This window comes from Anoplopoma fimbria, chromosome 19 (genome assembly GCF_027596085.1).
Source record: "Anoplopoma fimbria isolate UVic2021 breed Golden Eagle Sablefish chromosome 19, Afim_UVic_2022, whole genome shotgun sequence".
In the NCBI taxonomy this organism is placed as follows: domain Eukaryota; kingdom Metazoa; phylum Chordata; class Actinopteri; order Perciformes; family Anoplopomatidae; genus Anoplopoma; species Anoplopoma fimbria.
Window position 1 is genome coordinate 856,399 of NC_072467.1, and position 60,948 is coordinate 917,346.

At 40.6% G+C, this 60,948-nt stretch overlaps 6 protein-coding genes and 11 non-coding genes across 17 annotated transcripts; 15 read left to right on the top strand and 2 right to left on the bottom strand.

Annotated features, from left to right (window-relative positions):
• Positions 1 to 20,936: 20,936 nt before the first annotated feature.
• Positions 20,937 to 23,342, top strand: snapc5 (small nuclear RNA activating complex, polypeptide 5). The gene is made up of 4 exons (XM_054620616.1): positions 20,937 to 21,113; positions 21,289 to 21,416; positions 21,503 to 21,583; positions 22,769 to 23,342. Exons 2-4 carry the CDS (start codon positions 21,327 to 21,329, stop codon positions 22,952 to 22,954), a joined length of 357 nt encoding a protein of 118 aa, XP_054476591.1. The 5' UTR covers positions 20,937 to 21,113; positions 21,289 to 21,326; the 3' UTR covers positions 22,955 to 23,342.
• A 1,302-nt stretch (positions 23,343 to 24,644) lies between these two features.
• lctlb (lactase-like b) lies at positions 24,645 to 28,906 on the top strand. The gene is made up of 14 exons (XM_054619467.1): positions 24,645 to 24,771; positions 24,882 to 25,042; positions 25,144 to 25,231; positions 25,333 to 25,442; positions 25,540 to 25,668; positions 25,822 to 25,917; positions 26,016 to 26,070; positions 26,171 to 26,332; positions 26,415 to 26,692; positions 26,780 to 26,906; positions 27,008 to 27,207; positions 27,327 to 27,390; positions 28,282 to 28,326; positions 28,499 to 28,906. Exons 1-14 carry the CDS (start codon positions 24,645 to 24,647, stop codon positions 28,612 to 28,614), a joined length of 1,758 nt encoding a protein of 585 aa, XP_054475442.1. The 3' UTR covers positions 28,615 to 28,906.
• Positions 28,907 to 29,006: 100 nt separating this feature from the next.
• zwilch (zwilch kinetochore protein) lies at positions 29,007 to 33,808 on the bottom strand. The gene is made up of 18 exons (XM_054619519.1): positions 33,697 to 33,808; positions 33,552 to 33,594; positions 33,358 to 33,450; positions 32,475 to 32,668; positions 32,179 to 32,369; positions 31,970 to 32,049; positions 31,742 to 31,897; positions 31,516 to 31,587; positions 31,333 to 31,426; positions 31,187 to 31,239; positions 30,997 to 31,099; positions 30,816 to 30,895; positions 30,568 to 30,724; positions 30,385 to 30,413; positions 30,169 to 30,305; positions 29,976 to 30,071; positions 29,401 to 29,516; positions 29,007 to 29,292 (listed from the first exon to the last, which is right to left on the bottom strand). Exons 1-18 carry the CDS (start codon positions 33,744 to 33,746, stop codon positions 29,204 to 29,206), a joined length of 1,833 nt encoding a protein of 610 aa, XP_054475494.1. The 5' UTR covers positions 33,747 to 33,808; the 3' UTR covers positions 29,007 to 29,203.
• A 404-nt stretch (positions 33,809 to 34,212) lies between these two features.
• Positions 34,213 to 38,004, top strand: LOC129108524 (60S ribosomal protein L4-B). The gene is made up of 10 exons (XM_054620366.1): positions 34,213 to 34,321; positions 35,060 to 35,231; positions 35,376 to 35,482; positions 35,730 to 35,868; positions 36,169 to 36,293; positions 36,638 to 36,767; positions 37,025 to 37,181; positions 37,391 to 37,474; positions 37,662 to 37,782; positions 37,873 to 38,004. Exons 1-10 carry the CDS (start codon positions 34,319 to 34,321, stop codon positions 37,948 to 37,950), a joined length of 1,116 nt encoding a protein of 371 aa, XP_054476341.1. The 5' UTR covers positions 34,213 to 34,318; the 3' UTR covers positions 37,951 to 38,004.
• LOC129108939 (small nucleolar RNA SNORD16) lies at positions 35,564 to 35,662 on the top strand. The gene has a single exon (XR_008531953.1). It is a non-coding gene; the product is annotated as a small nucleolar RNA SNORD16 (small nucleolar RNA).
• LOC129108940 (small nucleolar RNA SNORD16) lies at positions 36,000 to 36,098 on the top strand. The gene has a single exon (XR_008531954.1). It is a non-coding gene; the product is annotated as a small nucleolar RNA SNORD16 (small nucleolar RNA).
• LOC129108935 (small nucleolar RNA SNORD18) lies at positions 37,237 to 37,307 on the top strand. Its single transcript, XR_008531949.1, has one exon. It is a non-coding gene; the product is annotated as a small nucleolar RNA SNORD18 (small nucleolar RNA).
• On the top strand, positions 37,522 to 37,589 carry LOC129108936 (small nucleolar RNA SNORD18). The gene has a single exon (XR_008531950.1). It is a non-coding gene; the product is annotated as a small nucleolar RNA SNORD18 (small nucleolar RNA).
• Positions 38,005 to 38,577: 573 nt separating the features above from the next.
• LOC129108525 (60S ribosomal protein L4-like) lies at positions 38,578 to 41,686 on the top strand. The gene is made up of 6 exons (XM_054620367.1): positions 38,578 to 38,930; positions 39,379 to 39,499; positions 39,627 to 39,702; positions 40,880 to 41,091; positions 41,281 to 41,345; positions 41,534 to 41,686. Exons 1-4 carry the CDS (start codon positions 38,890 to 38,892, stop codon positions 40,984 to 40,986), a joined length of 345 nt encoding a protein of 114 aa, XP_054476342.1. The 5' UTR covers positions 38,578 to 38,889; the 3' UTR covers positions 40,987 to 41,091; positions 41,281 to 41,345; positions 41,534 to 41,686.
• LOC129108930 (small nucleolar RNA SNORD18) lies at positions 38,981 to 39,051 on the top strand. The gene has a single exon (XR_008531945.1). It is a non-coding gene; the product is annotated as a small nucleolar RNA SNORD18 (small nucleolar RNA).
• On the top strand, positions 39,239 to 39,306 carry LOC129108937 (small nucleolar RNA SNORD18). Its single transcript, XR_008531951.1, has one exon. It is a non-coding gene; the product is annotated as a small nucleolar RNA SNORD18 (small nucleolar RNA).
• On the top strand, positions 39,837 to 39,935 carry LOC129108941 (small nucleolar RNA SNORD16). The gene has a single exon (XR_008531955.1). It is a non-coding gene; the product is annotated as a small nucleolar RNA SNORD16 (small nucleolar RNA).
• Positions 40,280 to 40,350, top strand: LOC129108932 (small nucleolar RNA SNORD18). The gene has a single exon (XR_008531947.1). It is a non-coding gene; the product is annotated as a small nucleolar RNA SNORD18 (small nucleolar RNA).
• Positions 40,711 to 40,809, top strand: LOC129108942 (small nucleolar RNA SNORD16). Its single transcript, XR_008531956.1, has one exon. It is a non-coding gene; the product is annotated as a small nucleolar RNA SNORD16 (small nucleolar RNA).
• Positions 41,142 to 41,212, top strand: LOC129108931 (small nucleolar RNA SNORD18). Its single transcript, XR_008531946.1, has one exon. It is a non-coding gene; the product is annotated as a small nucleolar RNA SNORD18 (small nucleolar RNA).
• LOC129108938 (small nucleolar RNA SNORD18) lies at positions 41,393 to 41,460 on the top strand. Its single transcript, XR_008531952.1, has one exon. It is a non-coding gene; the product is annotated as a small nucleolar RNA SNORD18 (small nucleolar RNA).
• A 381-nt stretch (positions 41,687 to 42,067) lies between the features above and the next one.
• Positions 42,068 to 50,291, bottom strand: map2k1 (mitogen-activated protein kinase kinase 1). Its single transcript, XM_054620152.1, has 11 exons — positions 50,155 to 50,291; positions 44,863 to 45,073; positions 44,281 to 44,427; positions 43,988 to 44,065; positions 43,759 to 43,810; positions 43,360 to 43,484; positions 42,781 to 42,988; positions 42,597 to 42,658; positions 42,426 to 42,484; positions 42,264 to 42,309; positions 42,068 to 42,181 (listed from the first exon to the last, which is right to left on the bottom strand). The coding sequence occupies exons 1-11, from the start codon at positions 50,235 to 50,237 to the stop codon at positions 42,068 to 42,070; spliced, it is 1,185 nt and encodes a 394-aa protein (XP_054476127.1). The 5' UTR covers positions 50,238 to 50,291.
• Between the last annotated feature and the right edge of the window lie 10,657 nt (positions 50,292 to 60,948).

A 60,948-nucleotide genomic window follows, 5' to 3' on the forward strand; every position in this document is an offset into this window, starting at 1 on the left:
CTATGTAACTATTTAGACCAGTAGGACCAGCTCATCTTCATTTTCTTTGGAGATAAAAGCATCTTAAATAACATGATTTAAGCTGCATTGACATTGATCTTAATTTCCAAACACTCTTTGGTCCACCTCAAAAGGTGTAGACTCAATTTAACAGCTAGACGAAACAAGTAAATGACAAAGACAGTTGATCAAATATGGATTGAAACTCTAAAAAGATTAAATAAATAAATGTTGTGAAATCATCATATGAATAAATGCAGGACTTATATATTACTGAATCAATAAATTCTTTATTAAAAATGATAATTTAATAATTTGTATGAAATTATGAATCTTTATAGTTTTACAGTATAGTTTTATTGAAGTTCATGTTTATCTTATTTTAATTTGAAATGTAATTGATTTAAGTGGTTTCAAGTAACCAGAGTACTTTTTGAATAGAAACACAGTATAGGAAGTTTATGGCTTAGTTTTGGCTCACTGTTAAGATAAGGATTATGGAGAGTGCCACTTCACTATTCTCCAGTCCTGCATGTCATCTGAACATCTGGTCTCCGCATTCTGCAGGCTATAACATGGCTACAATCCATGCCACTGTGCCCATAATCCTGCAGTATCAAAACCCAGGCAGAGGGGTCTCTCGTTCCTCTCTCTCCCTCCCATTCACCCCCCGTGTGATGACAGACCCCTGAGAGGAGCCCTTTGTTGGTAATTGAGCTTACCTCATTTTCAAAATACCAGGAGCCCTGCTGGATAATAAAAATGTGACTATACTGGGGTACATATTTCTGGCAGAAGCCAAACAGCGCTATGCACAGAAAACAGAGCTGTACTTGTTGAATTAGACCAGAAAGAAGGAAAAGGTTGTTTATTTCATTCCCTGACTCTTCTTTGGTCAAGGTTTTCTTTTTCCCTTGCTGCCTTAACTACAGTGGGAGAGTGGCCTTGTGTGGAGTCTGGATCGCTGGGACCTTAGTAATATCCACCAGGGAGCCTGTAATTACTCAGATAGCAGTGCTGCCATCAGGCCACGCCTCCAGCACTCTGCAGGCTTGGCGGCCTGTACACGTGTCAGTGGCAGGATGTCTCTCCTCTCTCTTATACACTTTCTTACACACAAGAGGAAGGTAGAATGCCCTCTCTTAATGAATACAAATAACAGAAGCAACATTCAATGTGTACTTATTTGCACCGGATGAATGTAAATGACCTAAAGATGCTCTTGGCCACTTTAACTGTAAAAACAGAGTTGTGTATCTTAGTACGAATTCTCTTTGTGTAATTATGCTGGGTTTGTAGCTACAGGGTGAGAAAAACAGCTCCTGGGTCATGTAAAAAATAGTTTTGATAAATCAGGACAATAGTCCTCTCCAACAATGCAAATCACAACAAATGCTATATTTGCCTTCTCGTGAATCAAAAGAGATAAAGCAGGAATGTTGAAGATGAACTTCGATAACAAGTACAATGTGTACAATATCTTCCATACTATTGGTAAAGAAAGTGACACAGAGTTGAGCAGGATCATAGATAGGCCAACAGGAATGCTTTTCTCCTCCTAACTTGTGCTCTTACTATTGGCTATCTTACCATTAGTGTGGAGGCTGGCAGACACAAGTCTTTGAAATGTGATCCTTGTCCCGGACAAGTCCTGCCTCCCTCACCCTAATTGGATGATTATATCCAGAACAACATTATTTTAACTTGGAGTGAGACGGGGGAGTCATTTAATGCTAAGTAAATTCCTCTTGACTTGCTATTTGTACCCGTGGCAAAGAGTTACCAACTTCAAGCTGTCAGTACCCGGAACAAAGCAGGACTCGGCCTCGTCAGCTCTTTAGCTATTTCAGTGCTCATCCGTGAATCAAAAAATCCTAAAACAGACAAAGCCTCTTGAATATTTGCTTAAACTTTCAATGCCCCATAATCATGCCAGTAATGATAGTGTGTTTGCTTTGTCCAAACACCAGGGGCTCTGTTTAAAACACAGAAACACACACACACTCATAGGCATATACATGCAGAGAGCACTGGGACGATGATGGATGTGAAGAAATTACAGGCCAAAGGTACTAGGTCTACTTCTAGTCATTTAAATACACAAAGTGCATAAACATAGGAGAACTGCACTAAAATCATGCATTGAAACAAACTATTAATGCAATCATAATGTTCACAACATGGGCAACCAGTTGTTGGCAGCGTTGATATTTAAAGTCAACCAGACTCACAATATTTTTTTATCCTTATTAGTTCTGGATATTACTTAGCTAATGTTTTCCTACAAGTCATCAAATGACTTTATGCAAGCGTTTCATATTGTCAGTAATGAGAAACACCCATATGTTAAATGGTCCAGAGATGCAAATATATTTGAGTCATTGGCAATATATTCCTGAGTGAGTTTGTTGGGAGACATTAAAAGCTTGAATAAAAACAAGCTATATATCAAAGGCTTTGGTTAAAAAAACAACATCTGCCCGGAGGGGAAAATTGTACAATTACCTACAATGTGCCAGGCCACTTGCCAGTTGAAAAGCAGGTCATGGAAAATGCACATATCCAGCTACACAGAAAAGGCAAAACCACATAGTTACATAAGGAGTGGGTGCAACAGCATTGTCATTCTTCATTTACAAAAATAATCTTTCCTTTGTTTACAATACCAAGAAATTCTGCACGCAGTCAGTGCGTGTGTTTCTGTTTGTGTGTGCAGGCACATACAAGCAAGCTTCAATTCATGCACAGTCATTTCCTCTCTGTTGACTAAGTGAGTCAGAATAAATTACAGTAACACAAACGAATACTAAATCAAATCCTCATGAATGCATCACCCCGATCACCTCTGGCATCTACAATGTATTAACAGTCTAAAGTGTGCCGTGGCATAACAGCAGACTAAATCCATGCTATTACATGGGTTTCTAAATAGAGAGCATCCTGTCACGACACTGAGTGCATGTAAGTGAGAAAATGGGAACTTGTTTCCTGAATTAGCTTTAGCCTTGTCACAAGGTCAGGGTTCACATCAGGGCTATGGTAGGAGGAGAGAAGTCACATGACCGCCTCACTGGAAACTGATGGTTGAGGTTATTGGCTGCCAGGACTTGAGCAGGTGAACAAACACTGATGCTGTCATCACCTGGCACAGATCTGGAGGTAATACTGCTTTGAGTTTGTTGTTTTCTCTCACATCCAAAACTGTCTAACTGTCGTAACTGTGACCAATTAACATTTCTATCCATGAACCCCCCTAAAGCATCTTAAAAAACAAACTCTACAATATGTTAGCAAGGCCGCATTATATGGCTAATATTAGCTCTAGTTTGTGCCTCTCATATATTATCATTCCATTTAAGTTTGAGTTGAGCATCCATTTTTCTGAAAATGAAATACCAGACAATCTTTTAAAAACCCCTAAGGTTGTTTGACAACACTCATCGCTGTTCTGATGGCATTTCCAGAATCCCAAAAGTAGTTAAAATATATTGCGGAATAAAAAAAAGGGTGCGAACATTTGTTTCCTATTCCAAACAAAGAAGGTTGCCAGCAATGACGTATGTCTGTGCTCAGTTTGCACAATATGAAGCCAAGTTAAAAAGTGTAATTAGCTGTTATATTTGTCGCAATTGGTGTTACTTTCCTTTATTTTATATCGTCAAAATACTTATATTTTTCTTGTACTGTACAAAACGGGCAATGAGATGTTAATTGTTGCTACCTGGATAGACAACATAGTATCATCTTGGTGAAAAGGATTAAAAATATTTTTATCTTGGAGCAAACTTAAGATTTTATATTCAGATTGTTGAAAGAGTCTGTGAGGATCCTGGAAATGCCTTCAAATGACAATAAGGGTTTTTTCAAAGACCATATCTTTTTGGATAAACGGATGACTTAAATGTAATGTTAATATATCAGAGGCAGAATCTCGGGCTACTCTACTATAAGATCTGGGATTCAAAGATACAAGTTATTATGTGATAACTGTATGAATGAAACAAAATGACTCATGAAATGTGTTTGCATTCCTCTGAATGCTGAAGACAAAAGCTAACCCAAGAAACATATGATGCTGGGCAAAACATAAATCATGGGTGAGGGCGTAGACTAAAGAAAGTGTCCGTCATCCAGGGCCTGGTCTGTTTGTATTCTTTCCCAGGCTCCCTGGATTCATTAACACATAGCCCTTGGCAGCACCCGCTTTTGGCACAGGGTTGAGCTGGAGGACGACCACAGCTGTGCAGCCTCCGCACACCAGGAGATGAGGACATGTATTCTCCACCCATCCACACTCACCCTTACCCCACCCTGCACCCATCACCCTCCTCTGGCACATATCAACACCCTTGTTCCTAGTGTCAACTGGCCCAGTCCTGAGAGCAAATGTGTTGAATATGTTTATGCTTTGGTTCAAGGCAATTATTACATATTAAAGTTTGAGAAAAGTATGCAGATTTTAGATTGCAGAAACAATGAGCACAGTGGGTGCTGGGTGGAGTGAATGGGTAGGAGTTGACAGCCATTTAGAGACCAAGGAGGCCCCTCAGCTGGCCAGGTACACCCCCCCTCCTCCTAACCCCCTACTCTCACCCACATTGCACCTGGAGCAAGGCCAGGGCTGCTGTTAATTTGGCCTCATTATTAAGTTAAATGCAGCGCGGGCGGCGGTGTTAGAGCTAATGAGCAGTGCAGAGCTGGCTGTGCTGCTCCCAGCCTCCTGTCCCAGCCATTAGAAAAATTAGAGAGTGGAAAATGAGTCAAGGGTTGTGGAGGCCTTAATTGAAGTCTTGAATGAAACTGTCTCTGATCTGAGTAAAACCCACACTGACTGGGAAGGTCTCACAGAATAGCTCCTCTTGGGGCCAGAATGTGCATTTAAGTAAACAAAATCAACATGGTGCAGGACAAGGTGTTTTAGGTAGGAACCGATACGTGAGATCAAATAATATCTTTCCGCCCCTGTATGCACGTATGAATTTATATGTATGTATATGTGTGTTAAGACCCCTTTGGTCGTGTTTATGCACAGGATGGTATCGGAGCTGTGTGGGTGGCAGGGTCTCTGCTCAGGGGGAGCTGTGGCTTTAGAGGAGAAACTCGGAGCGGGCACACTACAAAATTACACATGAGAGAACAGGGCACTCAGCGTATCAAAACACAATGTTACACTTAAGGCTTTTAAAGAGTGGAAAAAATACTGATTTGTACGGCATAAACAGTTCAAAGTTGTCCACTACTCTGGAATAGTATTCGTCTTAAGTAGACTCAGGGACCGTCTATCACAGCCACTCAGTCAAGACCGTGAGAGACTGGGAGGTTTAGGAGTCTCTATGTTTAGATGACTTTGAGGGTTTTTCGTCTGAAGCCTTGCTAAATTGTCCAAACACGACCACACTGGCATTCACTGCACTTCATCCCAACACAGCTTATCCTGACCACACATTGACGATGTTTTTCTGGGAGATACTGCGGAGATAGCTGGCCAAATCTTTGAAACCAAATCAGCAGCTTACAGAGATCAGCAAGAGGCTCCATTTCGATATTAAAAGGGAGAAAAAGATCAGTTCTCTGTTTAGGTTTGGCTGAACTCTGCTCAGAGGAGATAATAGCCTAAGGTTGGAGGAACATGGGAGGCAGATGAAGATGTTGTGTGTGTGTGTGTGTGTGTGTGTGTGTGTGTGTGTGTGTGTGTGTGTGTGTGTGTGTGTGTGTGTGTGTGTGTGTGTGTGTGTGTGTGTGTGTGTGTGTGTGTGTGTGTGTGTGTTTCCTAAAATCTGACAGATATCTCTGCTTAGATTTGTCTCAAGGGTCAGAGGTGGTAGTAACTGAGCTGTGTTCAAGTACCTCATCCAGGCTCTCGTCTCCCTCTCCTTTTTTACTCCAGTGTGTGGCTGGGGACAGTGAACAGCAAATTCCTGTCACAGTATTGTCCTCCTGCAAGCCCGCTCCTGATGGAGAGCACTTAGCCATGTTTATAGCTGTACAGGTTCAAAGAGAGGCCAGCAGCACAATGGAGAAGGACAAGTTGGCTGCAGCACCACTGTGTGGGAAACAGCATCACACACCACAGAATGAAAACAAAGACACAGAAGGGGGAAAACACTGCAAGGATTAAGGAAATTGACATTTTTTCCCGTTATATTCTGCCACGTCGAATTTGACTGAAAACATTTCCTCAACACAACAGCGAAAATTTGCCAAAAGGGCCCCTGGCACCATAATGGACCTTTAGGAAAACTGACAACAGACATTAAGGTCATTAGTGCATCAGTCAAAAACATTTCATATTCAGTGTAGCAAAAATATTTTTCAGACATTGAAAAGCCTCACTTTTACAAAAGCTGGCCTCTGATAGGAGAATGGCTTTCTCAGTGAGCCATTGGCTGGGTGCATAAGGCTATAGGGTAGTGTTGTCAAAATGATTACATCAATGAGCATGACACTGCTGACTGGTTCTAACATCTCTCACTTTATGATGACTTCCCGTCATAAGAACAGAAATCTATGCATCCTTGGCGTCAGTGTGGGTGAAGGGCAGACACAAACGCCACATTAAAGGGATAAAACTGGAGTTTGGGTTTTGAGTAAATGTTTGGCTAACTCAGCTACATCACATGTTCAGCATTTAACTAAATAGTTTGCTGACATTGACCATCCCATACAATAAAGGCAGCCAGTCTTCTTGTGGTGGCCTTCTCACCCCAACCAGCCCCTGTGACCTGTCCTTCAGCCCCCCCGTCCAATGCTTTAATCCAGCTAACCTTGTCAAAACCACCAGACCTCATTCAGAACAAGCAGATGACTTTCTGCAGGCCAGTGGCCTCTATAAATAGAAATTTCATTGAGGAGCAGCAGGCTGAATGGGAGGTATTGTAAACAGCAGGCCAGCCTAAAGCCTTACACAGGGCTAACCTGGGAAAGTGATGGAAAGTGACATGCTGCAGCCATGAGGCATGCGGCACAATAACAAACTGACACCGATGCACCACTGTCCTTCACTTCTCATGTAAAGGTTTTACCTCATGCTGTTAACTGGGCAAAATCTACTCGCAAACAGCATACTAAGAGCGTTCTTTGAGTGAAGCAACAAAATAATGAGGTTTATGTTTATTTTCTGAAGTCAGAACTCTGTCTCCGAGAGGTTTTAACTTTCCAAACTTTCCAGTGAACAATTTAACAATGAAAAAAAATAAAAAAAGAGTTGTTTGTTGAAAGACAAGCAGGACTGCTCAATATGCATTTTAAAGAGCAGTATGCAACAGTCCAAACTGACCATGAAGCAGACAAACTTGTACAGTAAACAATAAATGTGGTTTCCAACAGATAATAAGAATACAGTTGTAGCCACATCATCATGTGTGTTGGGCAGATTGAGCTGCCTGATTCGTCGATCATTAATTCAGTTTACTTTCATACACAAGGCAGTGTAACAAGCCCAATCTGGCACGAGTTAAAAGGTTTGGCACGGTAATTGTGTCTTCCCTAGGGGACAAAAACATAATTAATACATAAATCCAAGTATTATTTGTAAACGAAACTGTGCCATTCAGTGACATCAAAAACTGTCTGACCTCTCATTCAGTCAGTTCGGCTATTTGCAGTGTGATGGATGTATTCGGCAAGATACACACACATCTACATGCGAGTATGGGCCTTGCTACCTGTTAGTGCAGCAGAACATAAGGGGTCTGACTTTGACACACGTCTGAGAAAGGAACAGAGATTTAGAAATGTGAGGAGATATTTCTAGATTATAGCTTCTATCCACCTCTCGCTCTTTTTGTCCTTAAAAAAACATGGACCAACTAAAACGGTGCCACTCAGAGAGAGAGAGAGAGAGAGAGGCTGAACTGTTTTTAAGCCACTCATTTGATTCACAATTCACACGCAGATCCCAGCCAGGGGGAAGGGATTTTGAGGAGGGGAGATCAGTAGCCGGGCTTAAGTTAAAATGTCAAATGCTTTACTTTGACTTCATGGAAAAAAAAAAGACAGTTCAGAGAACCCGACAGACCACATGCTACCAAGCATTTTTCCCTACTTACTTGAAGAAAAAAAAAAATCCCAGAAGCAACAGGTACAGACTGGCTCTCTTTGACTGAGCTGTAGTAAAACAACGAGGTGCTTCAGCCCTGAAGGCCAGTGATACTTGATCATCAAACTGCCACCAATTAGAGCATTAGGAGAAGTCATTTATTTTGCCTATGTTTAAGGAGGTGCTAAACTCCATGAACCATTCCCTCATACCCCTGCTGAAATTTCATCCAGAGCAGCCCTGGCCCCACAGAGAGAAAGAGGGATATTGAGGGGCTAAGTGAGACGAGGACCCAGGAGACCAGACTCACCAACGTAGACCCTGCTTGTCTAGGGCCAGCCAGAGAAACGACAGCCCCCCCCCCCCTATCATTCCTCCCCCCTTCACAGCCCGGCTAGGGAACTTGGTGCCACAAATTCATTGAGAGAAAAAATCTGCATGCTCAGAACGATCAGTCATGGACGGGCTAGCAGAGTGCAGGGGGTTTGAGTTGGTGACTGACGCCCTCCCTCTTTTTCAGCCTATGACCTAATGCAGGTAAGGCTTGCTGCTAGACTGCTCCCCTCTCTTCAGCCCCACACCCACATCTCCCCATTTAGGTATTTGTTGAACCTCCTGCACTGAAACCACAGCCTGTACAGGAACAGATTGGGTGTTGGGCAGCACACAAGTTTCCATGTGTGGTAAGCAATGAAAGGACAGCTCAATAAGATTTCTTTACTGGAAGTAACAAGTGTCTAGAATAACTGAAACAGCAAGAATAAGCAGTCCTTCATGCTATCTAATTCAGTAGATACAACTGTGAGCAGAGAGATAGGGTTGTATTCATAAATCAACATTTTGAAATGGAAAATGCTATCAGTGAACAAAAGACACGATGGAAAGACGAACTCTGGAGTGCAGGCTGTCTTGTTGCGTGAAGAGGAAATAGTGTGTTTGCATGGTGTCTTATCTGAGAGGTGTTTCCAGGTGCTGCTCAAGTGGTTTATCTGATTTAGCCCACTGAAGATTGTCTGCCAACACCTGAGCTGTCATGGGTTTACCCAGCTCAAAATAATACATCATCCATCACAGTGAACTCATTAAACCCAATGTGTGACACAGTAGTAGTTATGAAATACCATACAACAAAATACATTATTTAAAAGACATAAAAAAATTAAAATATCAATGCATAGGCACTATTTGTATCTATTGCAGACTGTCTTCACAAACATGCTCCAAAGGGTTCGAAACCTTTCTGATGAACAGCACCCTCTGCTGCTTAACCTCTGAACTATCCATTAATTTACTTCATATGCAGCTTAAACTGTTTGGGATCAAGGGGGTTGAAACCAATCCCAGCATGCACTGGATGCTAACAAATCAGCTCGACAGTGCTAAGACATCGGACTCGGACTAAATTAACACATTAAATGCTTTTAAACTTTTCATTACAAACAAAAAAACAAACATTTTGTCCTCCACACTGAACGCCATTAATTTAATTTCTGGGAAAAGAACAGAAAGAACGATACAGAAAATACAGTTGGCCTATTCTTTTAATGTTAACGAAGTACCCAAATGATTCATACAGAGTGCCATACGGTATTATTATGAACAAATCTTGTTATTGCAACAATCAAGCCCAAGAGCAGAAATCTATGTAAAAAAACTGACTACTTATGACAGCCAACTTTTCTCTCTTTAAAAGCCTGAAAAGTCTAATTACAGACATCATATGATGCATGGTTGAAAAATAAAATGCAGAGCGAATGTATTCAATAATTATATAGATGACCTCTTCGCTCAAATTTGTCATCCCAATGTAAACCAATCTATATTATTGTTGTCTGAATTGCTCGAGACAGATGATTAGGTATAATTCCCCTCAATCAAGAGTGGTGGTCCTGTTTCAAGAGTGGAACCTAAACGTGGGGAGAGGATATTTCATCCAGCACAGGACTGCACAGAGCTCCAACAATAACACCTCCCCACTGAAAGGAAATTCCTCCACCTCCTCTGCTCTCGGCTGAAACACACAGCTCTCTTAATCCAGGCTCTGGTAATGAGGTCATTTCACAATATAATTTCTCCCCTTCCTTTTTTTCATTTCAACAAATGAAAATATGGCATTTGCAAGTTACAGGAACAAATCTTTGTGATTGATTTCTATCTTTAAGAAGATACTTTTTTACAAAACTATAAATTATTTAAATATAGTCTGGAGAAAGGGTATATTTCCATTTGAGAATCTTTGATCCTTTAAATGTTTAGTAGTGTTTTTACTGCTCAGATCAGAAGCTTCAGTGAGCTGGGGGTGGAAGTAGAGGAGGTGGTAAGGCAGTAATGGAACAGACAGAGATGTTGTTGAGAGCTTTGTCATGCCAAAACCAACTCTGATCACTGCTCTGAAACCATCTGATCGCAGGAGCAGCCAGCCCGGCCTTAAGTGGAGGTGACAGTGTGTCTAGGAGACACGTTACAAGTCAGAGGAAATTGGAGATAAACAGATAAAAGAATGCAATCTCTGCTGGAAGTAGCGAGGCACAGGGGGCAGGAAATAAACCTGTATTTAAGCTGATTACCCGAGCAGAGTCCCAGCCCCTTTCAGCAGCTCCGTACAGCCCCGGGCCTCACCGCTACCAACGTTGTTAATTAGAGATTTGCTAAGGGGAAAAAAGGCAGCCTTGTCAGACTTGCAGGAGTGTTAGTGATGGCTGGCTGGAGGGGGACATGCAGGGCTCTTAATTGGGTCTGTATGCTGTATCGGTGGCTGGCTGGAGCGCTGGTGATGATTGCTGTGAGCAGGTGGCCGTGGTGGCAGCTCCATGCAGGCCGTCCCAGGCCAGCCTGTCTGTTCTTGTCAGGACCTGGAACACTGAGCAGACAGCTCCTGAGCCCTGCGCTCATTACGCCAAGTTGCCCACCCCGTTGCCTAGTAACGCCCTCACAGCCCCTCCACAACACTTCCTCCCTAGTCCCACAATGTAACCCGCAGTCGTGGAGGACTACTTCAACACAGTCGAGCAATCGGAAAAAAAGATGAATACACTGCTACCTCCCAGTGTCCTCTTTAAAAACAACATGTTGTTCATTAAGCCAGTCGTAACACATCATCTTTTCCCACCAACAATGTACACCAAAAGGTAATATGTCAGTGCCAGACAATTAAAGCTCCAAAACCACTGATTCATCACTTTCTCCCCAGAAGTGTGTTTTATATGTAACCTTCTATACCTTTATTATTTTAGCCGCAACAACTGAAAAATGACATTGAGGACTCAATCAGAGATATGGCAACCATATTTCGTCAAGCTGTGTGTCTGGATTTGAATCAGACAACGTCTCAGACATGCCACAGCTGGTCATACATGACATGTGCGATTACGATCTGACTGCTAACAGTACATCAAATGCAGACATGAACATGTGCAAGCTTTCACACACGCACAGGAGTAGTTAAGATCTAAGAAGCATTCTTGTTAAATCTGCTGTCAACTTTTCCTGGGAGAAGTCTCCATTTGCACCAGAGTGTAGCAAAAGTATGAGTGGGGACGGGGCAACTTCATGCAAATAGTGCTTGTGACTTCAACTGCAATCCAGCAACTGGAACAACAACTGCAAAGAGACAAATAGGCAGTGTAGAATCTGTGTTCATCTATATACTTCTTCCAAACAGTGCTGGTGCAAAATGAGAACCTTTACAGTTTTGAGTGACACAAATGCCTTAGGCAAACTTTACAGGGAAAACTCTGAATTTTGGACTGCATGAGGGCAGAACATTTTTAATGCAGGACTTTTTTTCTCTTTGTAATACCAAATGTCATCAGTTCATTGGGGAAATCTATGGCCCAAGCGGACCAAGCGTTTCTTTTGCTGAGGTTTGATTACTTTGGACAGCAATCAGCCAAAGTTTCATCATTCAATGGAATTTTGATGAATGCTACAAATGAAGTGTAAAAGAATCCATCATGTCGGGGTTTGACCGGGAGGACTTTGGAGAAGGGGCATGTGTAACGGAGCCTGATCTGGTAAAATGAGAGGAAACAGTACAATGACATCAGTTATGGCACAGTGCAAGGCCTGTTTAATGAAATGGAGAGGACAACGAGCTTGTATAACGCCTTTTAAAAACATGGAGCACACCTCTTGACTCCAGTTGTGAATTAAGGAAAGGACATATTTAATGCAACCGCAGAAGAAATTGGAGCAGAGTTGGAATCCATTCAAAATAAACATCACCCCCTAATATGCAGTGACTAATCTGGCAGTAATAGATATTATTTTCACTTCTCTCTTCTCAAAGGTTACTAAAATGAAACCAACTTATTTTCTGCTGTGCCTATGATCTGTATTATTCAAGCTGATTAAATCCAGTCAACAGTCAACAAAATGATACAGTCCCCATAGTCCTGTCAGTGCTCTGAGTGCAGGCTGTCCGGTGTTGAAAAAGGTCAATATTAAATCATAGCCCCACCTCGAAGGCTCTCTCTAACATAACAATCCACACCATGACTTGTCCACATTCTGTGGTGCCGCTCCAGTTACCCAAGTTGTAGAGCGGGAGAAAACTCTCAGGCCTAGACCCTCTTCAACGTGCCAAGAAGCCCACAGCATGTGAAAGCTGAAAACCCAAAGGGTGATCATTTGTCACTGGTAGTTCACACGTCGGGAATGTCTCAGTTTATGCAGTCAGAATATCAGACAAGATGGGTGGTGTTCCTTTAGCGATCAGAACAGCTCTCATGTCGGTCCATCAAAGTGAGCAGAGCTGGCGCTACAACGTTCACATGCAGCTGTGTCTTCCCTGGGGTTACACTTGGGCTGCCGGTGCTAGACCTCACTGTGGAAGTGCATGTAAATAAATGGTTTTGTCACTGTGTTCACACATTCCTCCAACCAATGGGCCCGCTCTGCTTTATTAGCATAGGCTTCCATCCTCACAGCTGACTGCTGACATCTCCTCATTACACACACATGGACTTCACAGAGGGAATCAAACAATACTCACAATGTAATGCCATCATTTAGGCGACATGGAAATGGCCTACAGTGATATATTAAAGGACAAGTTTGAAACTTTTACTCCTTTTTAAAAGGAATAGTTTGACTTTTGGGGAATACCTTTACTTTCAATCTTGATTAGAAGATTGATACAATTCTTGTTTGTCTGCCTGTTAAATAAGTAGCTGCCGGCCAAACTGGCTGTTTTCCCACACCAGTTTTTTTTTCTTTTGAGATTAACACGCGTGTTACACATATGTTAATGAGTAAGCGTACTTGTAGGTGGATTTTGTTACATTTGGACAGAGTCAAGCTAGCAATTTCCCATTTCCTGTTTTCACTTTAAGCTAAGCTAACTGTCCTGTGGCTATAGCTTCATATTTAACAAACAAATGTGAGAGTGGTATCAATTTTCATGTAACTCTCAAAAAGAAAGAGAATAAGCATTCTCTTTAAACATCACTATGACTACAGGGAATGTGATAGGCCATTGGCTGAGTTGCTGAGTTGGTTAATGAGAGTGAGGATATCAGGAGGAAAGGCAAGCCGCTGTACCTGTGCTGTGCTCTTTCAATGAGGAATTTGTGGAATGCCAAAAGCTCTGTAGTCAATATTTGCTTTAGATGAAATGATAAGAACAGCTCAGTCTCACCAACTATAACTGGGATGCCGGCCAAAACATTGAGTCCAAAGCAACAAATTCTAACCTGCATATTAACTAGCCAAGCATTTGACTTGCATTACATTTAAAACATGACACACAGTCCCACACGCACAGACATAGATTACACTCTATTACCTAGCCTTTAATCACAGCCAGTCCTGTGGGATTAATCTGACCTTGTATTGTCATTTGACCTTCGTTCTTTGCATCACTACCTCAGGGTTTCCTTTACCCAGTGCTTATTTCACAACTCGCTCACTCTTTTTGGGTTGTGGTAAATAGGGTCAAAAGGATTTGTTTATGTTCACTTCCAAAACATCTCTCACCACATTTAGTAACCAGGCAGTGGGATATGTGAGATTGAAAAGGCTCACTGAAAGAGAAAAATGAGCCTGCAGACTTAATAATAATGAATCATTATGAAAAGAAAAAATGACAGCAAAAAGGAAAACAGTGGATTTCCTTTTGGCTGGTCTGACATTACAAGGATGTTTAGCTTAGGGTACCAAGGGAGGTGAACTACGCAGACTTAATACACCAGGATCAGGAGAGAGAGAGAGAGGGAGAGGGAGAGAGGAAAATGTAATTAATCACACAACTGTCAGTGTGCCTGGTCTGGTGGAGGTGTTCTTGAGTTCCTGGTTTGTTTGTCGGTCTTGAGAGAAAGGCCAGTGGAGCCGTAGTGCTGTGTATGGGTGGTCAATTAGTTTACAAACTTCAGCTGTGACAGAGCCATTCTCCAGAGCCCCGGCCCCAAACTCCCTCCTGCCATCCCTGACCAAACCACATCGTGTCAGGGCCCAAACCTCATGCCGTGATCTGAGGCATTCCCCGGGCTGCAACATAAAGAAGCTCCCTCGATTTAGCTCAACCTAAATCAACAGCCTTTTGCTGTGGTTACACTGGATTGCCTTACATCCAGGATCTGCCAGCGCTTTTAGCCCATTTTCAGTTTCCTACGCATCCGACTTGTGTCTGAGAACCAGACCTCCACCGCTGTCCCTCTGCTTTTTCACTTCCCTGGAATCACAACATGTTGCACATCCTTTCCAGTTTGACTGAAAGTACTTAAACCTCTATGGATGGATCAGTTTGAGGATGAAAGACAATTAAATAACCACAGAAGCGGACTGAAATCAAATCTGAACATCAGATACATGTGCTTTCTTGAGTTTGTCTTGAATAGGGCACAGAACCAAGAGTGTCTCCTGGTACGCAACTGCTTCAGATAATAAAATGCTGACGGTCACAAAGATCAGGTTTTCAAGTTGGACGCAGGACTACTTGGCTTTAACTATACTTGTTTGACAGTGTTGATAGACAAAACCCACACAGTGGATAGTACCACACTGCTGGGGTTTATCTGGCGAATAACACTATTATCAATCATCTTCTGTGATGCAGTGACAGCATGCCCACTGGGATTAAGCAGCTAACGGATTTAGTGTGAAAAGTTTCAATATGCAAAGATGTTAGATAAGCCGGCCCTTTCCTCTACATCTTCGCTTAAACGGTCACGTCCACATATTCTCCACCAAAGTATGCATCCATATCTTTCTGTCTCTGTGTACGTGCAGAAGTTTGTGCTGATTACAATGAATGCACTCTAATACATTTTTCTTGCTGCGTGTGCGTGACAATTTGCATGAATATATGTGTGGGAGTTGAGCACAGGAAATGTAAGGGTTAAAGCAGTTCCTATGAAACAAAGGCTCCTCCGCATCTCCACCAGTTCTTTCCTTTCATACTGTAGGCGCCTGAGGCTCCTGTCCACATCATTGTAACGTTTAAGAGGGAACATCCTGGAGCTCCCACCCACACCTTTCCCTTCACCTCCTATAGATGGCTTGACCTATAGTGTATCGCACTCAAAATGCTCTACATTGTTAGACACTAGCACATTTCACAGTAAAGCTCTGTTAAGACTGGGTGCATTGTTCCTGAACCAGAGACAAATGACAAGCAATGCTGGCCATCATCTAGTTTTTCCTCAGCTGTGATTGCAAGAGAACCTATGATTGCCCGGCAGCTCAACGACTTCACAAACGCCTCACTGCTGTTTTACAATCTTATCTCTCTGGGCATCGCCTTATAATCTGTATCATCATCTCCCCTCCCTCTCTCCTTCTACATCTGTCACCCCTCCTCTTTTTCCATGCTCGTACTCTGTGTTTTACTGCCACGATTGAAAATTGAGTCATAACTTCCTGACGGCACTGTTTAAAGGTCACCCCCCCCTTCTCTCTCTTTCTCTCTGTGTTCCCCGCCTCCTTTCCTCCTCTCCCTGTTGGGAGGCCCCTCATCCAACACGCCCAGCACTGCATTCCACAGACGGTGGGACCACCTTCAAACGCTGCACATGCACCACTCGCAGCGGCACGACTGAGCCGCGGGCCTCAGCTGCCACCAAGCCTCAGCACTAGGCTCAAGTCCTGCCAGGCAGAGCTTTGATTGGGGAGAAATTGCAATGTAGCAGCAACAGAGTCTCCGTGATGACAAGGAAAAACAACTGTAGCTCTGAAAGAGCAGAATGATAACAGTACAGTATTAGTCACTTTCATTCTGCTGAAACCAGCTCCAAGTAAAACCCACATGCCAGAGTGGGGCCTCTCATGTCTGTGCTGGGAGGGTGGCAGCTGTGATGTTGGGGCGCAGGCCTTCAGAGCACCCATTCGTCTGACCCCCAAATCCTTAAGGTCTCTAGTACACCGACACACAGCTCTAGTTTCACCCTCCCAAGGCTCACTATGTGCTTGGCTCGCAAAACAATAACGTTCTTGTACATGGTCACATACAACAACACGCAAAATGTACAGTACTATAATGAACAATCAATTAGTCCATAAGGTGACAGACACAAATTTAAAGTATTCCAATCTTGACCAATTCCCGACTATAGCATGACATATATCTTTGCAAAGATCGTGATGCATTTTGTATTTTGGGAAAACATGCTAGAATTCAAATGTTTCATATCACTTCTGAATAGGGTGTACAATATTTTGCTGAACAGCAGTCATTAAAAGGGAAATTACAAGCTGCAACATGTTTTGAAATTCCTCGTTAAGATAGAAATAAGTCCTCTAAAAGTCAACGATGTGCTGGATGTTTTAATAAGATTTTACCCTTAAAGAACTACACCATAATATGATGCAGAATCTATATATTTGCACACACACAAAAGGACAACTCAGAGCAGTATTGACAAGTATACTTGATATCTAACCTGTATCAGGGACACGCAGACGTCCTCTCGTCAGCTCCCATAACCTGCTCTGCTGTGTTTCATCTGGGAAAGCTCCTCGGTCAGTGGTGGCACAGAGTTGCACTAGACAGCTACTGTTTCTCACCTGAAGCACAGACAATATACAGTATTTTTACAAAGTGAAAATTATAGGCCCAAAAAGATCAAGATAGCGGTGCAATTTACATATGAGCTAAAAAGAAAAAGCTTTGTGGATTCACAGACGGGATGACCATCAAGATAAGATAAGATAAGATAAGATAAGATAATCCTTTATTAGTCCCGCAGCGGGGAACTTTGCAGGCTTACAGCAGCAGAGAGTAAAGTGCACAAAAGAGACATAGTAGAAGAAAGACAAGATAAAAATAAAAAATGAAAAAAACAAACAAACAAGTATTATAAATAAGCAATAAGAAACAGTAGAAAAACAACAATAACTGAAATATTATATTTACAGACAGAAAAAACTATTTTAACTATTATTGCACAGTGTAATGTATTGCACACAGGTTTTTATTGTCAAGATGTTCACACAAGTGCAATGACGTGAGCTACTTCCCATCCTGATAAAATATAAAATAGCACATGACTAATGTACACCAAGTCAATGTTTGTGAAAATAATCAAAGATTTTTGGTTAGAGGATAGTTAGAATAAAGCAATTCTATTTTACACATACAATTTCACCACATTAGACCTGGGTTGTTAAATGGTTGTCTATCTAGCACACCAATAGAAGAAAGATTTGAGGAACCTACATCCTACAGCCGTCCTGCTTTCATGTGTGTGTGATCAGAGACAGGTAGGCTATGTCTCTCCTTTTGGCTGGGCTCCATTGTTAGTCTCCAGTCCTGCCTGCCTGCTGTGATTATCAACATCCACATCTGGATGGACTTAGTCAAGGAATCCTATAAAGAACCTAATGGGCTCTCCTAACATTTTTGAAGACTGATTAAGAGCTGTTTCAGATCTTGTTCACATCAATGAGTTCCATCTGTGATTTATTAAAGTTTTCACTATCTACATTAGGCCTACTTGCTCCCTCAGTGTAATGGGGGTTTGGGGACTTGGATGCTTTCTTGGTAATATGTAAGGCGGTTGAATATTTGGTGATGGGGAGGGTGAGATTCTTGAATAAATATAGAGGGCCGCTCCATCACTGTCACACTGAGCATATATGGAAAAAAGTTGTTTCTGTACCATGATAACAATCCCAGCTTCCTTAACATACACGAAGATGATTAAAAAAAAAATCTCACAAAATAGCCTGTTGTCCTAAATCTGGTCTTCCAGAAAATGCATCCTCAAAGCATGTTTGCAACCTTGTGTCATGTAGGTGTCACTCACTTTTAGTCTTGCTAATCATTAGGCAAAGCCACTATCTGGAGGCCCACCAGCTTAAAAGGCAAATTTACACCTTGGATATTAGCTCAGTTACAACCAGCTCAGAGTCTGGCCAAGTAGCAAGCAGGCCTCGCTTTTTAAGGCCTTTTTGGCTTCCAATAGTGTGACCCTTGTGTTTTATGAGGGAGACTAACACCATGAACCACATTTGTTACAAATTAGGCTTCCTGGTGCCGTAAAGTTGACACCTGCCACTTCAAACCTTTCCAAAAAGAGGACGGCCGTTGATAACCGAACAGAAAGAAAAAGCTAAATTAATACACGTTCATTAGCACGGCGAGCTTACTGACGTGAACGTCCACCTGCTCAAACCACTGTAGAGCAACGTTACACACAGGCACTCAAGGTGAGCCATAGCTTTGCCTAATATGTTGGTTTGTGTGCTCCACGAACTAATAAGTTGGGAAAATAAATAGCCCAAACATGCCGTACATATTTCCTTTAACGACACTAACAAGAATTGACCAAGGTTTTTTTAACTGACCATAACTATAGTGGGATCTATAATTTATGGAAAACATTAGCTTCACAAGGAAATCAAAAAATGACAGTGACTATAACTCATTTAAAGCACCAGTGCATGACCGGACCCGGCCAATGGCAGATCACTACGTCAGCTTGAGGAGTGTCCTCTAGTTGTATTGTGCACGTCTGTTTAACGCAGCATTTGAATCAGTTACAAAAAGAAAAACCCAATACATTCAAGTTCATGAAGTGAGTCACAAAAATAACTATAGAGCATATTTATTGACCGTTGATAGCCATATGACTAAACTTTTATTTTGTTCATCATAATGTAACACAGCTTTGAACCTGCAATGACTGCTTTCTTTTTGGCCACCTGGGGGCAGCAGATTCAGCTTCATGATTCTCTGTTGGTTCATAACTGCAGATAATTTGTCATTTTACACATTTTAAGTACATTCCCAGTCTCAGAGGTTAAAAGTACCTATATTTACTCAAGTATAATAGCTAGTCATACTCCGCCTCCACTGCAATTAACAGGGACAGTTGTAGCTGCTGTTGTTACTAGTTACTGTGCATGTTTAGACAATACATTTGCAACAGATGAGCTCCAAAATATGTAGTTATAGTGTAAACTACCCAACAGTGAATTTTTTTTATAACAGTTAGCTTCACCCTAACTTCAACATTTAAATGTATTTGATACCTTGATGCATCAGTAATATTACAATAAATATAACCATTTTGACACCTGAGTACAATTTAATGCCAATACATCTGTACTTTCACTTCAGTAAGATGCTGACAGTAGGACTATTATTGTTGATACAGTATTACGTTTGTGTTAGTGCATTCAAGTAAAGGATCTGATCAAAGTACTTATTTCCCCACTGCCAGCCATTCATATAAACCAAATAATGCTTGATATTTTTATTATTATTATATTCCTTTATTGATCCCCATGGGGGAAATTCAAGTGTTGCAGCAGCTCAACTACACAGACACAGACAATAAATACACATACTATACAACTACACAGACAATAAATACACATACTATACAACTACACAGACAATAAATACACATACTATACAACTACACAGACAATAAATACACATACTATACAACACAGACAATAAATACACATACTATACAACTACACAGACAATAAATACACATACTATACAACTACACAGACAATAAATACACATACTATACAACTACACAGACAATAAATACACATACTATACAACTACACAGACAATAAATACACATACTATACAACTACACAGACAATAAATACACATACTATACAACTACACAGACAATAAATACACATACTACAACTACACAGACAATAAATACACATACTATACAACTACACAGACAATACATACACATACTATAAATACAATACTATACAACTACACAGACAATACAATAAATACACATACTATACAACTACACAGACAATAAATACACATACTATACAACTACACAGACAATAAATACACATACTATACAACAAAATAAAGATAGAAAGATAGAACAGGAGTCGATTCAAACGTCAGGTGTATGTGTTAGAGTATTGTTTGACTCAATAAGGGACTCATCGTTTTGATTCAGTAAGGGACAGTGCAGTGACAACCCTAAAGTGTCAGTAAGAGTCAGTCATCAAAGGGCAAGACGACCAATACCGCTGTTTGACCACCAGGTGTCGACAGAGTCCCTTTACTGTTACTGTTACCTTTAGGTGCTTCTCATGATGTCGTATTTCTGGAACTAAAGGCAAAGGGAGTTCTGGATTATTTTTAAAGGCATGTGTTGTGGATTATTTCCGACTGCAATTATTTATATATAAAAAAAATGATCAGGGGAACGAAAGTATGATGAATATATTCTTATTTTAAATACTGCTGTGTGTTAAGCAAAATCCTTCGAAATACGAAAAACTTTCGGACTTTCTTGCGTAAAACAAACTATCAAAATGCATCCGGACCAGAAACACATATTTAAATTTACCAATTCCAGGTAAATCACTGTAGTCAGTTAAATTCAAACGCACTGCTCCGACTGTCCTAGTTGACGCCGCTTTCGTTCTTTGACATTTCCGACAGTCTTGAACGCAACACGGAGTCCGGATGTGACCGCTCAGCCACAGGAACCAAACTTTAGCTGCTAGCATTAGCTGTGTGTGTAGCATCACAGCTCCGCTACCGCAATTCAAAACAAACGCTGTCAGAAGCAAGATATCCTGTTCATCATCGAGTAACACGTCGATATGGAGCCGGAGGCATAATTTATAAACACAGGTAAACGCCTGAGATGTGTTCTTCCATGAGGGGGAAGGGTTATGTTTTTGGGGGGTGGGTAACATTCATCACCGCTCACGTTAAAGTTAACCTTATTGTTTCTCCATAGCTAGCAGTACAATCTGTTAACCCCCCCACATCCCCTTTGTAATCAACATCACATCCCTGTCTTCAGTGTTGAGGAATGGTCTGACTGCAGCAGCTCCAGTAAAGATGCACAGCCGTCTGCAGGAGTTGAAGAAGGAAGAGGAGACTCTCCTCAAAATCAAAGTCATGCTACAAGACCAGCTGAACAGGTTGAAGGTGAGAGAGAGTTCACAGAGAGAGAGAGAGAGAGTCTGCTGTGCCTTCAGGTTGATATATATTGTGTGTTCACTCCTGTGTTTCAGTTTGAAGAAGGGGCCTTGAAGTCCATCATTAGTGCTCAAACAGAAGAAGGAGCATCTCAACGATCTTCCCCAGAAACTGAGGTAAAGTTCTGCCAGAGAGAACAATCAGATTTAGATTCAACTTTATTGTCATTGCATACGAAATGCAGCTTCAGCATCTATCCAGAAGTGCAAAGGAAGCAGTAAAGGTGCAGTGCAATGTGCTGGATAAATAACAGTATAAATAACAGGTAAATAATTAAAAAAACAAATGGATGAACCTTCTGAATGCTCAGGAGTCACGAGCTGTCACATTGAGATATTCATGATTCGTTTACTCTTAAACTGGCTTGTTGAATTGAAGATGTATTCACTACTTCTACTCTACACTGTTGCTCTGTCTTGCTTGGGTGGTACCGTTTTCTGGCCAGCATAACATCATTATATTTTTATTTCTACACAAGCCAGGTAATACTAAGTAATAACCTTAAAACAGGAAATTGGTAAACACTTTCATTCATCTGATTATTATAACCCCCCCATGTCATTTTTAATCCCTTCATTTAATCAGATTCTTCCGGTGCACACAAAAGCACTGGCTAAAACACTTTAGGACTGTTGCTGTATTCATTGTATTACTCAGACACATATGTAGCCTTCAAAGGAAGCTTGTTTGTGTGATTCAGCGATTAAGATATTGAATTATGTAAATAATAGGATTTATACTTTGTTTACTACATTGATGATGTTATAAATCGTTTCATTTGATTTTCCAGAAAATTGTTGTTTTCTTTAAGAACTCTGAATCATAAATGCCTCTTCTTTCTGCCGCTAATGCACGATACATCATCATTTCAAAACTAAAATACAAAACATGGTCCTGATTGAACTGTATCTAAATATGTCTGCATGTGTTGATTAAACGATTTAGACACAAATTACTTCTAATTCATTTTAAGGCGGTGAAAATATTGAACGTGTCAGAAGCTAGAACTAAAAGAGTCATGTGATGCTTATTGCTTTCAAAATGTCATCAGAGATGTACTACTCCAGCTAGACCTGCACTTCCATTTTCACTTGAGCTTTGTTTTGTCATAAAAACGTAATGGTGCCCATATTTATGTCAAATAACTATATATCAACTAAATTAGCAGCATAATATTTGACGAAGGATATTTCTTGTTCTCATAACCTGTTTTTAAAGTTTTGTCTTGCACACAGAGTTCCTGCTTTTTAAAATTTTATTTATAACAGGTTTATGTTTACTATTTCTTTTCTTTGTTTCAGGTTCATATTAACCTGGACGATGAGAGCGAGATCAATCAAACCAAACTGCTACTGAATGCTGCTGTAGATTTTGATATGGAGGAGGAGGAAGATGATGAGGAGGAGGAAGATGAGGACGATGATGAAGAAGATGACAATGAGCTTGAGTTTGCGCCTGAGGAGGATGAGGAGGAGGATGATTACTGAGATCCTCAGTTATTCATGAGGCCTCAATATTTGCACCACTGAAGAAGAACCACATGTAAACGGACATCCGTTGATTTGTTTACCTGTTTATCACTTATGGAGTTTAATTTATTTGGATGGAGTGAGTTACACTTACAGTTTAGCATTGCCCTCTCCTGTGCGTGATTCAAGGCTTGTCATCCACAACATACAATGTTAGAATCCATGTGTCAAATTTTGTGAGAAATGTTTCACAGAAATGCAGTAAGAACAGTGTTATTAGGTGCTTATAGCGTACTAGATATATTGCATTTTGAGGATTAGCATTAAAGTTTTATGGCTGGGCCATATAAGAAGATAGTGTGTATGTACGAGATGATAATTGTAAGCACAAAATAAAATGTTTTGCATAGGGTTCATCTGATTGATCTTTTCAATGTACACTTCTAGTTTTACTCCAACATGCTTCCAAAAATACAGTCATGTTTTTCATGTGTGATACATTTTTACTTTATCACAAAATAAGATAATACCTATGTAAAATTGTCCTAACCTGATGCGGACGAATGGGTTATGCAGTGCAAACACTTTCTAGCAGCAAACCATTCAGCATTTTCTAAACATCTAAAACAATACAGCGAGCCTCACAATAAGGCCAGCTTTCACACAGACAGCAGGGACCGCTCTGGAGAAGGGTGGTGCTACCACAGGCAACATACAATAGAGATTGAACCAATAGATATATTCAGCTTACTACATGGTCTGCTGTTCCAGGAGAGCTCCCATTCATCCAGGCTTGAACTCAGCACACACACCTGCTGTAAATGAATTCTTCATAAGGCACAAAGGTAATTGGACATCATATACCGGACCTAGTGAATTAAATGTTATGGAGTGATGGTTATGGATTTTGCACTATTAATTTAAAATAACCTTTGCAGTCGTAAAACTTAAACAAAAGTGATAAATGATATATCTGTGAAAAAACCAAGGTTAACAGGACTGTGTAATTAGTATTTATACTTCATAGGAAGTCTTTAGACTTTTTAAGTTATATGTCTACCATATTTCTTCATTTAAAATTCCCAGTTTTATCATAATTAACTGTCTTCAATGTTTCATTATATGATTAAACATAAGAATCACACTGATTGCAGGATTATTCGACTATAAAACTAGAATGTGATATGCTCCTGAGTACCTGGAAGCAACCACGACAATTTAACAAATAGCATTCATTTTCTCATAATTATCAAATGATGAAGTAATGAAAGTTCCCATTATGACTCTACATGTGTTGAAAGGTTCATCCAATGTCATGTGATTGTGTACTGTAAATATATCATCATCTCTGACATTAACTTTGCTTACAGAGGTGAAACCGTAGTTTGAATGGGATCTGTCTGCCTCAGCAGGATGAGCTCACACTCCATTGAGTTTGAAAAGGGGTATTTGGCTCTGTGTAAGGCATGTGGGACCCCCTGTAGTCCATCATATTGGATGCTTTCACACTGCTTGATGACAGTGGCTATTAAAACATTTTACTGTCAAAACATTTATATATTTTTTAAAAGACAGAATGTTAAAATTAGTGTAAATGTGTTGTTATTGTGATAAAGAGGTAATGCTAAATAGTTCTCTGTATATGCAAACGACAGTGAGGGACTGGAGCAGAACCACACAGTGACTGTGCTGCAGGCTCAGGAGTACCATGCTGCCCCGCTGTGCATTCGGTGTGTGTCATGTGTTTGTGCTGGTGCTGTGTCTGTCTTCGGCTGAGGACTTCGACCGGACAAAGAACAGCCACAGCTCCTTCTATTATGGCACTTTTCCAGCTGGTAAACACAACCTGCTCTTTTGCTCAGTAGGATAGAGGCAGTACATTTTACTAATTTGGTGATATTTGAGAGCTGGTCATCTGGTTGTTGCCATTTATGTATTTATTAAGGATTTTCGTGGGGTGCCGGCAGTTCAGCCTATCAAACAGAAGGAGCCTGGGACAAAGATGGAAAAGGACTGAGCATCTGGGACGTGTTCAGTCATAAGAAAGGCAAAATCCAACAAAATGACACCGGGGATTCCTCCTGTGAGGGCTACCACAAAGTGAAGGTGGGCTGATCTGGTGTGATGTGTCTGGGACATATAGAGAGAACAGAGGGGGGTCAAATAGAAATCGGAATATTTCACTCCATTGCATGTGTGTTGTACAGGATGATGTTTCTCTGATGAAGGAGCTGAAGCTTAACCACTATCGCTTCTCCATATCCTGGCCTAGACTCATCCCCACTGGCATAAAGTGTAAGTAACTGCTGTCAATTCAAGCCTTTTGGAACTGAACTGGCATATATGATTTAATTTGTTAACAGCTTTCACTAACAACACTTAAATACCATTTGCAGCTGACCATATAAATGAAAAAGGAGTACAGTACTATAATGAGCTGATCGACCACCTGTTGGAGAACAAGATCACTCCCATTGTTACCCTGTATCACTGGGATCTTCCACAGGTTGGTATGCAAAACAATGATAATCCCTAATTTAAGAACTTTTGCGTAACATCACTATTCTTCTCTATCGTGTTAATGTACTCTTTGCTTTTTCTAGGTCTTACAAGAGAAATATGGCGGATGGCAGAATATAAGCATGGTCAATCATTTCAATGAATTTGCAAACCTGTGCTTTGAAAGATTTGGCAACCGAATCAAGTACTGGATGACTTTCAACAATCCATGGGTAGGTTCAAAATCAAGGATTTGAAGGTTTTACATTCACACCTGCCTTGTAACAAATGATTCATCTTCATTATAGAGCTTGGACTCATATGTATCTGACTGTTATAAGTACTCTTATCAAACTAATACTCTATAATCTGCTAACCTGCTTCAGTCTGTGGCAGTTGAAGGCTATGAGACCGGTGAGCATGCTCCTGGACTGAGGCTGAGAGGAACTGGGGCATACAAAGCCGCCCATCACATAATCAAGGTAGGACAATGCAAATATGTATTCAGTAATAAAAAAAACGAATGTGCCACTTTGAACTGGAACGTACATCATACTGAAAATAATAATCTTTATCCTAGGCACATGCAAAAGTTTGGCACACTTATGATACACAATGGAGGGGGAAACAAAAAGGTAAACAAGGTCAAACTCTTGAAAGTAACTTAATTCTACATTTGCCTTTCAACAGTATACTGTCTGTCTTAGTTTTGAGAGCTATTGTCCACGTCTGCAGGTATGGTTGGCATCTCTCTGTCTGGGGATTGGGGAGAGCCGGTAGATATCAGCAACCAGAAAGACATTGAAGCAGCTGAGAGATATGTCCAGTTCTACCTGGGCTGGTTTGCCACACCCATCTTTCATGGAGACTACCCTCAAGTGATGAAAGACTTCATCGGTAAATACGTTTTAATTAAACTGTTAATCTTGAAGTGACATTGGTCTTTGGGGAATTGACTATTCATTGCTTGTGTGTGCAGGAAGGAAGAGTGTCCAGCAAGGCTTCGGGACGTCCCGCCTGCCCACATTTTCCCCCCAAGAGAAGAGCTACATCAAAGGGACCTGTGACTTCCTCGGCGTCGGCCATTTCACCACCCGCTACATCACCCAGAAGAACAACCCAGTAGTTCGTAGCAGCAGCAGCTACTTCACTGACCGTGACCTGGCTGAGCTTGTTGACCCGCGATGGCCTGACCCCGGGTCGGAGTGGCTCTACTCCGTGCCATGGGGTTTCAGACGTCTGCTCAACTTTGTCAAGGTGACTTATGTTGAATAGTGACGTTAGCACACGGCAGCCCTAGTTAAATGACATAAAGGCAACTTATTGCATTTGTTCCCCGTCTAGTCTCAGTACGGAAACCCAATGATTTATGTGACGGAGAATGGAGTCTCTGAGAAGATGTTATGCACAGAGCTGTGTGATGACTGGAGGATACAGTATTATAAAGACTACATCAATGAGATGCTGAAAGGTGAATGAGCTCATACATGTATTGTTTGGTCATTTTAAGCAAATTTATTCAAAGTCCGATCCAATTTTTGCCATCAACTCTCTCTCTGTGGTGCCACTCAGCTATCAGAGATGGAGTCAATGTGAAAGGCTACACCGCATGGTCACTGCTGGACAAGTTTGAGTGGGATGAAGGCTACTCTGAGAGGTTTGGCTTGTACTATGTGGACTTCAGGAACAAAAACAAGCCCCGCTATGCCAAAGCTTCTGTCCAGTTTTACAAACGCATCATCAGCTCCAATGGATTTCCCAATCAGAGAGAGGTAAGAGACATAAAGTGGTCACTACTATTCCTCCCAAACATTAAGATTAATTGGTTAATGCTCTATTGTGTCACGATATATCGTGTGATGATATGCGATTGCATTGTAAATCCTTGCAGGTTGAGAACTGGAGGAGGAAGGCTGTTGAGTCCTGTTCCTCTAGCAACCAGCTCCTAGCTGCAGGTGAGTTCGTCTAGAACATCCCCGTCCATATTTATCAATGATCAGTGGTGAACAACTAGCTGGGGTAAACAAATAAAGATTCTGACCTGAATATCAAAAACTTGCCAATAGTTCTTAAATGCAAGTTAGATCGAGAATTGACTTGAATATTTGTAGCTGCACCTCAGTAAAAACACATGAACAAATTGTTAGCTAAAAAGAATGATGGAAGAATAAAACACATTTAACAAAATCTCTAACAGAATATCTGAGATATCTTCTTTGTTTGCCCCTCCCAGCTAGAAGAAAATCCAAGGAACATGCAGAAATGCCAAAGGTTTGGCCAGTGCATGATGAAGTTTAGAACTTGAGGGTATATGTCGTCTATTAATATCATAATAATTTGTTGTTGTTGCTTTGTGATGTGTTGTATTAAATCTGACTAACAAAATTAAGCCTCTGCGGTTTAACACTAAGACATGCCTCTGAAACTAGCTTGTACTCCTTGTGTACAGTGTGCAACTATGTGTTTATTTTTCTGAAGTTTTACTAGTGTGCTTTAATCTAATTTGCAAGCAGCGTCGTCAAAAACTCAGTAAGCATAAAGCTTAAACGTGGATTTGTGCCCACGGGGTATTTCACAAAGCAGGATTATATATTTACCAGTGAAACTGTCGGATATATTAGAATTAAATTGAAACAAAAAATCTCAACATGAGGTAAAGGAACATGATTCAGCCATGCCGGTCGATGTCTGGTGATAATAAACAACATTTCAGAAGATTTGATTTTTAAAAGTTATCTGGCGGTGAAAATACTGCTTTATGAAATATTCCAAAAGTAGCTTCAGTCAGTTCTCAAAGGGTTAAAGTGTTGTCAATCAACTCTGAGCACTTTCTCTTTTTTTATTAGAGGAACAGCGGAGTACTGCTGCCAATATTCTAAGACTTATACATGGTAAGGAATCAATCATGCTTGCTATAAATCAGATAAAGGATGATTTGATTTAGGAAAAAGATATTAACCCTTTGAGTGCTGTGCTTGTGCATCATCACGCGCTTCATGAGCTCATCTGAACTTCATAATAATGCTGCTGATTTGTTAATGTGTGTGTTTGGTTTCATTTCAGACCCGTTGACCAGCCACATGGAGATGGTAACGGAGATTGTTGTTCCCACGGTTTGCACACTCTCTATTTTACTCAGCGCCGTCTTCCTTATGTTCCTACTGCGGAGGCGGAACTAGACAGTGTGCATGTTTACAATCAAAAAACATCAATACATATTGTAAGTGCATAATATCTATAATGGACCATGAGTGAACATAAATGCATTATTTGAACTGAATTTCAAGATAATTAGTGACTTCATTAATTTGATGTGCATACAGTGTTTGCTTCTAAAACATTTGTTTAGCCTTTTATAATAAGTTTAGTACCAGCAACTCACACAGTGTGGATAGCCCAGCTACATATTGGATTTTCTTATTACAATAATGCTGTGAAATAACACCAATGCAAATAGCCCTTGTGATCTATTGTACTTTGTGTTTTGAGTTGTTCAGCCAAAACTCTACTCCTATATTGAACATGAAACAAATCAACAAATGTGATAATAAAGATGCATTTAGAAAACCCATGGCAGTGTCACAGAACAGATTGAAAGTAGTTTATTCAAAGCATTTTTAAAAATTACAGTATATTAACAGAAACATATACTTTGTGGTGTAGCATGAGGTCATTTTGCTAGTTCTTCTGGCATTTTAATTGATGGTGAGGATATCAAAAATGACAATAAAAACCTCCTTTGTTGTTAAGTGGTGCCTCTGTGTTAATTCACGCAAAGTTGACGAGGCTACAGCACACCATGGTGGAGAACAAGGCCATATCCTCACTGTCCCCATTCACGGTTTCATTTGAGTAATCTAAAGAAAGAGCAGTTCAAGAAAAAAATGTTATCTATACATGCCTGGTATAATAACCACTTGTAACTATAGGGCATGTATTGTATGTTTGAGTGGTGCATAAATCACCATTTTCAAAGATAGCATGATCAACCAGTGGTCTGTCACTGAGCTGTACGGATGTCCTGACCTCACGAGAACCGTTGCCACTGGACACCTCAGCCCCCCACAGGGCGGGCTGCTCTCTGTGGAACACACGAACATGAGGGATAAGCTGATAGCCCCTGTTTAAACTTCAGAGGTGGCACTTAGGTGATTAAAAAAATAGACAGGATACAAAGGGCTTGAATCACAGGCAGACACGCATGATTACATAAGAAGAACTGTGTGGAAGCAAATGTGTTTCCCAAAATACTAAACACAACAAACCCCCTGAATACATCTGTATACAATTGACTTCCTTCTGTAAAAAAAAAAAAAAAAAGGTACGTTTTTGAATTCATCTAATCATACCTGATGCAAAGTACAAATAGCTCGCACTACCTTGCTCCTACCTTCTGTTTCACTTTGTTGACACACTTTTGGGTGAAACAAATTACTATTATGTGTTAAAACATGAATGTAAAGACAAACATCTCAATTTATTTTACCATTTTCTTTGGCTGTAATGAAGCAGTAAGTGTGCAAAGGTTTGTTTTCCTTACTTCTGGTAGAAATTGCTGATCAGTGCGGGTTTGATCTGCAGTTTGAATTCATGCTCCTCATCATATGGGTGTGTTTTGTAGTGCTGCAAACAGGATCTAAAGGGAAATTAAATGTTGTACTTTAATGTCATCTTTGGGAAAGAACATTTTGCAAACATATACATTATTGGCGAAAAAAGGCAAATTGATTTACTGTGTCAGAAGAAAGAGCCGGTCGTAGGGCAAACCCAGGAAAGTACTGCACGTCACTATTATTTCCAGCAGGTGGTGCAGTTTGCTGAGCCGGATCACTTGCTCCTGCAGATCAACCTCTGTGCTCAGGTAATAACACTATGGAGTAAAATATTTAAACTTAGCATATTTAGTGAACAGTCCTTACAAAATAATTGTAGGTAAAAAAAAGTCTTACCAAGTGGTTAAGAGTTGTCAATTCTTGAACTGAGGAAAAAATGAAGAACAAATAGTAGAATATATAAGCAAAGTTTGTGCCTAATGATTCATATGCACTGAGGTTAAATATTACTGTAAAACTTTGAATCACATGTAAAGGACAGATTTATACAGAGCCTCAGAGTGATGTTTAGGAGGTTACCGATGAGGTAGTTAATGTAATCCTTTCTCATCTTGTCCAGACCCATCTCCAGCAGCATGTGGATGGGGGTGACACCTGTGAGAGACACATGGTCAATCTGCTGGTGGTAAGACTGCAGGATGAGCTTGCTGAGGGAGCTGCTGCTGTCTCTGTGAATCTAGAGGAAGTTAGACAAAACAAAAAGCTTTACACAACCGTCAATCTTTTCTCAGCAATGAACAGTTTTAAGGTGCTGCATCATTTCATACCCAGGGTTTGACGTCACCGTATCTTAGAGCTTCCGTGACCAATTTCAGGCAGTCTCCTATGTCTTGATATGAAGTCACACCTGTAAGGATAAAACAAAATGGAGGAAAATGGTTTGTCACTGTCTGTTTGTAATGCTAAATCAAGTGAATCCTGGTTTCCTTAATAGAGAAGCTGACTCACTCTTTCTCATCCGAACCCACAGCTGCTCAACAAAATCCAAATCACCTCGTTCCAAGAAAGAGTTAAAAATGTGAGTCTCCGTCACATTTTTCGGCTGTGTGGTCTTTAAGAAAAGATAAAGAAGCACGAAAGCTACCACATTTATTCTGAAATTAATGAATTTGGGGAAATTCCCTTTATCCTATCTTACTTCAGCTGTTTTGGGAGTCTGGTCCTGTAGTTTCTTTGCAGTATCCTGAAGCTCTGAAAGACAAATGAAAAAAGAAAATTAATATTCTTTACTAACTGCAAGTATTAAATCATAACAAATGTCAATTGATTTAACAAAGGAGATACCTTCTAGGAAGGCCTTGGTCAGATTTACAGCTGATACGCTTTCCAAAGGCTCCAGCCATTCAGTCTCACCAGATCTCAAACCATCAGCGAGAGCCTGAAATAACAGGAATCTGATATATTTAGATTTCTATTTGTGAATTGATGCTCACGGCCATTCATGTCAGAACACTGTGGGACACAAACCTGAAGAAACTCCAGGTCCCTGTACATCACGTACATTGGGCTCCTCATGTCCCCGCTTGCAATTTTGATATTCTGCACATGAACAAAGATAAACAAGGCAAGTACACAAATTGTACTTTATTCTTTATTTTAAATGGTATAACAAAATAAAAATAAAAATATACATTTATAGAAGTATTTATGGTAGAGAAAGAGTATGTTTAGAATGTGAATAACTGGTACTTACCAGTGTGGCTGTAGAAGACAGGGGTGGGGTCTCAAGGATGCTCTCCACATGGCTCCATTTGAAATCCACTGTCACACTACTCTGTGACCCAATCATGGTGTTTTCAACAACAGTGGAGCCAAACAATTTGAACGTGGCACTGCCTTTGATTGCCATCTGAAAGCATTGACGGATGTAAGTGAATGAACATTCATTTAAATTGACTTACAAGAAAGGATGCACACTCACCGAGGATGGGTGGTGCCTTTTCTTGTGCTCTTGTTTAAGCTCGTCTAAGGTTATAAGAGATCCTTTGTCCACAGTTGAGGCTAACACAATTTAAGTTAGATAAAAATAAATGCCAGAAATTAAAAATAACACAGGAGTTAAATAAAAAAAATTATTCACTATCCTGATAATGTTTTAAAGATGAATTAGTGAAAGCCTTTGGGCTATACCTTTGCATGTAACAGAGTATAATTTGACACCAGACACTTTATTGCCCATGCAGACCGTTTCCGCTCCAAACCAGGTTGTTCCAGCTGGATCAGACATGTCACATCGCACCCATAGAGGTTGTAAGGCGGGGTTGTTGTCCACAGCTGACACATTAGCGTTTTGAGATAATGTGTACCAAGACAGCAACTGCCTGTAAAAAAAGAAAGACATTTTTTTATTTTGATTGTCATCAACAGCTTATTAGGTACACTGCTTGCTTCATTTGGATGAAGTGTTAAACTTCTTAGTTGGTCACCTTGCTTTCATGAGCGTAAGTGGCTGTGGTCCCAATTCTGTCTGGAGAGCATTGGCATCAGCATTATCATCATCATCATCATCATCATCATCATCATCATCATCATCATCAGCAGCAGCAGCAGCATTATCGTTGTCAGCGCAGTTTGATGTTTCAGCCATTGGTTGATCATCAGGTTCATACATTTTTGTTACCTTGAGAAACAAGAAATAAAATAAAACAGTACAATGGTGAACATTAGTGAGATGTTTTAATAATTGTATGAGAAAAGGGGTACCTGCAGGTATCTTGATTTATATCCCTTGCTTTTACAATAGTTGGTTGTAATACACAAATATGGCAATGTAACTGAAGTTCAGGACTAGTGGAATGATTCATTTAATCTATGAACTGAATGTGCACCATCCCAAACAAACATTAGCATGTTGAAATCATAAGTAATGATGTATCACAAGACCCAAACACCAAGAAATCATAGATTTCTGAAATGCAAGACAACGTCCACATGTTTATTAAATGACCATATTACCAGTAATATGTGTAATATTACTGGTAATCAGAGGGTCGGTGTTACTGGCAATCAGAGGGTCGGTGGTTCGATACCCGGCTTCGGCAGTCGATGTGTCCTTGGGCAAGACACTTAACCCCAAGTTGCTCCTGAAGGCCATCGGTGTGGACTGGATGATGAATGTTAGTTAGAGTCTGATGGTGGCACCTTGATGGTAGCCTGTCATCAGTGTGTGAATGGGTGAATGATATGTAACATACTACTGACTGTAAGTCGCTTTGGAGAAAAGCGTCTGCTAAATGACTGTAATGTAATGTAAAGGGCTTGAAGACACCCTGACTACATGCAATGGTTCAAAGCATTAACTTTACTCACAGCTTTCTCACAGATGAGGACTGGCTGGTTGCCACAGAACATATTCAGCACAGGGATTCTGTCTGCATTCATTTTTAATATGTGGATGTCCTCCTAAAACACATCAGATACAGAAACAGCCTAATTAATTACGGTGCAGCACAGATACATACAACATAATACGACAGACTTCACTTACGGTGCAATTTAATTACCTCATATGTACATGGATCGTTGCTTTCCTCAACTTGAAGAGACCTTCGATCATAACACAAACACATAAACTTTACCTTGGCAAAATAAATAAATATATATATATATGTAGTGATTATTGAAGCAATAACATAAGAGCAAACTCACCGAAGAATATTATAAAACTCCTTGGCACTGGATACCACCTTTGAGCCCATTGCACACTTATAAAGGAGAGAATAACATGTGTGTAATATAAAGAAGTGATGTTTTGACTTCCGGGCGCTCACTGGGGCTGGTGACGTCATGAGGTCACAGGTCATCGTTTTTATCACTAAAAATAATTAATTTAAATAATTAATTAAGTTATAAAAGTGTTTATACGATCTCACCACACATTAACTGTAAAAAAAAAATTATGTATTTAATAAAATAATATTTCATGAAAGAAAATGTTACTAAGAAAATAGTTCGGCCTTTACAGTCGTACTGCGCCAACATGGCGTAAAGAAATAGTCCCATGTGAAGCAACTTAATTTAATAGTTTGGTTTAGCCGCGTGTATTTCATTGAAAATAAGTACGCAATTGTTGAGTGTAATCATTGACATTTTCTAATATATGTTTCTTCTTGGTAAGCAAAGGAATCGCGAAAAACATATTAAGGCGGAAGTGGTATTCGTCGGGGCGGAGGGATAAATCATCCAGGGCGATGGACCGACTTCCTTTTTACTGTGGCCGCCATACCGTAAGGAGTGTGGTTCCCGGCGAGCCGAAAAGATATAACTGAAAATGGTGAGAAATGACATTCAGATCTGTATTAACATGCTGTATAATACGCAGATTGCATCTCTTGGTTGATACTTGTCAAATAAACCCGTGTTCGTTGTCTGTGTGAGGCTTAAATGTAGATTTATTAGAACAGTGAGTCCAGATGCGCTAAGCTAACGAAGCTAACTCGAGGCGCCATTTTGGATTTCAGTAGCTCAGCCCAGCTACACGTGTGGCGGCCGCCTCACTGGCAAACCTGTTACACGTAGCCAGTACATGTGGCCTATTTGCAGGCTATCTAAATGTCACTTGTGGCTTTTTTATATTTATATATATATATATATATATATATATATATAGATTTAGAAAAGCACTAACTCCGTCTATGATTGTACACGCAACGTTTTAGACTGGCTAGATAAGTCAGTCACGTTAGCATAAACGAGCTAAGCTAAGTTTAAAAGCAGCAGTTTTCTGACAGTTTGTGTAGATGCATACTGTTAATGAGCAGCCCCATGTGATGTTGTCAGGGCCCCTTTGACATACAAGTTCCACTGAGTTTAATCAAACTGGTTTTAAAGTTAGTTTAGTGGTTGTGGCCTAGACATACCAGGAGATTTGATGTCTTGCTCTAAGCACACGTTGTTTTAAATTATTGACATTCTCCAGGATATAAAGCCACAGCATCTTAAAATATGCATCACCTTCTCAAATCCAACATCATAAATTAACCTGAATCTCAATGTTCGTTTTGTGTCCCAGGCCTGTGCCCGACCCCTGATTTCGGTTTACTCCGAGAAAGGAGAATCTTCAGGCAAAAATGTCGTCATGCCTGCTGTGTTCAAGGCTCCTATTCGCCCTGATGTTGTGAATTTTGTTCACACCAACATGCGCAAGAACAGCCGCCAGCCTTATGCAGTCAGTGAACTGGCAGGTGAGTCTATACGTCTTTCTTGAAATAGCATGTTGACCAAGATTGGACTTCATAGTTTAAACAATATTACAAGATGCTGACTGAAGTGATGCATTCACAGATTACAGTTTGTAATTTAGGTGTATGATTGTGTTTTTATTACAGGCCACCAGACCAGTGCAGAGTCTTGGGGTACAGGAAGGGCTGTGGCCCGTATCCCCCGTGTGAGAGGTGGTGGAACACACCGCTCTGGCCAGGGTGCTTTTGGAAATGTATCCTTGTGACCCAAAAAAATGTAGCTTTACATTTGTTCTCCTTTTTAATAATGTGCAAACTAGAACAGGCACAAGACTTGCAGTGATGGTGTAATTTGCGACTGACTCTGTGACCAGTGACGGTATGCCTGCTGTCATATGCTGGCACAGATGGCTGACGAACCTTGAGTCTGAGCAGGTATTACTTACTTAAATACCCATGTTTTCATTCAGTAGTTGTCAAATATCCTTGACTTTGGTCTAGATGTGTCGTGGAGGTCGCATGTTTGCCCCCACCAAGACCTGGCGTCGCTGGCATCGCAGAATCAATACAACCCAGAAGCGCTATGCCATCTGCTCTGCTGTGGCTGCCTCTGCAATTCCTGCACTTGTGATGTCCAAGGGTAAGCTCTATAAACATTTGTTTCAGAATGGGAAGTATACAATTTTAAAATGTATATATTTCTATCATGAAATATTCATAGTTGCATATAGACATGGTTACCATATTTAAAGTACAGTTCAACATTTGTATTGCCATGATGGTGTAATTTGCGTCTGAGCCTGTGAACAGTGACAGTAGCCTGCTGTCTTAAGCTGTCACAAGGTATTGATGTTCCTTAAATTCTGAGCAAACGTTGGCATTACTGTAGTCTGTGACAAAGTGAGAAGAACATGGTTGACATGATTCTCTTGTCTGTTAGGACACCGCATTGAGGAAATCCCCGAGGTCCCGCTGGTGGTTGAAGACAAAGTTGAGGGCTACAAGAAAACCAAGGACGCAGTGCTTCTGCTGAAGAAGCTTAAAGCCTGGAATGACATCAAGAAGGTAATCTTTATTTTTCACATTCTGTTGGCTCATCTAAACAGTCTCTATTTGGGAAAAATCCCTTTTGCAAATTTTACTTAACTGAAATAAAGATGAGAAAGCAGAAAACTTGATTGCTGCCGCAAAGGCTAAAGTAAAGTGTGACTGGGAAAGATCTAAGCATCTGTTATCTGATTCACATGTATAATATGTAGTTTAGCAGAAAGTCCTAAAATCGAACTTGTTTATTTCAGTAGGATTAACTGGTAACATTTAAGCTTGTGATAATTGCTGAAGTTCAGTATATTGGGTATTTGGTTTCTTTTTAATGGAGTATATTAATGATATAAACTTTCTATTTTCAGGTCTACGCCTCTCAGCGCATGCGTGCTGGTAAGGGTAAGATGAGGAATCGCCGACGGATCCAACGCAGAGGACCCTGCATCATCTACAACCAAGACTCCGGTGTCACCAAAGCCTTCAGAAATATCCCAGGTGTGTTATTTGTTCAATTTAAAGAATTCATCACTGTTAGGTAATTGGAGATAAGAATTCTTGATATTTAATGTTTAACAATGTATAGTTAATATGAAGTCGTTCTTGTCAACTTGAGTGGGATAGCTAGAAACACTGTGCTTCCCCTTTAGTCCTTAACGTTTTGGCATCAGTGATTAACAAAGTTATGAACTAATGAAAAACAATCAACTAGAATATTCAACCTGAGTGTTTAATTATTGTGTTGTGTTTTGAAGGCATCACTCTGCAGAACGTAAACAAACTGAACCTCCTGAGGCTCGCCCCTGGTGGTCACGTTGGACGCTTCTGCATCTGGACTGAGAGTGCTTTCCGCAAGCTGGACGAGCTGTACGGAACCTGGCGTAAACCTTCTTCCCTGAAGGCTGGTTACAAGTGAGTGTTTGTTGAAAAGCAGTCTCCCTGTTGCCAAAGTTACATTTGTCGATCACATCAGTGATGAGCTTCCACTTCTGGTCCGTGTTTTTGAAACTTTGTGATATTTTAAGAAGTTCTGAGTTTGAGCATCAAAAGATTTCGTCATTTTACAATTTTCCTAATTTCCAACATGATGAATTAACTTCATAATGTCTTATTTATTTCAGCCTGCCCATGCACAAGATGACCAACACAGACCTGAGCAGGATTCTGAAGAGTGAGGAGATCCAGAAGGCTCTGCGTACACCAACGTAAGCACTGCTCACTTTAAGTTCTTGAACATTTGTTTTTTCCTTGTCAACTATGATGATGTTCCCACTTCAGGTCCGTGTTTCTGAATCCTGATTATATGGAAGTCCTGAGCAACGCATGAAGTTTATGACGTATTTGTTAAACAGATGTCCACAATTTTAAGATTTGGTTATATTGTCATTACAGCAAGAGCATCAACCGCAGAGTACTGAAGAAGAATCCTCTGAAGAACTTGAGGATAATGCTCAAACTGAACCCTTACGCCAAGACAGCAAGACGTCATGCCATTCTCAAGCATGACCCTGCGGTAAGAACCCCAAAAATGAATGCTGAAAGCAAAACTTGTAGACTTAAATTGTTGACAGTTACTTTGAAAGCTTGTTCTTTCTCTCCACAGATCAAGGCCAAGATGCTGAAACCCAAGAAGAAGCCTGGGAAGAAGGGAGCACCTGCCAAGCCCAAACCCAAGGCATAAATCTTGACACTTGCAGACAAGAGTTCAGTGATTTAATAAATCATTTGTTTCAAATCTTCGAGTCAGAACTGTCATTAATAATTTTGATCCACAAGAATTTATTTCACATCAGCTAACAAAGACTTAAATCTGTTGGCACTTAATGGACTCGAGGGAAAGGGGAATATCAAGCACACAGGTTGAGCTGCATTCGTCATTCAATTATTTGATAATTACAAAAAGATGGTTTCTCAGCAAGGCCTGATAGAGGCCCAAAGACTTGTTCAATTTATAGATAATTTCACTTTGCATGTATGTTTTTACACGAAATGTACAACTATTGGTTACACTTTTTAAACCCATTTAGTGATCGTATAAAGGTTTATATATTACACATAACAAGCCGACCATCAGAGGACCTTGGGATGTGGGATTTGTTGTAAACAAAACCGGCCTCACACCGTGGGTGGGTGTCACAGGCTGATTGAGTCCAAGGGTTCTGCACAACCAGCCAGCAAAGTCGACCTGCTCTTCCTCAGTTTGACATCACAAACCCAAAAAAGGTGTATGATTGAAAAGTCCCCTTCGTGCTGGTAAAGGTAAGATGAGTCTCAGGCGGATCTTACACAGAGAACATCTACAGCCAAAGTGTTAAATATCTCAGGTGAGTCATTTGTTCAAATGTAAAAGTCATCACTGTTATATTGATCTTCTATTATCTGAATAGTTCTTAATGCCCAACAATGTATATTTTGTATGCAGTAGGTATTACAAACCTATTGACATCGCTAAGCAGTAATAATGCTATCCTTTATTTTCTGAATCTTCAGACAACTGGATATGAATGTATAAATACTGTCCTCATTCAGTATCATTGCAGAACAAGAACAAACTGAAGCTCGCTCCTGGTGTTAACGTCGAACCCTTCTGCCTGTGGACGGAGTTCTTTCCGCAAGCTGGATGAGCTGTACGGCACCTTCTTCCCTGAATGCTCGTTTCAAGTGAGTGTTTAAGAAGAAATCTCCCCGTTACCAAAGTTACATTTATTTCCAATCAGTGATGAGCTTCCACTTCTGGTCCGTGTTTTTGAAACTCTGTGATATTTTAAGAAGTTCTGAGTTTGAGCATCAAAAGACTTTACTATTTTAATTATTTCCAACATGATGAATTAACTTCATAATGCCTTATTTATTTCAGCCTGCCCATGCACAAGATGCCCAACACAGACCTGAGCAGGATTCTGAAGATCTGCGTACACCAACGTAAGCACTGCTCACTTTAAGTTCTTGAACATTTGTTTTTTCCTTGTCAACTATGATGATGTTCCCACTTCAGGTCCGTGTTTCTGAATCCTGATTATATGGAAGTCCTGAGCAACGCATAACATTTATGACGTATTTGTTAAACAGATGTCCACAATTTTAAGATTTGGTTATATTGTCATTACAGCAAGAGCATCAACCGCAGAGTACTGAAGAAGAATCCTCTGAAGAACTTGAGGATAATGCTCAAACTGAACCCTTACGCCAAGACAGCAAGACGTCATGCCATTCTCAAGCATGACCCTGCGGTAAGAACCCCAAAAAAATGAAAGCTGAAAGCAAAACTTGTAGACTTAAATAGCTGAGCAGGTATTACTTACTTAAATACCTATGTTTTCATTCAGTAATTGTCAAATATCCTTGACTTTGGTCTAGATGTGTCATGGAGGTCTCATGTTTGCCCCCACCAAGACCTGGCGTCGCTGCAATTCCTGCACTTGTGATGTCAAAGGTAAGCTCTATAAACATTTCTTTCAGAATGGGGAAGTATACAATTTTAAAATGTGTATGTATTTTTATAATGAAATATTAATAGTTAGATAGTTACATGGTTATTATTTTTAAAGTACAGTTCAACATTTGTATTGCCATGATGGTGTAATTTGCGTCTGAGCCTGTGAACAGTGACAGTAGCCTGCTGTCTTAAGCTGTCACAAGGTATTGATGTTCCTTAAATTCTGAGCAAACGTTGGCATTACTGTAGTCTGTGACAAAGTGAGAAGAACATGGTTGACATGATTCTCTTGTCTGTTAGGACACCGCATTGAGGAAATCCCCGAGGTCCCGCTGGTGGTTGAAGACAAAGTTGAGGGCTACAAGAAAACTAAGGACGCAGTGCTTCTGCTGAAGAAGCTTAAAGCCTGGACAAACTGAAGCTCGCTCCTGGTGTTAACGTCGAACCCTTCTGCATGTGGACGGAGTTCTTTCCACAAGCTGGATGAGCTGTATGGCACCTTCTTCCCTGAATGCTGGTTTCAAGTGAGTGTTTAAGAAGAAATCTCCTTGTTACCAAAGTTACATTTGTTACCAATCAGTGATGAGCTTCCACTTCTGGTCCGTGTTTTTGAAACTATGTGATATTTTAAGAAGTTCTGAGTTTGAGCATCAAAAGACTTTACTATTTTAATTATTTTTATCATGATGAATTAACTTCATAATGCCTTATTTATTTCAGCCAAATTTTAAGATTTGGTTATATTGTCATTACAGCAAGGACATCAACCGCAGAGTACTGAAGAAGAATCCTCTGAAGAACTTAAAGATAATGCTCAAACTGAACCCTTACGCCAAGACAGCAAGACGCAATTCCTGCACTTGTGATGTCAACGGTAAGCTCTATAAACATTTGTTTCAGAATGGGGAAGTATACAATTTAAAAATGTGTATGTATTTTTATAATGAAATATTCATAGTTAGATAGTAACATGGTTATTTTTAAAGTACAGTTCAACATTTGTATTGCCATGATGGTGTAATTTGCGTCTGAGCCTGTGAACAGTGACAGTAGCCTGCTGTCTTAAGCTGTCACAAGGTATTGATGTTCCTTAAATTCTGAGCAAACGTTGGCATTACTGTAGTCTGTGACAAAGTGAGAAGAACATGGTTGACGTGATTCTCTTGTCTGTTAGGACACCGCATTGAGGAAATCCCAGAGGTCCCGCTGGTGGTTCAGGGCTACAAGAAAACCAAGGACGCAGTGCTTCTGCTGAAGAAGCTTAAAGCCTGGACAAACTGAAGCTCGCTCCTGGTGTTAACGTCGAACCCTTCTGCATGTGGACGGAGTTCTTTCCACAAGCTGGATGAGCTGTACGGCACCTTCTTCCCTGAATGCTTGTTTCAAGTGAGTGTTTAAGAAGAAATCTCCCCGTTACCAAAGTTACATTTGTTACCAATCAGTGATGAGCTTCCACTTCTGGTCCGTGTTTTTGAAACTCTGTGATATTTTAAGAAGTTCTGAGTTTGAACATCAAAAGACTTTTAATTATTTCCAACATGATGAATTAACTTCATAATGCCTTATTTATTTCAGCCTGCCCATGCACAAGATGCCCAACACAGACCTGAGCAGGATTCTGAAGATCTGCGTACACCAACGTAAGCACTGCTCACTTTAAGTTCTTGAACATTTGTTTTTTCCTTGTCAACTATGATGATGTTCCCACTTCAGGTCCGTGTTTCTGAATCCTGATTATATGGAAGTCCTGAGCAACGCATGAAGTTTATGACGTATTTGTTAAAACAGAAGTCCACAATTTTAAGATTTGGTTATATTGTCATTACAGCAAGAGCATCACTTGAGGATAATGCTCAAACTGAACCCGAACTCCCAAGATGCTGAAACCCAAGAAGAAGCCTGGGAAGAAGGGAGCACCTGCCAAACCCAAGGCATAAATCTCTACAAGAGTTGTGTGATTTAATAAATAATTTGTTTCAAATGTACGAGTCAGACCTGTCATTCCACATTTTGATTCACAAGACAATTTATTTCACATAAGCTAACAAAGACTTAAATCGGTTGGCGATAAAAGACACAAGGCAGAGAGGAATGTCAAGCACACAGGTTGAGCAGCATTTGTCATGATTAAATTATTTTAGCATTAGAAAAGATGGCTTTTCAGGCAGGCCTGCAATGAAGCCCAGAGACTTGTTTAATACATAAATAATTTCACTTGGCATGTAGGTTTGTACACTAAATATACAACTATTGATTGCACAACTTTTAAACCAATTTAGTCATTGTATAAACATTTATTTTACCCATAACCTTGTCTTAAAAGGACCGGAGGATGTGGGTTTTGTTGTAAACACAACCGGCCTCACATTGCTGTACCGTGGGTGGGGGTCACAGGCTGATTGAGTCCAATGGTGCTGCACAACCAGCCAGCAAAGTCGACCTGCTCTGCTTCAGACAGTTTGATGAAAGAATGCACCTGAAGAAGAAGAAGAAAACGGTGGTTACAAAGGTGAAAAACCATTAAGGGATTGAACATACTGCTACGTTTGAACACTCACCATCAACTGTTTCAGGTCTGCTCTCTCTGCAGGATTCTTAACCAAACTTCGATGGAGAAACAAACAGAAAGTAATGCATTTTAAAACCACTAGGTGGCAGAAAGTCTGACGGACAGATAAGGAAATTTCAAGGGTGTTAGTGAATTTATTTCTCCTCCATACCATTTGTTCACAAAGTCTTGAAATTCAGAGCCGAATATCCCGGGCAGCTTTGGTGGAGGCTACATATGTAAAGGTTCAGTCAGCACTTAATGGTTCAGATTTGTGGCATATTTATCACATTGTACAGCAGAAGACAGGCAGGATGTTGTCATATTATAGGGGCACACTCACCTCATTGACTATGTAATCAAGCAGCTCGAATATAGCCATTGGTGGTCTGTCAGGTCCGTATGCTGGGGGAATAAAATATAATTTCAGCTTTCATAAATAACTGTCCTCTGCACTCAAAGCTGTTAAAATTTGAAAAAGCCACTGTGCAGAATCACAGGACAAACCAGTGTCATGTCAGACTTACAGCTGCCTGGTCGCCCGGGGGGTTGTGGCTTTGGGGAGGACTCGCTGCAGGCTGCCTCCCCTTCTACTGGGTAGCCAAAAATCTGTTCCAGTTCCTTAGCATCAGGCGGTGGGATCGGGAAGCGCCCAATTGCCATTTCAACCAGGGACAGACCCATACTCCAGATGTCCGACTGAACAGAGTAATGGGTTCCCTGCAAACGCTCCGGCTGCACAACACACATTCAATTATATCACTACTGCATCCAGTGGATTGTATAATTAGAAAGTGGAGCAAAAGACAACAGGCTAAAGCAAAACAGATATTAATTACAAGGAGTGTTTTTTTATTGTTGCATGTTCTAGTGTTTTGTGCTGGGCCAACTTTAAACACAGTCCATACTGAAAATAGATTCCCCCCACTTGACATGAAGCCTGTGTATACAGCTAGTCCTAGTTGATTTGTGAGTCAACAAAATTGGGAATTAGGGACTCTAGTTTCCAACCGCATGAAATTTGACACTTTACTTTAATTTTAACAGGAATCTTATGACTAATGTGTGTATGACAGCAGCAGGAATGTGCATCCATTTTAACTCACCGACATGTAGGAGCGTGTGCCCACAAAGGAGTTGGCCATGGAGTCTATGAGCTGTCCGCTCACTCCAAAATCGCACAGCTTGATCTCACCGCGGGAATTCACAAGGATGTTAGAAGGCTTGACATCTGAAAGAGGGACATGCACTATATTTAAGGGACATTGTGGGCAAATATTCAACAAATAACACTAAGCACATAAGAACAGACTGCTGCAAAAGCCTACTGCATGTTGTGCACTGTGTGCGTATCTGTTATAACATTTCATTTCATCATTCATATGTACAACAATGAGTGCAACAAAGATCTAGTCTAGCAACTTCAACACAAATATAAAGGTCTTGTAAAGGGAAAAACCTTATCATAATGATAACATATTTTAGTAAATTAAACAGTTAATGACCTCTGTGCATGATCTTGTGTTTCTCCCTCAGGTAGGCGAGCCCTTTAATGACCTGGAAAGACAAATATTCCTTATCAGTGTAGTATTATAACATTTAAGATTGTTTTAATAGACACAATGTATTAGCTCAGTGATGAACACAGTTTTATATCCAAAAAGAAAAACAAATATAGCTGTAAGGTAACGACCAGAGCACAAAACTAGCGGTCGAGGTGTCGGAGCTACTCACAGCGATGCTGACTTTGCCAAGGATCTCCTCTGGGATCTTGCCTGCCTTCTTCAGTGACTGGTCCAGGGAGCCACCGTCCTACAGCCAGCAGGGAAGGAAAAGATCGAGAGCATCTACTGAAAGGACTTATTGAAATTCATCCATTTAATCGAAAATGAGTTTCTTTCAAAACTAATGAGGTTGTACACACAAGAAAAAACATGTCAGACACTGTCAGCACAGTCTGTAAAGCAGCACTCAAAGCAAATGCTGTACAAACACATCGGGAGCCAGAACTTATTAAAGATGAGTACCATATGCTCCATGCAGATGCTGATTTCTCCGTCGCTGTAAAAAGCTCCGTAGAAGCCCACAATGTAGGGGGAATTACACTCATGCAGCACCTGCAGCTCCCTAATGATCTGGTTCCGAATGGCTGGTTTGATCTCCAGGTGGATCAACTGAAACACAGCAGACATCAGGTTTTATCAATCATCTCATATCACATGGAACATTAATAAAAGGAGGGTCAATCTTTACAAAACATCTAAAAACAACATACGTTATAATCAAAAAATGATCATGAGCAAAAATGTTTAATATGGCTGCATGTTTCCGTTGGTATTTCAAACTTGTGTGTTATTATAAAGGGGCTCTTCAATGCTGTGACAGACTTTTGGCCCATTTATCCACATTTCATGTAACCCTAACCCAAAATACTGGAAAATGAGAGACAAATTTGACTCCACACTCCAAACATTGATGATGCCTGATGATGCCTCTTAAATACTGAACAAGAGAGCTATGTTTTTTATATATCATGTATGTTAGATAAGAGTGGCCCTCTGAAAGCTTTTAAGCCCTATCTACAACAAACCTTCAGGGCCGAAGCTTACCTTCCTCGCCATAATCAGCCCGGAGGGTCGGTGGGAGACCTTGAAGACGACTCCTCCGTTGCCGGCGCCCAGCTCACAGATCTTCTCAAAGTCATCGTCCTTCAGCTCTCCCACCTTCTGCTTCTGTGTCAGAAAGGCCTCCAGGCGTTTTCGCTGCTGCTCATCCAACTCAAGCTCTTCTAGTTTCTTCTGGAGGGCCTCCAAATTTGTTCTTAGAAAGAAGATGGAGAGAAAGATGAGTTATTCATATATTATTAATGTATTCTGTTAATAAAAAGGTACTTGAGCTCGTTCAGACAGAGCTTTTGCAGATGTTCATTCCCGGAAATACCGGCTGTCCAGATATACTGTATATCTCATATTTTTGAAACCTTTTAGAAAAGATAGAGCTTTGTGTGACAATTTGTAGCGAAAGTTACTCGTTGAACAATGACAATCAACCAGCAGGAAGACAGAAAGGGTCGCAGGGTGTGTTTCAGTGTTTCTTCCCTCCTCCAGTGTGAGGAAGCTCAGAGATCCTCTGAGCGCTGATGACGCTCTCCTGGCGCTGTTGTCATGGCGATGCATTGAGAAATCCATGGTGGAGCGAACTCATCTGAAATGCTGCATATTGACCTCTTCCTTCCCTCCCACTCAACAATCTCAAAACACTGTAGTACTGTAACACAAAGCCTTTGTCGTTACCTTTAATAGAAGGTGATGTAAAGACCAGTGAGTCGTCATGGTCAACTGGTTAGATTCAGTATCTTTTGTTATCAAAAAAAAGCTTTGCATATTCTTAATGCAAAGCTTAAAAATAAAACACAAGCATGCAAGGATATTTCATATGCCTGCAAGTGTAGAAGCTACTGTAAGGTGTTCCATCTTTAGCTTTTAACAAAAACTGAATCTTTAGATTAAGTGCTGGTCTTTCATTCTTGCATGCTTATCTGACGATAAGCAGACAGTTTTCTTCTTGCTCAGTGGTAATTATGCTTTTTTTCATCTTGGAACGTAATCACGACTTAGTGGAGAGCAGCTATAGCAGGGAAGTACGCTCTTCACTCTGCTGCCCCACTACACAGCAAAAAGAGAGGGTTTAAGTGGTTGTATCTTTGAGGGTAGGCCTGCATATCCATGGAGACGAAGTGCTAAGTTTGAGTAGGTTGTGGGCAGCGTGGGCGCTTTGTCGACAGAAGCTGGAGGTGGAGGAGGCTGGAGATACTAAGAAGAGGAGCAGCCTGGAACACACTCCACACAATACGTAAGTGTGAGGGACTACAACAGCTACACACACCCCCACCACCCCCACCCCGCAGGATGAAGTTAGCACGAAGCTGGCCTTTTGTGCTCCTTCCACACAATGTCCAAGGACACCTAGTGAAACTGAAATCAGAAGACAGAATATTTCTACAGCTTGATAGAAAGCAGCAAAAAGAAGATGCCGTCTTTGTTTTGCAGTGTTTACACATGAGTGCATTTTCAAAAGATTTTATTCAGCAAGAAATTTAATAGCATTTAAACTGAAGGAAAATTAATATTTTTGCAACCAGGCGTACATATCTCTGCCACTGCATTGCTAGGCAACAGCTTGAGTCAATTTTTACTTCCTGACAGTTTATTTCATTCCCATAATATCACCGCAATAAGAATTAAACTGGGAAACATTTGGAATGTTTACGTTTACAATTGTGAAATGGGCCAGAGTAAATAAGTTGCAATTCCTTGAGCTGAAACAGGATGTAGTCAGTGGTGTCTTGTCGATGAAGAATCAGCACCTCAAACTATGGTCAGCTATGCGGTATGGGTTAATCATTTATTTTCCCTTTTGCACATTCAGTTATCTAAATACAACAAGTCTATGCAAAAGAATGAACTGCAACCATTTTCTGATTAAAAAGAGATGCAGGCATATTCTGTAAGTTTGGAGATAAGTGGTAGTAGGATCTTATCCAGGATTTTCAGCAAATAACAAATTGCCTGAAGAGGTCTATCCAGAACAGGTTGTTTTCTATTTGTTCTCAGATCTCCTCTGATAATATTACATGCTTGGCTGGCACTATGTGGGCCACTCAGTACACTTCTCCCATGGCCGCCAGCCATTTCATGCTGAGAGAACATTTTGCAGGCTGTAATGGCAATTCCTTTTCACCAGACTAGAATGGTCTGGTTTCAATAAGAGGCCTCATCGATTGCATTAAGCCCTTCTGCACCATACATGCAACACCTGAGCATCAGATCCTCCTAAATAATGTGCTAATTTATGTTTCTGTTCTGATTCATTTTGTCCCTTCATTCTATTCAAAACACGGCTGGGTTTTCTTTAGTGTAAGCTTTAATATTGGTATTGTTTTATGAGACTGGATGTGCTCTGGGATCATTTCTATCTAACATCCCTTTACAGTACATATATTCACAGAACAGACGTCACGGTAAACAAATCACAGGTTAAATATTTAAATTAGCGTGGTTGATTTCCATTTAGCTGTTTTACTATAAGGCTCCTGGTATTGTGCATGCTGGCTGAGCCATCCTGGCTCAATGTCACGGCTCACTGGGACACTTAAACAGATCAGGGCATCTATAATGTTATAAGTAACACCTGTGCTTTTTCTACTATGACAAATCAAAATGTCTGCTGTGAAAAAGGCATTTTGGTTCGAGCTACGCTGAGAATTAAATGAGGTCATTAAACTCAGTGTTCACAATATAAGTGAAAAAGGTGTAAGCTGAGAAGAGGCTCAATCAGCCAAAATACAAAACACAATGAACCTTGGCTGTGTAATTGTTTGCTAAATGGCCACCTACAAATAATTTTGCTACACTGTTTTAATGCTTTTTTGGGGGGATTTGAAGCAAATACTTAAAGAATTACAAACTAATCCTAATTTGTGTAGCTCCAAGACAAAGATACCCAGGTTTGACCTTGTAAGAACCCATGTAGGCCTCTTCCTCTAATCTCTAGCATCACAACTAGCCCAAAACATACACACCCATCCTATTAGGAGCAAAGAAGCCTGGTTCTTTAAATCCAGTCCCCCCCCCCTTCACTGGTCTGCAGATGTTTGGCAAAGCTCCAGCTCTCCACAAATAAAAAACACTTGCACCTTTTGGTTCCTTGAAGCCCCCGAAGAGCTAAAATTAGGGAATTAGGAAATATTACACTTAGGGTAGAAATATATTTGTCTTGTTTGACATTAACACTTTAGTGGCTATACACGCAACGTCTCCATAACACATAGAGTTCAGATGCCCATTGGTTGTGAAACGTATCTGGTTCCTGTGGCATCTGACATAGCAACATACAGTTTCACCATTGTTTAAATAAAATAAAATTTGTAATGTAACTGTATAACTATGTGGGTGTGCAGGAGTTGGTTTTATGCAGTGTTAAGGAACAAAATATGTTTAGATAGTGAGGCACAACTGTGTGCAGACCCGTCATCTACCATTTGCTTTCCCTCAGAGCCTCAGACAGTTGAGCGTGTGGGCGCAGATAAAACGGTCTTTCCATGGAAAAGTGGTGCAGCGTGGTTTTCTGTCAGCAGTGTGTCTGAATGTCACAGTGAACAATACAGTAGTACTACTTGACGCACAAACACATAGACATAGTGAGTTGTGCAACAGCAGAGACTACCAAATATGTGATTCAGAGTCCCTGATTGTTGCCTCATCCCGACATGCTGCTCCTCGCCTGTTACAGCGCAACTCCAGCCAAACATGATGTCATATACAAATGAAGCCAAGGCACAACTCCTCCTGTGATGGTTCTCGCTTCTTAAATGTGAGAATTCGCTGCTTTTCTTTGTCTTGAACAATAATATTCTGCATATCTTCGTGCTTTGGACTGTCGGCCAGTCAAAAAAAAAAGCAATTTTAAGACGTCAAAGAGTTTAAAGGTTTTTTCACTGTTTTTCTGACATTACGTAGGCCGAACGAATCATCGCAAATCTAGAAAAATTCTGCATCCGTCTTAATTTAAACTAAAAGACTTAGCTTACAAAAGTGACACCTAAATGTTCAATGCAAAATTATATTTAAGTCTGTTACTTTTTAAGTAATTCATTGCATAAGACACAAATAGCCTTCAGATGTATGATCTCATGGTGAAACAATGAAATATTCCTCCGTCTACATCAGAAGACCATCACGAGGGATGACATGTTATGTAATTTTCATCTCAGCTGATGCAGCTTGTTGCTGGACTGCTTTTCTCTGTGAACTGAGAACTAGAGCCGAGAGTCACAACTATTTAATATCTCCATTACTGTGTTTATGTCTGAGGCTTACGCAAAACTTCTTCAGCACACAGAAATACCAGTCTATACACTGCCTCCCTGCAAAGGTCAATCTCTGACTTATCACTGTCCACACAAAGAGGACTGCTCATCCATGACTTCTTCATGGCAAACACGCAGGTCATACTTATTTTGTTAATGATGGCTCAGTTCCATCATGTGTCCCTGTAAGCAAAGCGAGTGAGCCAGCAGCACACAGGATGTAGCTCAGCTAGATGGAATGCAGTCATAAAGGTAATAATTACAGCTGTGCTCTTCCTGCTATGACATGCTAAAACGACTATGATGATGTCTGGGTAACATGATTTATTCATGAAAGCAAGTAAAAAAATAGTTTGTTCATTAGAATTATCTTGGAAAGTTTTAGCAGTTGCAATATTTAGTGTAAGCCAGTAACATGGGACGATGAGTTGATCAACAAATCACATTTGATACACCCCAAACTTGATAATTGATAACGTGTAGATCGACAGAAAATGAATCGGTATATATTATTATTGATATGCTTATCAATGATAAGAATGATATGAGTCTGACTGAGAAAGCTCTTGGAAAATGGCAACTTGAGCTAGTGTCTTTTCTTTTTTTTTTACTATTTCCTTACTTTCTACATGATTAATTGAAAAAATGATCGATTAATGAAAATGATCATTTGTTGCATATCTACTGCTAGTCAGACACAAGTTATATTTGAAGATTACACTATTTGGGAACTTATAGTCAATGATTGGATTTATTAAACGCATCTCAATATATAAATATATAACAGTGAAAGTGTAAACCTCACACACACACACACACACACACACACACACACACACACACACACACACACACACACACACACACACACACACACACAAACACCTGTGTGTCTCATAATATACACACACTGTAAATGAGTGATTGAGTTATTATTCTAGATGTTACTGCAGTTGTCATGAGCCTTTATTGCATATTTATTGAAGGTGAATCTGACACAGGTTTAATCAACACCATCTGAACATGGACTCACTCTGTGGCTCCGGTGCCGTTGATGGTGTTTCCATCGGGGATCGGGTTGAGTTGGATCGGTTCTGGCTTCCTTCTCTTCTGCATGTTAGAGACAACAAGAAACAAGCTGCTGCAGAAACACAGGAGCTGCTGCAGAATGAATGGAGAGAGAGAGAGAGAGAGAGAGAGAGAGAGAGAGAGAGAGAGAGAGAGAGCTCAGGTTACTCTACAGAGACCAGGAGCTGGAGGAGCTGGTGTTCTGGTTGATGGGTGGATGTGAAGGATGTGAAGGATCCGGGAGATGCAGCGTCACAACAATATTTACATTCGCCTTCCGGACAGCATGGCTGTGCGTGGGACAGCGCCCCCTCTGCTGGTGATGGGAGGTATTACACCAGCGGAGGAGATTCAATTCAATTCAGTTTATGTTGTAGAGCCCAGAATCACAAATTACAAATTAGCCTCAGAGGGCTTTATAATCTGTACACATGAGACATCCTCTGTCCTTACACCCTCACATCCTCTGACCCTCACATCCTCTGTCCTTACACCCTCACCTCCTCTGTCCTTAGACCCTCACCCCTCTGTCCTTAGACCCTCACATCCTCTGTCCTTAGACCCTCACATCCTCTGTCCTTAGACCCTCACATCCTCTGTCCTTACACCCTCACCTCCTCTGTCCTTAGACCCTCACATCCTCTGTCCTTACACCCTCACATCCTCTGTCCTTACACCCTCACATCCTCTGTCCTTACACCCTCACCTCCTCTGTCCTTACACCCTCACCTCCTCTGTCCTTACACCCTCACCTCCTCTGTCCTTACACCCTCACCTCCTCTGTCCTTACACCCTCACCTCCTCTGTCCTTACACCCTCACCTCCTCTGTCCTTACACCCTCACATCCTCTGTCCTTACACCCTCAACTCCTCTGTCCTTAGACCCTCACCTCCTCTGTCCTTAGACCCTCACATCCTCTGTCCTTACACCCTCACATCCTCTGTCCTTACACCCTCACATCCTCTGTCCTTAGACCCTCACCTCCTCTGTCCTTACACCCTCACATCCTCTGTCCTTACACCCTCACATCCTCTGTCCTTACACCCTCACCTCCTCTGTCCTTACACCCTCACCTCCTCTGTCCTTACACCCTCACCTCCTCTGTCCTTACACCCTCACCTCCTCTGTCCTTACACCCTCACCTCCTCTGTCCTTACACCCTCACCTCCTCTGTCCTTACACCCTCACATCCTCTGTCCTTACACCCTCACCTCCTCTGTCCTTACACCCTCACATCCTCTGTCCTTACACCCTCACATCCTCTGTCCTTAGACCCTCACCTCTGTCCTTAGACCCTCACCTCCTCTGTCCTTACACCCTCACCTCCTCTGTCCTTAGACCCTCACCTCCTCTGTCCTTACACCCTCACATCCTCTGTCCTTACACCCTCACCTCCTCTGTCCTTACACCCTCACATCCTCTGTCCTTAGACCCTCACCTCCTCTGTCCTTAGACCCTCACCTCCTCTGTCCTTACACCCTCACATCCTCTGTCCTTAGACCCTCACCTCCTCTGTCCTTACACCCTCACATCCTCTGTCCTTAGACCCTCACCTCCTCTGTCCTTACACCCTCACCTCCTCTGTCCTTAGACCCTCACATCCTCTGTCCTTACACCCTCACATCCTCTGTCCTTAGACCCTCACCTCCTCTGTCCTTACACCCTCACATCCTCTGTCCTTACACCCTCACATCCTCTGTCCTTCCCTCACATCCTCTGTCCTTACCCTCACATCCTCTGTCCTTACCTCCTCTGTCCTTACCCTCACCTCCTCTGTCCTTACACCCTCCATCTGTCCTTAGACCCTCACATCCTCTGTCCTTACATCCTCTGTCCTTACACCCTCACATCCTCTGTCCTTAGACCCTCACCTCCTCTGTCCTTACACCCTCACATCCTCTGTCCTTAGACCCTCACCTCCTCTGTCCTTAGACCCTCACCTCCTCTGTCCTTACACCCTCACATCCTCTGTCCTTACACCCTCACATCCTCTGTCCTTACACCCTCACATCCTCTGTCCTTACACCCTCACATCCTCTGTCCTTACACCCTCACCTCCTCTGTCCTTACACCCTCACCTCCTCTGTCCTTACACCCTCCACCTCTGTCCTTAGACCCTCACATCCTCTGTCCTTAGACCCTCACATCCTCACATCCTCTGTCCTTAGACCCTCACATCCTCTGTCCTTACACCCTCACCTCCTCTGTCCTTACACCCTCACATCCTCTGTCCTTACACCCTCACCTCCTCTGTCCTTACACCCTCACCTCCTCTGTCCTTACACCCTCACCTCCTCTGTCCTTAGACCCTCACCTCCTCTGTCCTTACACCCTCACATCCTCTGTCCTTAGACCCTCACATCCTCTGTCCTTACACCCTCACATCCTCTGTCCTTACACCCTCACCTCCTCTGTCCTTACACCCTCACATCCTCTGTCCTTACACCCTCACATCCTCTGTCCTTAGACCCTCACATCCTCTGTCCTTAGACCCTCACCTCCTCTGTCCTTACACCCTCACCTCCTCTGTCCTTACACCCTCCCTCCTCTGTCCTTAGACCCTCACCTCCTCTGTCCTTACACCCTCACATCCTCTGTCCTTACACCCTCACATCCTCTGTCCTTACACCCTCACATCCTCTGTCCTTACACCCTCACATCCTCTGTCCTTAGACCCTCACATCCTCTGTCCTTAGACCCTCACATCCTCTGTCCTTAGACCCTCACATCCTCTGTCCTTAGACCCTCACATCCTCTGTCCTTACACCCTCACATCCTCTGTCCTTCCCTCACATCGGCACAGGAAAAACTCCCCTAAAAACCCCTTTAACAGGGAGAAAAAAGGAAGAAACCTCTGGGAGAACGACAGAGGAGGGATCCTTCTCCAGGATGGACAGAATGCAATAGATGTCATGTGTACAGAGATGAGAGTAGCAATACAAAAGTGTACAGATGCTCTGTTACAAGTCAAATAACAAATGTATTAGCATAAAAAGTACAAAAAGAAAAATGACTCACTATACAGAATGATGCAAATTATATTATTCTAAATGTTAAGTCATTGATATAAAAAGTACTTTCATGTTTAATGGCTCTATTTTTCTAAATATATATATACTGCTGAGTAGCTTGCACATTTTATCAAAGGATCAATAAATCCGTATCTTTATCCATATTAATAGCCTACATAATAATAATAATATAATATAATATATAATATTTTGTATTATTAATCAGAATCTGCAAAGTAACTGGTAACTAAATGTGACACATGAATGTAGCGGAGTAGGGAATACAATATTGTATTGTAGCGTAGTATAATGAATACTCAAAGGTGTTTTGACTTTGCTTTCTTTATTCTAATAATAGCTACGAGATTGTCTTGAATAACGTAAGCCAAAAACTGTATGTTTTCATGCGGTTACAAAAGGAATGAGATGCACATTTGGATGTTTTAACACTGAACAACAATGAGGAAAATCAAAGCAATATGAATAAAGCTGAAAACTGTATACTTCTCATTAAATTAAAGATTTTTATCGAGGACATCTCATCCTACCATTATAATCCCATAAATATTTAATTATCCTAAATCCAGAATAACATCAACTGCTAAAAGAAAGTTAAAAATTAAATGAGAATGGCATCAAATCTAAGTCTACTTTCATGAGTTGTGTAATTAGTATGCAAGTAGTGTAAATGCTTTTAATAAAGGATACTCCGGTGAACACATTTGAAGGCCACTTCATGTGATTGATTTAATGTAATTTATATCTAATTAGGATGGAATACATTTATAATCAGCGTACAATACACACACACAACTGAAGTTACCATTTAAAGCGAAACGATTTTAAATGACACAATAAATCCTTTGACATTTTCTGTGCAGGCTCTGCATTTCAGTCCCAAATCACTGAGGATCACTGTCTGATTTCACCCGCAGCAATACCCTCCCTTCTTTAATATTTCCCTTTACACATTTGGCATCTTTTATTATTTTTGACACTCTCTGTGGCTGTTCAGAGGATTAAAAGAAGCTGTTGATGATTATTTTTTGTTGATTTTTACAGAAACTCAGGCTTATGCTCATCAATCCAAGCTTCTTTCTCTTTTTCCATCAATGCACTGCTTACCGCTAATAAACTTGCAAAAATAACAAATCTCCAATGTCTTTTCCATATAACAAAGCCTTTTTATCAGGATTAATCTCTGAACATTAAAACTATTTGACAGAATTTTTTTAATTATAAGACTTTCTGATCTATTCTCTCTTTAATTTAGGGTGCATACTGTATCAGTCAGACTGTTTGACCTCCGTGTAAAAGATGAATCAGAACCACCAATGAATGGTTTCACCTGTTGAACGGGAGCCCATCACTGTCCTTCCATTTAGTGAAAGATGTGTCAGCTGTCAGCATAACCGTACCCCGCAGATTAGTCATCAGGCCCAACTTGAAACTAGCTGCCATTTTTACAATCTGCTCTGAAGTCTCTACACATTGTCCTGACAGACACAAGGCCGCTGAGCCGTGCCTGGTTTACCAAAAGCATCTTACTGCCAAAATCATCTTTTTCTCCATAAACCAAGACTGACAGAGAGGAAAGATTGGTCGTGTCCTGTCTCAAGCCCATGAACAGGAACCGGGTGAATTCTAAGTTTCTTTTGACAAATTGGGTTGGGGGCACTCGAGCATATCAGACCTGACTACAATCCCGGTCCCCCCAATGGACCATAAAACATCGACACCAGTGGTTTCCCTTCCTGGGGGTCTAGGAGTTGCAAGAACTGCAGATATTGCTTTGCATTAAGGGTTCAGAAGCTGACACGATCGGGAACCACTGACCTATACTCATAAAGAATGTTGGTTCCACTACATTTGATCTGCAAGCAACGGCTCTTCCATGCTCGGTGGGAGATGTTGCAGTTATTCATCTTTTAGGCCATTCCTTTATTTTGCACATTTTTAGAAGCAGGCAACATCATATTGTGGTTTAAAAAACAAGAAAATCTGAATATCATCAAAAATTATATATATATATATATATATATATATATATATATATATATATATATATAATATATATATATATATATATATATATATATATATAACATATCCAGAGATGATGACATAAAAGCACAAAATAGTGAATCAGCATTACAGTTTATTCAACAAATCTTTTTTATATTATGTCAACAACTCCTTTCCTTTCCCCTCCAACCAGCCCCAGGTTGGGTAAATGCAAAATGTTAATGAATCTTTACATACACAATATGACGCCAGACCTTTAAAGAGGTTATGGAAGTAAAGATTATGCTGTCTGAAGTGCTCCCTCCCAGGCTCCCTGCACCTCCTATTTAAGCCCATTGATTATTTCCACAAATAACTCCATTATCAATATGCACTTCACAAGTTATAAAGCAAAAGTTTGTAGTCTTCCATTTAGCTGCTAGCATCCTTTTTGCTGCCGTGGATCCAGCTTGCCATATTGTTTTCCCAGATATGTTTGAGTGAGTTCAAGTTAGAGTCATCACTTAATAACATTACTTGTGGGGAGCAAGGAAAAAGAGAGAAACTATTATATTTAATAATATTTGTTTACTTCTATCGATCATTTTTATTTACCCATGAGGTTTTGAGATACATATCTGTCTCTGAGATTTCTCCTCCATCCCAAAACACATAAGATGAATTTAATTTAATTTGTGTTGATCCAAACTTTGGAAAAATACACTTATATGTCCAATCAAAAATTAGTATTGCTTATACTTCAGTTGGAGTTCCACCAAGTTTGTTTTCACATTCATATGCCGAAAGGAGAAAGTGAAAACAAGCATGATTTTGTGACATCGTCGACTTGAAGTGAGTCTTGGTCCAGTATGCAGCTTTCACAAGTGTGATGTGAAAACTTGAAACCTCCAGTGCAGACACTGGCATCTTGTGTCCAGTAGTCAATTCTTTTATATAAATAATAGAGAGTCTGGTATTTTCGTTGAGGGTTGAGGACCAGATGAAATTTTAAGATTTTTTTAACAAAGGGATTGAATCTTTTATTGGGGGAAAAACCTATCCGTCTCAAATTATTATTCAAAGCAGGGTATTTTTCTTCTATTTCCTCCTCATATCTTAACATGTCTGGAGGGGATCTTTAAAAAATTCAGCAGCAACAGTTCTTTCCAGAGTCAGTCTCTGTGGATGATCCACCTTGCTGTCAACAGATTTTTATGAGGGATATTTCTTTGTTAGAATGTAGATAAAATGAAAACTGTTGACTGTGAAGCCTGTGGACTATCAAGACATGTAGCTCCAAAATGTCAGCTTTCAAAGCTGTGAACACCATAAAAGACTGAACAATCATCTCCATTTTAATGTTTAGTGGCAGCAAAAATCTGATATTCTTTTCCCTCTGCTTCAGATATTCAAACAAATACCACACAGCGCCTTGCATTATGTTTTTTTTTGGTTTCCTGCTTTTACATTTTTTTATGTTAAACATATAACAAAAAACTAACTTGTAAATTTAATATATTTTTGTTGCACCTGGTTGCTGTATTGCAATATTGCGATGGTTAAGCTCCACACTTATGTAACCTTTAAACAGTTGTTTGAGCAGTCTGTGCTTACCTGTGTGTGTGTCAGTGGCACAAACACTGTGTGTAGCCGGTGACTTATTCATATCTAAATCAATGGTTGTATACATAATGATTATTTAGCTGATCCGTCTTAGCTGTAAATTGAATGCTTGTGAATGCTATGTCTTCAACATTTCCTATTGTGCACATGATATCAAAAATATACATTTCTTTTTAAGCCCTTCTTTCAATAAGTGTCTTCTGTGTGAAAGGATTTGTCTTTTATAGTTTGGATGGACTGATCCGTTAACTGCCAGAACAGGAGAGGCAAAAAAGTCAGAAATAACTGCAGAGCAAACACACAGAATTACAACAGACATGACTTAGTGTTTCAGTCCAACACTTGTTACTCACCAGACGTCGCTGCGTCATGAGGAGACCGCAGATGAGACATAAAAGGAACAAACTCAGATGCACTGATCGAGGACAAGCAGCAGTGCAGGAAAAACAGAATACGCCATGTCTTGTTTGATGCTGTGGATTTGTTGCCTCATCCACCACCACTTTGTTTGGGGAATCAGGGATTTGTGGTTGGGGATTACAGCAGGCCACGAAGGCAGCTTCTGAAGCAGACGATAACAGCAGACAGAAGAGAGGGGCCAACAGTCGGGGTCCCAAACATGCAAATCTGTGCAAGACACAAATTTAGCCACAGTATGGGACAGCTTTTGAAGACAAGTGGATACTCTGGTGCACTTCAGTATAAGCATACCATTTCCTTTGCACTTAGTAGTTGAATCTCGTTTGTTTTTTATCTCAAAATAATCATGTGCTTTTTTAAAATATGAAATTCACATCACTGAGTGCCCTCCCTCTGGTCAGGATGGAGTCTACTGAGGTGCAGACTAGAGCAGACTTCTTAAAGATTACAGTCAAAAAAATATGCATGAAAATGATCAAAAGAGTACAAGAGAGAAATCAAGGAGCGAAAATCAAAAAGACTTCAGGAGACAATTTTACATAAAAAAATTAAAAAAATTATTTGTTTGTACATTCTTGGGTGGTATAATGGATTTTCATGTTTCATTCATTCAGAGCATAATGTCCCTTAGCCAGTGGCGACGGGAAGGTGGAGCTGTGCCCTTCTGTTTGGGTAAGATAACTCAGTAAGCTAATACAGAAGCAAAGGCAACTGTGTCTTCTTTTACTTTTGGGCAGATGTAGTTCATCTGGAGCCGCGCCAGAGACGGCACACAGAGGACCGCTGAATGGGGCTGCATTTCTGATAAAGGACGAACAACAAAAGTCCAACGTTCAGCTGTTCTGAGGCAGAACAAGTACTTGTTAATGATTGAGACATGAGCGCAGACACACAAGTGAGGTACACCGCCGGGAATAGTGCAGGTCTGATGACAGCAGGATGGACTATGTTGAATTTACCCAAAGCACACAGACGTAGACAGCATCCACCTGAATGTTACTCATATGTAGTGGTGTGAATGTATTAAGTACATGTACCCAACTACTGTACTTAAGTACACATTTGAACTGTACTTGTACTTTACTTGAGTACTTCCATTTCGTGCCTCTTCACAGTTCATCTCAGTGTAAATTTCACAGGCATAGTGACTGGTTAGGATACTCTACAAATTAAGATTTGACATACAGATCATACAGAGAGCTTATATGATTATGATGTATTGTTAGAGTTTAAAATATATTAAAATCAGAGCTGAAACAATAAGTAGAATATCTCACTAGTTTACATTTGGCTAAAAATGAACACATAATACATGCTTAATACATTCTTCCAGATTCACTGTCTTTGTGTTCCAGGTCATGTCCTAATGCTGTAATAATTGCAATGAAATGCAGATAAGAGTATTTAGAGTGTAATGTGTGAAAGCTTTTTAATTGTTATTTCAGGGATTTGGGGTGTTTGACATTACATTTAATCATTACATATAATCAACATGTAAAACAATGGTACATCTATTAAAGACCTAGGTTGAGAATGTGTGGCTCAGCAGAGTTGTGCTGACAGTACCATCATAAAATGTTCTGCTTTAACCAACTGAAAAAACAAAACAACAAAACCCATAAAACATGCAATAAAACTTATCAAATTCACTCAGTCTTACACACACACACACACACACACACACACACACACACACACACACACACACACACACACACACACACACACACACACACACACACACACACACACACACACACACACACACACACAAAGTCTAGTGATAAAACAGCGAAACAGCAGCATAGTTAGTAACATTCCTTTTGTCAGTGGGCTAATCCCAGAAATAAATTGGCCTAATCAATAAAAGACAGAATAAAAGAACAGTCAATACATTAAAATGCATGCACGCAATTAAAAGTGAACCACAGCAGAAGTGCTGCACATACCCTTACACCTGTATTGTACTATATGTTTCCTGTTATTATTAAATTCCATGAATAGTCCATCTCTTAATTCCTTATGACTTCCTACTTTGTCTGTGGCACATTTGTCCTTTTGACTTTCCTGCTGAAGATGTATAACTTTAAAAATGTTCACTTACACGGTTTCATTTCAAATACTTTGCTAAAACAGGTGGATATGTTAGTTCTCAGCCAATCAACAAAAGGTAAATGTGTTTGGTACTATTTTCAGCAGCAGGTTAATACAAATGTGGTGCTATGGAGAGCAGCGGGACAGCATATGTGGGATTGATTCAAAACAATCTAAGTGCTCATGATCATTATAATGAAGAGCATGTCACAGTGTGCAACGGTGTGGTTCATTGATGCGTTTTTAGTTGTTTTTGGTCGATGGCAGAGAGGAATTCAGCTACATCAGGCCCACTTGTTAGTAAGATCAGTTCATTGTTGGATCGTTGGCAATAGGAGATATAGTATATAAGATGTTGAATATCACCAAACCTATCCTGTGAAATGCCGTTTGAGATGTTTTTCAGGTAACACAGAAAGGAACATTTACCTTAGTCGTTCACTTCACTACACACAGCAGCCTCTGACCTCCCACTAAGAAATGTATACCTCTATCAAATGTCACAGTGAGAAACTAGATTCAGTGCTGGATTTGCAAACCTTCCATGTGGAAAATCAAAAGGGGGATCGTGTCAGTTCTGGGAAACATCAGGATTGTGTGGTGTGAGGTTAACCTTGCAAAGACTTTCTGCGATTCATCAGTCAACTTCATCTCTAAACTGGAGATTAAATCTGTCACAGGCAGGTGTCAGTACAGGTGGGTTTGAAAAATAATGTGAATACTGAAGGAAAACCTCATTCTACCTGACTTGATCTTTTTTTTTCCTGTTTCAGAGGAGAACTGAAGTGTTCACTTTTGCAGAGAAATATAGGACGTAATTATAATAATTACGCTGTTCCGGGCAATTTCACTTTCACCTCATATCATTTTAATGTTGCATGTTGCAGCCATGTGGCAAACTGACAGATTGACTCCTTCATGGAATATATCCTACAGGTTGCTTACTGTTAAAGGTGTATTTCTCAAGTTGAATCATATCTCACAAGTTGTTTTTGGGAATATAGTGGGATTATATTTAAGTATATATATATATATACAGGGGCGGCTGTGGCGTAGTGGAGAGCAAGGTAGTTCTCCAATCAGAGGGTCGGTGGTTCGATACTCGGCTTCGGCAGTCGATGTGTCCTTGGGCAAGACACCCCAAGTTGCTCCTGAAGCCATCGGTGTGGACTTGATGATGAATGTTAGTTAGAGTCTGATGGTGGCACCTTGATGGTAGCCTGTCATCAGTGTGTGAATGGGTGAATGATATGTAACATACTACTGACTGTAAGTCGCTTTGGATAAAAGCCTCTGCTAAATGACTCTAATGTAATGTAATACATAATGTAATGTATATATGTGTGTGGTGTATGGGTGACAGGGGGCGTGGAGGATGGAGGTGCATCATCAGCATCCTTGTCCATGACGTCACCAGAGTTTAAAGTGGGCCGCGCTTCCTCCAGTGAAGTAGAGAAGAGGAGAGAGAGGAAGAGAGGGAGAGAGAAGAGAGAGAGGAGGAGAGAACACAGGACCGTGTACTGAACCACGCCGGGTGGAACTCCACAACAACTACCTGCTTTAACCCTACCTGCATTTCTGACCTTTTCTCGCTCATCAAACATGG

What these genes read in the sequence shown, in the direction of transcription:
- snapc5 (XM_054620616.1), top strand. Translation starts at nt 21,327, where the DNA reads ATGCACAGCCGTCTGCAGGAGTTGAAGAAGGAAGAGGAGACTCTCCTC. An exon ending in ACCAGCTGAACAGGTTGAAG is followed by an intron (nt 21,417 to 21,502) that starts GTGAGAGAGAGT and finishes CCTGTGTTTCAG; the next exon opens with TTTGAAGAAGGGGCCTTGAA. An exon ending in GATCTTCCCCAGAAACTGAG is followed by an intron (nt 21,584 to 22,768) that starts GTAAAGTTCTGC and finishes TCTTTGTTTCAG; the next exon opens with GTTCATATTAACCTGGACGA.
- lctlb (XM_054619467.1), top strand. Translation starts at nt 24,645, where the DNA reads ATGCTGCCCCGCTGTGCATTCGGTGTGTGTCATGTGTTTGTGCTGGTG. An exon ending in TGACTTTCAACAATCCATGG is followed by an intron (nt 25,669 to 25,821) that starts GTAGGTTCAAAA and finishes AACCTGCTTCAG; the next exon opens with TCTGTGGCAGTTGAAGGCTA. An exon ending in CATCAATGAGATGCTGAAAG is followed by an intron (nt 26,907 to 27,007) that starts GTGAATGAGCTC and finishes GGTGCCACTCAG; the next exon opens with CTATCAGAGATGGAGTCAAT.
- zwilch (XM_054619519.1), bottom strand. Translation starts at nt 33,746, where the DNA reads ATGGGCTCAAAGGTGGTATCCAGTGCCAAGGAGTTTTATAATATTCTT. An exon ending in GAGTTTTATAATATTCTTCG is followed by an intron (nt 33,595 to 33,696) that starts GTGAGTTTGCTC and finishes TTATGATCGAAG; the next exon opens with GTCTCTTCAAGTTGAGGAAA. An exon ending in CGGCTCTTTCTTCTGACACA is followed by an intron (nt 30,072 to 30,168) that starts GTAAATCAATTT and finishes ATTTCCCTTTAG; the next exon opens with ATCCTGTTTGCAGCACTACA.
- LOC129108524 (XM_054620366.1), top strand. An exon ending in TGCACTTGTGATGTCCAAGG is followed by an intron (nt 35,869 to 36,168) that starts GTAAGCTCTATA and finishes CTTGTCTGTTAG; the next exon opens with GACACCGCATTGAGGAAATC. An exon ending in TCCCTGAAGGCTGGTTACAA is followed by an intron (nt 37,182 to 37,390) that starts GTGAGTGTTTGT and finishes TATTTATTTCAG; the next exon opens with CCTGCCCATGCACAAGATGA.
- LOC129108525 (XM_054620367.1), top strand. Translation starts at nt 38,890, where the DNA reads ATGAGCTGTACGGCACCTTCTTCCCTGAATGCTCGTTTCAA. An exon ending in TCCCTGAATGCTCGTTTCAA is followed by an intron (nt 38,931 to 39,378) that starts GTGAGTGTTTAA and finishes TTGTCATTACAG; the next exon opens with CAAGAGCATCAACCGCAGAG. An exon ending in TTCTCAAGCATGACCCTGCG is followed by an intron (nt 39,500 to 39,626) that starts GTAAGAACCCCA and finishes ACTTTGGTCTAG; the next exon opens with ATGTGTCATGGAGGTCTCAT.
- map2k1 (XM_054620152.1), bottom strand. Translation starts at nt 50,237, where the DNA reads ATGCAGAAGAGAAGGAAGCCAGAACCGATCCAACTCAACCCGATCCCC. An exon ending in GGCTGATTATGGCGAGGAAG is followed by an intron (nt 44,428 to 44,862) that starts GTAAGCTTCGGC and finishes GCTGTGTTTCAG; the next exon opens with TTGATCCACCTGGAGATCAA. An exon ending in TTGATTACATAGTCAATGAG is followed by an intron (nt 42,485 to 42,596) that starts GTGAGTGTGCCC and finishes TTACATATGTAG; the next exon opens with CCTCCACCAAAGCTGCCCGG.